At 43.1% G+C, this 72,089-nt stretch overlaps 1 long non-coding RNA gene across 1 annotated transcript; it reads right to left on the reverse strand.

Annotated features, from left to right (window-relative positions):
• Positions 1-32,113: 32,113 nt before the first annotated feature.
• Positions 32,114-44,745, reverse strand: LOC138745320 (uncharacterized). Its single transcript, XR_011346168.1, has 7 exons — positions 44,509-44,745; positions 42,468-42,773; positions 40,426-40,731; positions 38,383-38,688; positions 36,341-36,646; positions 34,300-34,605; positions 32,114-32,723 (listed from the first exon to the last, which is right to left on the reverse strand). It is a non-coding gene; the product is annotated as an uncharacterized lncRNA (long non-coding RNA).
• Between the last annotated feature and the right edge of the window lie 27,344 nt (positions 44,746-72,089).

Genomic DNA, 72,089 nt, shown 5'->3' on the forward strand with positions numbered 1-72,089 from the left:
TCCATCTAAGCTGTGTAATCTGTTTACAAGCAGGATAATCTTCCTCTGTAATTGGTAATATCTTCCTATTATCCCGATTAACCTTATAACCAGACATTTCTCCATATTGTACCAAACAGGTTTGCAGATGTCATAACGATTACTGAGGATTTGTTAAATATATTGGTACAAAGGAACCTTATATTCTCTTCATTTATTTTAATCCCACTAATTTTATCATTTTGTGTTATAGCTTGGGCTAGCAGTTCTATCACCAAGGGTGACAAAGGACAAACTTCCCTTGTGGAGCGTGTTAAATTAAAGGTATCTGAAATTTGTGCATTTGTCACCATCCTCGCGAAAGAATTTTTATACAAGGCTTTAACTCAACCAGTTAAAAAAGGTACAAACTTAAATCTTCAAGTACTTTAAATAAAAAGTACCTTTCAACTCGATCAAAGGCTATTTCTGCATCTAATGCCACGATCATTGATTGATTCAAACAATGTCTTGACACATGAATCAACGTCAACAGTCTAACAATATTTTCAGAAGAAAATCTGTTCTTAATAAAACCTGCTTGATCAACATGTATTAAACATGGTAAATACTTCACAAGTCTATTAGCTACTATCTTATAATCTACATTTAATAAAGATATTGGTCGATATGAGGTACCTTTCAATGGGGCTCTTCCTTTTTTGCAATAACTAATTCTAGCTCTAGAAAAGGATTCTGGAAATGCTTTTGCTCTTCTGTAGCTTGTTTAAGAACATCCATCAAAACAGGAGACAATATTTCATAAAATTCTTTATAAAACCCTCCTGTAAACCCATCTTCTCCAGGTGATATTCAATATCGCTTCTTCAATTTCTAAATCACTGAAAGGAACTTCCAATTCTGTCCTATCTTTATCATCCAAAACCGATAACTCCAAACTACCTAAAAAAGACTCAACAAGTTCCTCATCCTGACTTACTTCAAAAGAATATAAATTCTGGTAAAATGAGTGAAATTCATCATTCATTTTCTGAGGTTTAAAAGTAACTCCTGTATTATTTCTTATCGCATTTATTGTCCTTGGTGCCTGTTCAGTCTTTAATTGCCGAGCGAAAACCTTATGCGCTCTTTCTCCTAACTCATAGTAACGCTATTTGGATCATTGTATTAATTTTTCATATTTATATGTTTGCATTATATTATAACAGTTTCAACTGAATCAAAAAAGTCTTTTTATCCACAGTCGAATTTCGTTGGAATTCCTTTTCTAACATTGTTATTTCCTTCTCTAAACTTTGGCTCTCTGCCAAATGCTGTATCTTAATTCTTGCAGAATAATTGATTATCAGACCTCTTAAATAAGCTTTTAAAGCATCCCACGAAACAAATTTACTTTGTACTGAATATGTATTAATTGGCAAATAAGACTGAATATGGTCTTTGATATAACTTAGAAATTTTGGTTGCTTCAATAACATCCCATTAAATCTTCAGCGATATGGGGTGTCTACATTATGCAAACCAGAACATGTGCTGGTGCATAATCCTTTATCCAGAACCCTTGGGGGAGTCATTGTGTTCTTAATTTCGGATTTTTCTGGATTTCGGAAAGCCAGATTTAAGCCCACCCGAATCATGCTGCTGTATCCACCCTCACTCCCTTCCAGTCACGCTGCCATTTTCCCCCCACCCCTCTCCCGCCTTCCTCGCGCTGCCGTCTCTCTCCCCACTTTGGAACTTTCTGGATTTTAGATGTCTGGATAAAGGATTGTGTACTTCTACTTAACAATTAGGAATGATCAGACAAATCCTACTCTTATACTCTGCATGTATAAATCCACCCTGTAATTGTACTAACATTAAGCAAAAGTCAATTCTCGAAAAAGAATCATGTCTGGGTGAATAAAAAGAAAAGTCTTTTTCTGTCAGTATTAACTTCCTCCAGATTTCCAACAAATTCAAATCTTTCATTGAGTCTAACATCCATTTAGCTATTTTGGTTCTTTGTAAAGTTTTTGGAAATTTATCCAACACACAATTAAAATCCCCACCAACCAAAATATTTTCATTAGCTTGACCCAGATTCCAAAAAGTTTCAGAAATCGCGTCTTCATTATTTTCATTGGGTGGATAAACATTCATCAAAGTCCATGCTTCAGCAAAAATTTTACAATTCACCAACAGCTCTCGACCCAATGTGGCAGAGAATGATTCCAACTGAAACGGTATCTTCTTATGAACCAAAGTATCAACACCTCGAGCTTTCGAATTAAATGGAGATGAAAAACATGTCCGACCCAATCTCTTTTCAATTTCATATGTTCTTTCTCAGACAAATGAGTTTCTTGCAAAAAGGCAACATCAACCTTCATTTTCTTTATATATGCCAATATTCCCTTCTTTTTCATTGAATTATTAAGTCATTTAACATTGAAGGTCACAAAATTTAAATGAGCCATAACTTAATTTCCTCCTCAGATTGACACTTCACACAGCAATTACAATTAGATATAATTTTTTTAAAAACCCAAACCCTCCTTTCAAACAATAAGAAACCTCTGTAAAAAATGTAAAAACCTAAGAGCCCAAGAGTCGGACCCCCCTCTGTGGACCAGGTGCAGTCAATACCGCAAGTGGCAGATGACTTTAGAAGTAGCAGAGTCAACCACCACCCCCCAACCGAACATTAAAACATCCCAATGGTAACACCCACATTGAGCTTGAGCTTCATCTTCAATATCACTCACCAATTCTGATTCCAACTTCTTTTTCCCGTTCCCTTCCCAATCTCATCCTCGGACATTTTCCCCATCAATTCCTTCAAATCTGGGAAGGAATTTGCAAAAGATAATGCACCATAAGGACTCTCAAAACATTGAGACTGATCTCGCCCATAAATCACCTTAAATATCGTCGGATACCGAAAAGTAAACTTATACCCTTTCTTCCACAGAACTGCTTTGACCAGATTAAACTCTTTCCATCACTTAATAATCTCCTGACTTAAATTATCATGAAATAAAACCCTATTGCCTTGATACATCGTAGGGCTTTGATGAAGGCGAGCTTTCTGATCCGCAAGCCGCAATATAATTTCTCTATCCTGATATCACAAACATCTTAAAAGAACCGCTCTTGACATTTGACCCAGAAAAGGTTTTCTTCTTCACGCCCTATGAGCCCTATCTAAAAAGACTCGACTCCCAACAACTCTGGAATCCATTTACAAAAATAATTTTACAGGATCTGAACCATCAATATCTTCTGGCAGAACAACTATCTTAATATTATTAGACAACTTTAATTTTCTAACGAATCAATGTTTTTTAACAAATCTCTCCTGTAAACAAATCCTCAATGTAATCCATTCTCTCTGCATAATGTTCCACATGGTCCTTACAGTCAATAAAAATGTCTTCTATCTTCTGCATTTGATCTTGTCCAGTATCCATTGCAGTTAAACTCTTATTAATATCAACTTGAATAAATGTAATTTCTTCACACATACCAGCCATTATTTCCTTTATACCAGCAAATTGATCATTTAAAGTTTCAAAATTTTAGGTCATAAAAGACATAATCTTTTCATTTGGTTGGATCAGTTCTGTAGACATGAGGTTGACTTCCATCCCTGTTACAGGGGCTTTGAAGACTGGGGAAGGTGTCTGTGGTGAACCAACAGCTTTCATTGGAGAAGGAGATGTTCTTAAAGTCTTAGGCCACCCTTCAATGAGTCCAACTGCAGAAAGTAGTCATTCTTGTTCTTCTTCATCTCGAACTTTTGATTTGTCCTCCTCCAACTCATACCTGGCAGCCCTACTGCAGATCTGATCCAGAATTTCCTGCATGTGTGAACATCCATCCATACTGAGAAGCTCAGTAGCACGCAGGGGAGCATCTCCAGTTGGGCCGCTGCATACTGTCAGTCGCCTTCCTGCTAACTTGTGCTCGCATTTGGGCACCCACCCCCCACTCTCCTTAGTCAAGCCAGACTCGGGTCAGATACCATGCTCGCACTCCTCCTGGCCTGCCGCCAGGCCAAAGATCTTGGCAACATCTTGCGTCTCTGGAGGCGCAGAGGATGCGGACGTTTCTTCCAGCTTCTCCCGAGTTCTAAGTTGAGGATTCGGATCTATATATAACTGTTGCTGAGGTTCCTTCTGGGAGGTCAGCCTTGCTTCTTCTGCACTTTTCACAGGTTGAAAACCTAGGTTTTTTCTAAGTTGCTTGTAATGAAATGTTGTATGTACTGACCAGTACAGGCACGGGCTGCTCCCCCCACCCCACCCCGCCGCACCTGATGGCATCCTCTCCTGGAATCCTCCCCTGTGACCCAGGGCATAAAGGTCGAGCCACCTCTTCCTTCCCTTCACTTCCCTCACTTGGAGGCGGGCCTGCAGTCTTTTGTGTAATAAAGCCTATCGTTCCCCTCAGTCTTTGTCTCTGTGATTATTGGGGCAACTGGTCGTGCCCAACACTATTTTTTTCCCTTCTTCATTTCCAGAATCCTACAGTAGAAAATTATTGTTCAAAACATTGATAAAGTCAAAAAAGTCACTACAGTTCGAGTATTGAACAGTTCAGTCAGGGTGAGGTGTCTTCTCACGTTTTTTATTGATGCCATCTTTCCACGACACCCCCCCCCCCCACCTCCCCTCAGTTGACTCCTTGAACACCATCCAATCCATGGACTCTAGGCAGCCCTGCAGCTGTCTTCCCTCCTGTGACCACCTTCTGGTTGTCCTGATCTCATAAGTGTTGTGAGCAATTTTAGGCCCCATTTCTAAGAGAGGATGTGATGGACCAGAGGTGGTTTACAAGAATGATCCTGGGGATGAGTGGAATAATGCTTGAGGAACATTTGATGGTTCTGGGTCTGTACTCGCCCGAGCTTAGAAGGATGAGGCAGGACCTCATTGAAATCTGATGAATAGTGAAAGGGCTGGATAGAGAGGATTTTGCCAGTACTGGGAGAGTTTAGGACCAGTGGGAACAACCTCAGAATAAAAGGATGTCTGCTTAACACGGAGACGGAGAACACTTTTCATCAAGAACAGTGATTTTCAAACTCCTCCTCCACACCCCCACCCCCTGGATCATATTCCACTTAATCCCTTTGCCAGAAGTGCTCTGTTAATAAGGGATTACTTAAGGAGGAATGTAATTGAAAAGAAACATTTCAAAAACCACTTTTTTTAATCGTACCTCATTGACTTGTTCTGTGCGTGATTTCATAACTCCCGAGGAAATGGGCCAATGACAATTTTTCTCAAGCAAAATTTTCCCTCACAATTGGGTCCACTGCAGTCTTTCTCAGCCTTTCTTCCCATTCATATGCCACTTTAAGCAATCTCCTACCCATTTTTCGACACTCCAAGGAATAAAGTCCCAACCTGTTCAACCTTTCCCTGTAGCTCAACTCCTGAAGACTTGGCAGCTTCTTAGTAAATCTTCTCTGCACTCTTTCAATCTTACTAATACCATTCCTGTAGCTAGGTGATCAGAACTGTACACAATACTCCAAATTTGGCCTCACCAACACCTTAAACAACCTCACCATAACTTCCCAACACCTATTTTCAATATGTTAATTAATGAAGGCCACGGTGTCAAAAGCTGTCTTTAGAACCCGGTCGTCCTGTGACACCACTTTCATGGAATGATGTAATTGTGTTTTATCTCTTGCTGCCGATTTGTATAACTTGGCTGTTCAATTTCATAATGTTGGCTTCTGGACTATTTTATTGTGTCCCTTGATCTAGAGAGTTCTGGCAGAGCAAAGCAATTTTGTTTTCTTTTGTCAGCTCAAATTTTGTCACATTGATCCAAAAACAAGTATTTTCACCATTCCTTCATTTCAGATTCCCTGCAGCTGTCGTATTGTACCTCACTGTGACGGCATCATGTTTGTCTTATTTATCCTTTACCCCTCCATCCAGACAGATGTGCTGATCAACGAGTCGACTCCACTCATCCAGCACCACTGCCATTTCTGCTGCTCGGGCTTTTCATCCCATGTATTCAGTTTGTTATTTCCCCTCTTCTTTTTCACAGCAAATAGAATCAGGTTTATTTGATCATCTTTCTGAATCCCAGTGAAAGGTTATCGACCTGATGGTTTTAACTCCGATTATTTTTCCAGCAGATGATCTGCTGACTATTTCCAGCATTGAGATTTTATTTTATTGCCTTGGTGTATTACTGAGTGCTTGAATGGGAGAAGAAATGTGGGTTGGGTCAAGTGGAGATGTTTCGATCATGGAGTGGATTTAGAAAAATAGACGTAAAAGGGGAGAGTGCATGGAAATAGTTAATTCATCTTTTCAAATTGTTTTTTGAGCTATGATTGTTTTCTCCTCTTATTGCAATTTTGGTAATTCAATTTTAGCGAGAAACTCATCTATTTTGTCTTCTTTCCCTTCAGTTCGGTATAATTGGTCCTAGAATTCCTTAAAGTTTTCATTGATCTCTGTTGGGTTTTATGTAATTTGTTTGTCTTTTTTCCTTGATGCCAAAACCGTTCTTTTAGCTTGTTTTGTTTTAAGCTGCCAAGCTAGTATTTTGTGCGTTTTTTCTCCTCACTCGTAATACTTCTGCTTTATTTTCATTATGTTCTTCTCCACCTTATACATTTGTAGTGTTTCATTTTTTTTTTGTCTGCCAATTCTCTTCTTTTTGTTGTATCTTCCCTTGATGCTAGATCTTTTTCTGTACTTACTATTTCCCTTTCCAGCTGTTCTATTTCCCAATTGTAGTCCTTTTTCATCTTAGTTACATAACTTATTATCTGCCCTCTGATGAAGGCTTTCATTGCATCCCATAATATAAATTTGTCTTTCACTGATTCCATATTTATTTCAAAGTACATTTTAATTTGGCGCTCAATAAATTCTCTAAAACCCTGTCTTTTAAGTAGCATGGAGTTTAATCTCCATCTATATGTTGTTGTTGGGATGTCCTCCAGTTCTATTGCTAATAACAGGGGTGAGCGTTCAGATAACAATCTAGCTTTATATTCCATTATCCTAAATCTCCCTTGGATATGGGCTGACAACAGGAACAGGTCAATCCTTGAGTATGTTTTATGTCTACTCGAATAATGTGAGTAGTCCTTCTCCTTTGGGTGTTGCTTCCTCCTTAGATCCAAAAGTTGCATTTCCTGCATTGATTTAACCATAAATTTGGCTATTTTGTACTTTCTGCTAGTCTTTTGTCCAGTTTTATCCATCTTTGAATCCAAATTATCCTCCTATCAATATATTCCCCTGTGTTTTTACAATCTTCAACAAAATATTTTGCATAAACTTTTGATCCTCTTCATTAGGTTCATATATATTGACCAAATTCCAGAGTTCTGAATATATCTGACATTTTATCATTACACATCTCCCTGCTGGATCTATTATTTCCTCCTCTGTTTTGATTGGTACATTTTTATTGATTAATATAGCTACACCTCTGGCTTTTGAATTAATATGATGCTGCTGTTACCTGCCCGACCCACTCTCTCCTTAATCTCTTCTGTTCCACTTCAGTTAGATGTGTTTCCTGCACGAATGCTATATCTATTTTTTCAGTAAATTTAATATCCTCTTCCTTTTGATTTGGTTATGTATTCCATTAATATTTATAGTCATATAGTTCAACATAGCCATCTAATACTTTGTTTACATCTCATTTCTGCTTCCTCACCACCACCTTTCCCCTTTTCCCCATTTCCATTTCTCAGTTTTCTTTTTTTGAACGCACTGTATGACAACACTTCTAAAACATAAAATATTTCCACCATTCCCACATCTATAATTCCCTTAACCCCAACTGTCCCCCATCTCTGAGTCACCCCTTGTCCCTTGCTGGGCAGCCACAACTTCCCTCTCCATTCAGACTGCAAACCGGTTCGCAAGTGTCAACTGATTTCGCAGTAACTGTTATTCTCTCCCACCCAACCCCCTCCAGAAAAGACTTTTATCTTCACATTATAACAAAGCTCCTACTCGTTTCTTCTCTTTTTCTTTTTATGTTTTATTTATTTATTTGTTAACTCCTCCTCTTTTCTTTCCCCCTTCTCCCATACTTCCCTTTTCTTCCCTCCTTTAGTTCTTATTTATACATTATTTTTACATCTTCATATATAGTTTATCATCATTCTTTGTTCTTGTTACATCTCTTCATCTTTCTATCTGTCTTGCAGGTGTTCTGCAAATTCTCGTGCATTCTCCGGATCCGAGAACAGTCCATTTTGCTGCCCCGGGTAACTATTTTAAGCACCGCTGGATATCTTAACATAAATTTAAAGCCTTTCTACCATAGGATCGATTTTGCTGCATTAAACTCCTTCCTCTTCTTTTGGAGCTCCAAACTTATGTGTGGGTCGAAAAAAAATTGACCTTTGTATTCCAGTGGTTTTTTCTCTTCTCTAATTTTATTCATTGCCTTCTCCAATATATTTTCTCTTGTCATGTCTCTCAGGAATTTTACTAAAACGGATCTTGTTTTTTGTTGTGACTGTGGTTTCGGGGCTAATGTTCTGTGTGTGCTTTCTATTTCCATTCTTTCCTGCTTTTCTGGCATTCCCAGGACCTTTGGGATCCATTCTTTTATAAATTCTTTCATATCTTTGCCTTCTTCATCTTCCTTAAGGCCCACTATCTTTATATTGTTTCACCTACTATAGTTTTCCATTATATCCAACTTCTGGGCTAACAACTCCTGTGTTTCTTTAACTTTTTTGTCACTTTCTTCCAATTTTCTTTTTAGGTTGTTCACTTCCATTTTTAATGCCATTACACGTTCTTCCACATTATCTGATCCTTTCCCTACATCTGTTATGACCAGCTCTATTCTACTCACTTTTTCTTCTGTACTTTTCATTTCACTAAATTCTAGTGTCAGCCATTCTTTTAATGCTTTCATTTGTTCTTGAAAAATATTTTTTCTTTATGTACTCTCCATTCATTTTACCTCCTATTCCTCTGTGCAGAGCTTGGTGTCTCCTTCTTCTTCTTCTGTGTCTGCTCTTGGGTTTGTGTCTTCTATTTCTCTTCCTTGTATCTGTGTCTCTTCGGACTTTCTGGATGAGCTGCTTGTCTCAGTTTGTTGGGTTTTTTTTCCATGGTTTCTTGATGTTGGTCCTCTTTTTCTGGGCTGTTTATCTGTTGTGTCTCTTGCTTCCTTTTTTCTTTCTCATCCCTCCCTTTCCAGTTGCTTTCTTTATCTTCCAGCTGGGAGCCCTGCTGTCGGGCTGTTGGTGCTGTGGAGTTTAACTCCGTGAGCCATTTTTGCAGTCCCACAGTTGGTGGGTCGCGACCCTGCGGGGACTCCACTCACCTCGGGGAGCGGGCTCCTCTTTCCACGGCGGGTCCCTGCTTTTTCGTGCAGTTAAGGCCTTCACTTTCTCTTCTGGTGTCTTTATTCTTTTCTTCCTGTTGTTTTGGCTTTTCTTTCTGAGGAGCCATTTCCTCCACACCTTTATTTTTTATTTGTTATGATTTGTGTGTCTGGGGCTGTAATGGAGGATTAAAACCATGTGCCCAGATGCTTTTTGCTTATGAGGAACTGATGACACTGGGTCCACACGCAGGTCACCTTACTTTCAGAACTAGCAGATGTAATTAAACTCAGCCATGGGGACTTATCTGAAGATACACTTTGAAATGGAATTCCACTGTGAGGCCCAGGGAAAGCAATTGTCAAATGCAACACTCTGAAATTGACGAATTGGTCACAACCTGTCTTGCTCGAGAAGTTTTAATAAGTCTTTGTATCTACGAGATAAACCAGGAAATCATAACATCCTGGTTCCATAATAATTAATCTTCTAAATTGTAGAATATAATGTTCAGTTTTGATTTTGACTGACAAATGTTAGAAGGAGGAGGCGCATGATTAATTGTTTTTGGGGTATATAAGCCTGTGGTCCTGCTGCTTAAGTTTAGACTCTCCGAGGGGTGGGAACACCCCTTGTCAAGAAGGAAGAACAGCCAGAGTCCGAGCAACGTCCCGGTCGGGGGAGGTGGAGAAGCTGCTACCGGCGCCCTGACAACCTACTACAAGTGTGCAGTCGTTCCCTCGCTTCGGCAGTTGGGACCAGTCCAAGTGTTGATAAGTATAGTTGGGAAGGGCTAGCATATTGTAGTGTGAAATCAGCTTTTGAATTTGTAATAAACATTTTATAAACTGAACTGCTCTCGGTGTGTGTGTGTCTATTTTCTTTCGGTAGCTCAAACACTGTGACCAATCTAAAATGAACAAAATGAGAGGTATAAGTTTACCCAAGACAGGGGCTTTGCTTTTTCTTCACTTATTTCCTTTTTTTCTGGAGAGGGCTGGTATTCTCCTACCGGCCACTACTCCATTACATGACTCTTCCAGTTTATCTTTCTTATTGAGGCGGATTCCACAATGTAACTTTGTTATTTGAATGAGTTCATCAGAATGAACATGTGATGTGATTTTTACCCGCCGTCTAACCTTGTAAGTGAGTGAGTCCCACTTTTTGACCTTCTTTTCTCATTGGAGTTCGACATTGAAAATGTTTTGTTAGTGATTTCCACAGTGTAACCTTGTGATGTGAGTGAGTTCCAAAGAATAATCATGTTTTCTTTGTGAATCCCATATTGTAAACGTTATGTTAGTGAGTTCCACAGTGTAAACTTGGTATGTGGGAGATTTGCACAGTATAATCTTGTTTACTTTGTGAATCCCACATTGTAAATGTTATGTGAGTGAGTCCCACAGTGTAAACTTGGTATGTGGGAGATTTGCACAGTATAATCTTGTTTACTTAGTGAATCCCACATTGTAGATGTTATGTGAGTGAGTCCCACAGTGTAAACTTGGTATGTGGCAGATTTGCACAGTATAATCTTGTTTACTTAGTGAATCCCACATTGTAGATGTTATGTGAGTGAGTCCCACAGTGTAAACTTGGTATGTGGCAGATTTGCACAGTATAATCTTGTTTACTTTGTGAATCCCACATTGTAAATGTTATGTGAGTGAGTCCCACAGTGTAAACTTGTTATGTGAGAGATTTGCACAGTATAATCTTGTTTACTTAGTGAATCCCACATTGTAAATGTTATGTGAGTGAGTCCCACAGTGTAAACTTGGTATGTGAATAATTTTCACAGTGTGACCTGGTGATGTGAGTGAGTTTCAAAGTGTGACATTTTTATGGAAGTGAACTTCACAGTATCAACCTGTAAAGTTCTTGAGTCTCAGAGTATAAAATTGGGATGTTAAAATGGAAAGGAACTACAAACACTAAAATAAATGGCATTTTGGGAAATGTTTAATCTTTGTTTTCACAAGCTATGAACTGTGTTGTGTATAAATTAACAGCAAATGTAAAACGATTTTTCTTCAAGAAAACAAAATGTACATCAGGAAATTCACATCTACATTTCAATTTTAAATATGTGCTAAAATGTAACTACAAACACTAAAATAAATGCTATTTTGGGAAAAGTTTTATCTTTGTTTTCACAAACTATGAACTGTGTTGTATATAAATTAATTTCATATGTGAAACGTTCTCAGAGGTTGGAAAAAAATACTTTTCTACAAGAAACAAAATGTAGATCAGGAAATTCACATCCTCATTTCTATTTTAAAAAACATAATATAAATGCTAAAATGAAACTACAAACATTAAAATAAATGCTTTTTTGGGAAATGATTAAACATTGTTTTGACATCTATGAACTGTCATGTTTAAATATTAATAGCACTTGTAAAACAGTTAAAGAAGTTGAAATATGTACTTTTCAACCAGAAACCAGAATGTAGTTAGGGAAATTTGCATTTAAGTTTCAATTTCATCAAGGATTCCACAGTGTCAATCTGTCAGGTTAGTGTGTCTCCGGCGGCTGGCGTCCCTGCGGAGACTATCGACGACTCAACGAGGCAACCATTCCTGACCGTTACCCCATCCCTCACATCCAGAACTTTACGGCCAACCTGTACGGTGCGAGGGCTTTCTCCAAGGTTGACCTGGTGTGCGGATATCACCAGATCCCGGTGCACCCTGAGGACAGACCCAAGATGGCCACATCACCCCCTTTGACAATATAAGCATCTGTATGAGTTAACCCTTGGATTACCAAATTAATCATCCTTTGGAATGTAGCAGGGGCATTTTTCATGCCAAAAGGTAACACGTTATACTCATATAAACCGGATGGAGTTACAAAAGCCGAAATATTCTTTCCTCTCCCAGTTAAAGACAGACACCAGTAACCTTTCAACAAATCCAACTTAGTAAGAAATTTAGCTTTGCCAATTTTATCAATACAGTCATCTGTTCTCGGAATAGGATAAGCATCTGTTTTAGTTAATGAATTAACATTCCTGTAATCTGAACTGAACCTAATAATTCCATCTGGTTTCGGTACCAGAATACAAGAAAAAAAATCTTTCTGAGTTTGAAGGTCTAATAATGTCATTTCTCAACGTAAATTCCATCTCCTGATCCATGATTTTACTCCTTAATGTATATACTATATGGGTGTTTATTCATGGGACTTGCTTCTCCCACGTCTACATCATGATAAATCACTGATATGTTTATTTTGGCACATCAGGAACAAATCTGTAAATTTCAAAATTACTTCCTTCAATTGCATCTGTTTCTTGTGATTTAAGATGACCTAACTTTTCCTCCAAATTTTCCAAAATTGCTGAGTTCGACAGGTGCTCAGGAACCATGGTTTCTTTAAGGTTACCCTCACAAGATTTTGTTGCCATAATCTTATGATCGATAACTTCTTCAACCCTCTCAACAGCAAACACCTCTGAAACAGATGGTTCTCCACTCCCCTTATCCTCATCATAAGGTTTGGTGGTGGTGCACATCTCTGCGAATGAACCGGCCCTGTTTGTACCGCTGCGCTGGCGGGGCAGCTGAAGAAGATGGCGCTGTCAGGGCTTGCTTATTGCCTCGTGGCCTCAGTTTGTGTCCCGGGCCACTTAATGACGTCACCACTGCGTGGGGCAGAACAAACGTTGGCCTTAAATTGGGGCGCTCCAAATTCAATTAAACAATTGTCCTAGAAATTCCATCAAGTCCTGTGGTGTTTTCTGTGTGTAGCGGCCATGACATTGGTGACCCTGCAGAGCCCAGATGACATCTGGTCTCAAATCATGGATTCCTCGGCGATCAGCACTGTCTCTGTGAAGCTCCCCCATTCTGGACCCACCGGCCCCGCACATGGATCAGGCAGGTGGAGGCGGAGCTTCAACTCCGGCAGATCACCATGTGTGTTCTACCACATGGTGAGTGTCCTCAACAAGGAAACAGCAGCCAGAGTTGATGATCTGATCCATGATCCCTCTGAGGAGGACAAGTACATTGCCCTCAAAACCCTCCTCCTCAGCATCTTTAGACTCTCCTTGGTCACCATTATCCCTATCCATGATAGGCCGAATTAATGCTATTAAGATGATGATCTTACCTAAATTTTTATATATATTCCAAGCTATACCTATTTTTGTTCCTAAATCTTTTTTTGATAAGGTCGATTCTAAATTGTCCTCATATATCTGGCAAAACAAGAATCCTAGATTGGGGAAAAAATATTTACAGAAATCTAAACTAGAGGGAGGGTTGGCATTACCCAACTTTAGAATTTATTACTGGGCAATTAATATTAGTTACTTAAGGTATTGGTTGAATTATTCAGAATTATCTCTAAATCCCCATTGGGTAAATTTAGAAATTAAACCGATACAAAATTTTTCAATTAGCTCTATTTTGGGAGCTGCTCTCCCTTTTACTTTTACTAAATTATATAAACAAATTGATAATCCAATGGCTAAACATACACTACGTATATGGTTTCAATTCCGGAGATTTTTTGGCCTAAGTCATTTTATCTTGGAAACTCCTATTGTACTAAATTTCCTTTTTCATCCCTCTCTAATTGATCAAGCTTATTTACTCTGGAAAGTTAAAGGTATCACATGCTTTTCGGATTTATTCTTGGATAACTCTTTCATGTCATTTGAACAATTATCCATGAAATATGATTTACCTCGATCTCTTTCGATATTTGCAGATTAGGAGTTTCTTAGTTTCGACTTTACCCTCTTTTCCCAATCGGGAGACTACGACTGTTTTAGAGGATATACTATATTCAAAATTCCCTCCAAAAGGTGTGATATCTAAATTATAATTACAAAAATAAATTCTGGGACTTTTGAAAAGTTTAAAAATGATTGGGAAAGAGAACTCAACCTTCATATTTCTAATGAAAATTGGAATAAAATTCTGCGACTGGTAAACTCTTCTTCTCTATGTGCAAAACATTCACTAATACAGTTTAAAGTTGTTCATAGAGCTCATATGTCTAAAGATAAACTCCATCACTTTTATTCTCATATCGATCCTAGATGTGATAAATGTCAATTGGAAATAGTTTCCCTTACACATATGTTTTGGTCCTGTCCCTCTTTACAGAATTATTGGAAGGAAATTTTTTCCATTATATCTACTGTTTTGAATATTGATTTACAACCACATCCCATTACTGCAATTTTTGGATTACCTATGATAGATTTGACTTATTTATCTCTTCCTGCGGATCGTATGATTGCTTTTCTTACACTAATGGCTAGAAGATCTATACTATTAAATTGGAAAGAGGTAAATCCTCCCACTGTTTTCCAATGGTTTACCCAAACCATACTATGTTTAAATTTAGAGAAAATTAGAAACTCTGTCTATGAATCCCCTTCTAAGTTTGAGTTAACCTGGCGACCATTTATTCAATATTTTCATTTGTGGTGAGTTGATCTGGCTCTGTTTTCTTTTTACGATTATGTATGATAATTGGGCTGTAAGATGAGATCGGAGTGATCAGCGTGGTTTAGCTATATCTGTAGGTTTTTTTTTAAGTTTTTTTTAAAGTTTTTTTTAAATACAGATTTGTTTTTTCTTCTTTTTTGGGTTTCTTTTTCTCTTTTTTCATATATTGTTAATAATTATATCTTTTTTTTTAGAGATAGTTCACACCCTAAACTGATCAAATTTTTTTTTATGATATATTTTTATTCTGTAATATTATTGTTTAATATCTCTGTATTAATTCATTACTTACTATTTATTTTTTTATATCTCTTTGAACTGTATGTGTTTATAAATTATAATAATAATAAAAAGATTGAAAAAGAAAAGAAAGACTCTCCTGTCGGCAGCACACAGCCAGGCTGATGCAACTCAATGGCCTGGGGGACAGACCTATATAGTATATACATTAAGGAGTAAAATCATGGATCAGGAGGTGGAATATATGTTGAGAAATTACATTATTAGACCTTCAAACTCAGAAGGTTTTTTTTCTTGTATTCTGGAATTATTAGATTCTGTACAGATTACAGGAAGGTTAATTCAGTAACTAAAACAGATGGTTATATTATTCCTAGAACAGATGACTGTATTGATAAAATTGGCCTTGATGGACGAGATGCTTGCACTGATAGAAGGTCACAGACCCTGCCTGATGCTTGAGCAAGCCTACCTCGAACAAGTGCCAGAGGACATCCCGTTCCTGCAAGCAGACGAGGACTTCTCAAATCCCAGGACAGTCGCAGCCCATGCCGATGTGTTTGGCGGACAATGAGAGAACGAGGCCACCATAAACCAGGTCACAAGCCCTGTGCCTGAATGACCACAGCCCAGACAGAAGATGGAGGAGCACCAGTCGACCTTGTGCTTCTACAGGGGCACAGTTCCTACTTCTTCAAAGCCGCCACCATCATCTCTGGGCCGAAGAAGTCATCAGTTCTTGCCTCAGTGACAGCTGTCCTGCTCCATTTACATCTACCATCATGAAGTGCTTTGAGAGTCTCATCATGGGGCAAATAAACCTCCTGTTGCTCCCCTCACTGGACCCCCTGCCATTCGTATATTGATCAAACTGCTCTATGGATTATGCCATCACCACCTCCCTCCATTTAGCCTCACCCATCTGGAAGCAAACACAGGTCTGTTGGAATGTTGTTCATTGACTTCACTTCAGCCTTCAACCCAATCAGACCTCAGTACCTGATGGAGATGTTGAACCTGCTGGACCTAAACACTTCCCTCTGCAGTTAGATTCTTGACATCCTGTGGGGGAGATCTCAAGCATTCTGGGTCACAATCAGGACTTCCCAGACCATCACCCCTCCCCACCTCACCCGGGCTGTGGGCTTGTCCATTGCTGTCGACTCTGCTGACCCATGGCTGTGCAACTAGACTCAGCTCAAACCATATCCTCAAGTCCATTGATGATGCGACCGTGGTGGGCCTTATCTGCAAGAATGATGAGTCAGTGTTGAGGTGCAGTTGCTAACAGACTAGTGCAGAGCCAACAGTCTATATCTGAATGTTAATAAAACCAAAGAGATGGTTGTCCACTTCAGGGAGGCCCGAAGGATCACTCTTCACTGACCACTGACGGCTCCACCGTTGAGGTTGTGAAAAGGACCAGGTTTCTTGGTGTGCGTTTGGTGGAGAATCTCCCCTGGTCCTCAACACCAGCTCCATTATCGAGAAAGCCCAGCAGCATCTCTTCATCCTCTGAAGGCAGAGGAAAGTTCATCTCCCAACCTCCATCCACACGACATCCTACAGAGGATGTATTGAGAGGATTCGGAGCCATTGCATCACACTCTGGTTTGGAAACTGTACCACCTCAGACCTTAAAACCCTCCAGAGGATAGTGGAATCAGCAGAGAATATCATTGAGGGCTCTCTTCCTGCCATGATGGACATCTACAAGGCAAGATCCACGTGGAAGGCAAATAATATGGTGAAAGACTTCACACTCCCTTCTTGGAAAAGGTCTCCATTCTTCCATCTGGAAGGAGCGTTCAGGCCCACGCATCCAGATTGTGTAACAGCTTTTATCCGCAAGCCATCAGGCTCCTCTATTCCGAGAACATATGTGTACTCTTATATCATGGGTTTGTTTTCGTGGGTTTTTAAAAAAAAATTGTCTTATGACTTAATAGTTCATTCCGATTTATGTCAATATGCTCCTTGTTCCTGGATAAACCCTCTCTCATCTTTCCTGTGATATTAATGGCAATGGTTTGAATGATTAAATAAAGGTGACTTGACCACTTGGATTTCCTTCCCTTCAGACCCCAAAGAGTACGGATTGGCAAACTCATTTCCTCCACAATCAGGAGCGGAGAGTCACAGGGTGGCCAATTCCATCTCCTGCTCTATTCTCTTTGCACCTATGACTGATTAAGAAATTACATTTTCCAATCACTTATTAGCAAATGATACCACAGCAGTGCACTGTATAAAAAGGGTCAATGGGTCAGCACACAGGACGGAGACAGAAATCTTGGCTGAAGCAATATAACACCCACTGTCTGCGTCAAAGAGCTGATTGTGGACTTCAGCAATGTGTGACAGAGTATATAGATATGTTTTTGGGAGATCAATAGGGAAAGGTTTGTTAGAGCACTGTTCAGGTGTCCCAGCTATATTCATCCTTTATGAGTGACGAGCCACCTGCTGGTGAGGGCTAACAGGAAGTCCTCCCTATGGCGCTCCATTCCATCCAGTCGCTACTATGTACCATGACCAACACTACTCGTCACAAGCTCTTACTCAATTTGGAAAGTAGGTCGACATCGAGAACAACACTCCTAACCTGGATCACCACTCCGGGTCCAGTCCTTCTCAGGAAGCACGTGAGGAGAAGCAAGAACCGACCCCCTGGTGGAAAGGGCGAACCTGCTCCACACCAATCCCACGTATGCCTTTGTGGATACCCATCAGGCCCTGGCAACCACCAGATCAAAGGGTCTGTTGCCTCAGGTGCCCTGCAAGTCACGGAGCTCATTCTCACAGCCCCCAGTCAGGGCCTCGGGGGATCCAGATCAGGAGGAAAGTGCATCCCCCTCCACCATTGAGCCAGAGGACCAGCCCACCTCTCCTCCCTCACAAGGGGACCAGGAGACCCAAGGAGCCTAAGGCCCCCCCCCCCCACCCAGTGCTAAGGAGCTCCACCAGGATCTCCAGGTCCCCGCATCGCTTAATTCTGTAAATTTGTAAATGTTTATTTTTCAACTTTTCTTCTGAACCCATGATCTCTCTCTTCATTCACAGACCCTAAATTCTACAAGAAGGGGTGAATGCAGTGAACTGGGATTCACTGGTAGTGTGTTGCGCTGATACCTGGCCCGGCCTCCTGGCTCTGCCCCATCTAACCCTGTTTTCCTGCCTAAACAGAGAACCCTTCCGAAGATGTCTGTGAGATCCTCCCATCGTTATAAGCTAATCAAAGCATTTATTCCCCCTCCAGTTGTGCGAGCTTTGATTCACGTGACAGTTTGTAGTTGAGGAGTCTGATGGTGGAGGGGGAGCAGCTCTTTCTGAACCTGGTGGTGCGAGGCTTGTGGCATCGAGACTTCTTTCCTGATGGTGCCAGTGAGAACAGAGCATGTTCTGGGTGGTGTTCATGCCCGATGATTGCTGCTGTAATATTGTCGCTGATGATGTGTAATATTACATTTCTGTCTGATTACATGACAATAAATTGTATCGAATCTGATCTGAAAGCAAGTGTTTCCCACTCAGCTGTGGGGAGTGTGGGAGTGAGCTGTCTTCTTTAACTGCAGCCATCTCCTCATCACCCCCTCACTTTCTTCCATCCATGTGCCTAAGACCCTCAGACTCTTTTAGATGTCCTGACTGTACCAGCCTCCACCTCCCAGGTCAATCATTCCAGGCACCCACTCCTCTCAATGTTTGGTTCTGATGTCTCCCCTAAACATTCCTCCCCTCACTGTGTACAGACGTTACCTGGTGTTTGCTACTCTCGCAAACTGGGGGAAGGTGCTGGTGGTCCACCCGATCTATGCCTCATCATCTTGTAGACTTCCAAGGCCCATCTCATTCTTCACTTCAAAGGGAGAAGCCCAAGGTCTTTGAACCTTGCCTCACAAGGCACATTCTCCAATCCAGACAACATCCTGGTCCATCTCCAAAGATTCACCTGTTCCTTCCTGTAAAGAGGTTGTCCAGATTGGAAAAGAAGTGATGAGGCAAGGTAAGTAAAGCTGGGCCTTTTCTTTTTGGAGGCAGAAGGATCAGAGGAGACTTAATAGAGGTCTCCCAGATTCAGAGAGGCATAGATAGGGTGGGCAGCAAACGCCTGTTTCCCAGGGCAGGAATAGCAAACACCCGAGGACGTGTGTCCACAGTGGAGAGAGGGGAATTTCGGTGATCCATCAGGGGTAAGTTTATTTTAAGCAGAGTTGTGGTGGCCTGGAATGGAGGTGGAGGTTGAAACATTAGGGGATTTAAGAGACTCGTAGACAGGCACATGGATAAAGAAAACAGGGTCGGGAAAGTTTTGTATTGGAATATATGGGTCAGCACAATCTCGAGGGCCAAAGGGCCTGTGCTGTGTTTTGCAGGAAAGTGCACAGTAATATTTTTTTCCAAAAGATCAGGTTGTATTTGACAAAATGTGTGGTGTTTTGGGGTCAAAAACCACAACTTTGCAGGGCCGAAATGTGGGCAGTTTTCATTTAAAAAGCCCAAACTGTGATTTACAAATTGTGTGTTTTGGTTTAAAAACCATGTCTGTACTTTGCAAAAGATGAGACAATGAGACCTAGGAGCAGGTCGGCCATTCAGACCATCGAGTCCGCTCCACCATTTCATCATGAACTGATCCATTCTCCCACCGTCCCACTCCCCTGCTTCTCCACACAGCCTTGGTACCCTGACTGTTCAGAGAGCTGGGACTGGGAGAACATGGCAGCACTGGCGGAGCTGCAGACCCACGGAGAGCGGAAACCCAGTGCTCCGTCGTGGGCTCCTACCATCTAGTCTGAATGCTGTTGGATCCGGAAAGGCTTTAAAAGACCTGTAAATTGACCTGACGCTGGTTTTATTTTAAAAATGCTGCAGCCGTGGGGGCCGCCTCCAGGATAGCAGGGCCTATGATTGGCAGCAGCCAGGAGAGGTGAGAGTCTTCGGGGAAGCAGAGGACTGGTTCAGGGCACCAGGAAATGGGGAGCCCAACCCGGTTTAAGAAGGAGATGCAGAGGAGGTGACCCCTGGGACAGGATCACAGCGGCAGCCCAGAGAGGGGTTCTGTGGTTGAACCCACAGGCGGGGGGGGAGGGGGGGGTGGGGGCGATTCGAGGGAAGGAAACTCCTCAGGCTGTGAGCTGCTGACGAGTGCAGTTGAGGGATTCACAGGACTGCAGGAGACTGGCTCAAGACTGGCCGAAGGGGATCCAGGGATCTGAAGCAGGATGAGAGAGGGGGCCGAGGTCCCTGAAGGGTTCCTCATCATGATGGGGGCTCAGATCTGGAGCTCAAGCTGCTGATGGTTTGGACTAGATTCTGTGTGGTAACAGGGGCGATGGGAGGGTTGGAGCCAAATTGACGGACGCTCAGTGACTCTGGGGAGGTCTCATTTGCTTCTCTTTCTCTGACTGTAAAGAGGTGCTTCAAGCAATTTCTGCCAATGTCAAATCTGTCTGCCCTACAGCAGACGAAAAACAAATTTTGTGTAATGTTGCACTGTCTTTATTACATGGCAATAAATTGAATCTTAACTCTTGGAAATGTGAGAGAGATCTGACTCTTTCGTTTGTCCACACAGAGAGTGGTACTGCCTGGAATGCATTGCCGAGGGTGGTGATCAAGGCTGGGACAACCAGGACATTGAAGACTCTTTGACAGGCAGATGGATGTAAGGATAATAAAGGGTGACGGGTGTAAGGTGGGGAGGGTTTAGATTGTTATGGAGAAGGTTTACGTCGGTCAGCACAACATCGTGGAATGAACGGCCGGTCTGTGCTAGAATGTTCTGTGTTCAATGCTGTTGAGCAAATAAGGAGGGTTCCAACAGTCCCAGTCAGGATGGTGATAAAGATGGGGACAGATGTGGCTTTGCTGAGGGCCCTGCTTCAGCTCCAACTCTTCCCAACAAAGCCTGTGCACCGTGCACATGGCTCAATGTCCGTGGGACCTTCTCTCGTGGTCTTGTATTTCCTTGTGACAGGAAAGGAGGGGACTTGAGCTCTGCTTCCCTGTTCTCTCCCAACAACTGATCCTAATTCTCCACATATTTTTGCTGAATCATTACAATTAAACGCAGTTTGAATTTCCAGACTTTACTGTGGCATTCCCTGAAAAAAATTATTTCCCGCCACTCAGATCTTTTCACAGAGTCATAAAGTTTCACAGCGTAGAAACAGGCCCTTTGGGCCAACTACAGATTGACTGTCAGAGTTCAGTGCATGACGTCACATTCAACCCTGAGATTCTTGTTCCTGTAGGCGAGGCAGAGTTACCAATTCTTGGTCATGCCAAAAAGAACCAACTCAACCTACGCAGGGAAACAAATAAAGAACAACTGAGAACAAATGGTGCCATATCGATTCCGATTTATTGTCAAGTACACACATAAAAACTCAGAGATTCATTTTTCCTCTGGACAGACACAATTACCACTAATTGGCAGTCAAAGAAAACTGTACACAACATACACATTTAATCCCATGAAGAACTGTAAACAAAGTGTACAATACATTGGAAAACAATCGCTAAAGTCCTAACATAAGAGTCCTTAAATGAGTCCCGTAAGCCCACTACCCAGAGCCACCGTAACACCACGACCGAGTGCCACCGTAACCCCACGACCCAGAGCCACCGTAACCCCACTACCGAGTGCCACCGTAACCCCACGACCTAGAGCCACCGTACCCACACTACACAGAGCCACCGTAACCCCACTGCCCAGAGCCGCTGTAACCCCACCACCCATAGCCGTCGTAACCCACTACCCATAGCCACCGTAACCCCCACTACCCAGAGTCACCGTAACCCCACTACTCAGAGCCACCGTATCCCCACTACCCAGAATCACCTTAACCCCACTACCCAGAGTCACCTTAACCCCCACTACCCAGAGCCACTGTAACCCCACTACCCAGAGCCACCTTAATCCCACTGCCCAGAGCCACTGTAACCCCACGACCCAGAGCCACCGTAATCCCATGACCCAGAGACACCGTAAACTCACGACCCAGAGCCACCGTAACCCCACTACACAGCCACCGTAACCCCACTACCCAGAGCCGCCGTAATCCCACTACCCAGAGCCACCGTAACCCCGCTACCCAGAGGAACCGTAACCCCACTACCCAGAGGAACCGTAACCCCACCTCCCAGATCCGCAGTAACCCCACTATCCAGAGCCGCCGTAACTCCACTACCAAGAGGTGCAGTAACCCCACAACCCAGAGCCGCCGTAACCCCACTACCCAGAACATCCGTAACCCCACTACCATGAGCCACAATAACCCCAGCAACCAGAATCACCGTAACCCCACTACCCAGAGCCACCGTAAACCCACTACCCAGAGCCATCATAACCCCCATTACCCAGAGCCACCATAACCACACTACCCAGAGCCACCGTAACCCCATGACCCAGAGCCGCCGTAACCCCACGACCCACAGCCGCCGTAACCCCACCACCCAGAGCCGACGAAACCCCACTACCAAGAGCCGCTGTAACCCCCAGAACCCAGAGCGACCGTAACCACACTAACCAGAGCCACCGTAACCCCACTTCCCAGAGCCACCGTAACCCCACTACCCAGAGACACCGTAACCCCACTACCCAGAGCCACCGTAACCCCACTACCCAGAGTCACCGTAACCCCACTACCCAGAGCCACCGTAACCCCACTACCCAGAGCCACCGTAACCGCACTACCCAGAGCCACCATAACCCCACTACCCAGAGCCACCATAACCCCACTCCCAGAGCCACCGTAATCCCACTACCAAGAGCCGCCTTAACCCCCAAGACCCAGAGCCGCCGTAACTACATGACGCACAGTCGCCGTAACCCCACGACCCACAGCCGCCGTAACCCCACCGCCCAGAGCCGACGTAACCCCACTACCAAGAGCCGCTGTAACCCACAGTACCCAGAGCCACCGTAACACCACTACCCAGAGCCACCTTAACCCCACTACCCAGAGCCACCGCAACCCCACTACCCAGAGTCAACGTAACGCCACTACCCAGAGCCGACGTAACCCGAAGACCCAGAGCCGTCGTAACCCCAAGACCCAGAGCCGCCGTAACTCCACGACACAGAGCAGCCGGAACCCCACTACCCAGAGCCGTCGTAACCCCACGACCCAGAGCCACTGTAACCCCACAACCCAGAGCCGCTGTAACCCCACAACCCAGAGCCGGCGTAACCCCACAACCCAGAGCCACCGGAACCCCACGACCCAGAGCCGTCATAACCCCACGACCCAGAGCCCCCGTAACCCCACTATCCAGAGCCGCCATAACCCCACTAGCCAGAGCCGCCGTAACCCCACCACCCGGAGGGGTCTTAACCCCACCATCTAGAGCTGCCATAACCCCACCACCCAGAACCGCCGTAACCCCACCATCTAGAGCCGCCGTAACCCCACTACCCAGAGGCGCCGTAACCCCACCACCCAGTGCCACCGTAACCGCACTACCCAGAGCCACCATTACCCCACTACACAGAGGCACCGTATCCCCACTACCCAGAATCACCGTAGCCCCACTTCCCAGAGCCACCGTAACACCACTACCCAGGGTCACCGTAACCCGACTTCCCAGAGCCAATGTAACCCCACTACCCAGAGTCGCCTTAACACCCACTACCCAGAGCCACCGTAACACCCATGACCCAGCGCCACTGTAACCCCATTACCGAGTGCCACCGTAACCCAACGACCCAGAACCACCATAACCCCACTACCTAGAGCCGTCGTAACCCCTCTACCCAGAGACACCGTAACTCCACTACCCAGAGCCACCTTAATCCCAATACGCAGAGCCACTGTAACCCCATGACCCAGAGCTACCATAACCCCACTACCCGAGCCACCGTAACCCCTCTACCCAGAGCCTCTCTAACCACACTACCCAGAGCCACTGTAACCCCACAACCCAGAGCCACCGTAACCCCACTACCCAGAGCCTCTCTAACCACACTACCCAGAGCCGCCGTAACCCCACCACCCAGAGGGGTCTTAACCGCACCATCTAGAGCTGCCATAACCCCACCACCCAGAACCGCCGTAACCCCACCATCTAGAGCCGCCGTAACCCCACTACCCAGAGCCGCCGTAACCCCACCACCCAGTGCCACTGTAACCCCACTACCCAGAGCCACCATTACCCCACTACACAGAGCCACCATTACGCCACTACACAGAGGCACTGTATCCCCACTACCCAGAATCACCGTAGCCCCACTTCTCAGAGCCACTGTAACCCCACGACCCAGAGCTACCATAATCCCACTACCCAGAGCCACCGTAACCCATCTACCCAGAGCCTCTCTAACCACACTACCCAGAGCCGCCGTAACCCCACCATCTAGAGCCGCCGTAACCCCACTACCCAGAGCCGCCGTAACCCCACCACCCAGTGCCACCGTAACCCCACTACCCAGAGCCACCATTACCCCACTACACAGAATCACCGTAGCCCCAATTCCCAGAGCCACCGTAACCTCACTACCCAGGGTCACCGTAACCCGACTACCCACAGCCAATGTAACCCCACTACCCAGAGCCACCGTAACCGCACTACCCAGAGCCACCATAACCCCACTACCCAGAGCCACCATAACCCCACTCCCAGAGCCACCGTAATCCCACTACCAAGAGCCGCCTTAACCCCCAAGACCCAGAGCCGCTGTAACTCCATGACGCACAGTCGCCGTAACCACACGATCCAGAGCCGCCGTAACCCCACGACCCACAGCCGCCGTAACCCCACCGCCCAGAGCCGATGTAACCCCACTACCATGAGCCGCTGTAACCCACAGTACACAGAGCCACCGTAACACCACTACCCAGAGCCACTACCAAGAGCCACCGTAACCCCACTACCCAAAGACACCATAACCCCACTACCCAGAGCCACCATAACCCCACTACCCAGAGTCACCGTAACCCCACTACCCAGAGCCACCGTAACCCCAAGACCCAGAGCCGTCGTAACCCCACGACCCAGAGCCACTGTAACCCCACAACCCAGAGCCGCTGTAACCCCACAACCCAGAGCCGGCGTAACCCCACAACCCAGAGCCACCGGAACGAGACGACCCAGAGCCGTCATAACCCCACGACCCAGAGCCCCCGTAACCCCTCTATCCAGAGCCGCCATAACCCCACTAGCCAGAGCCGCCGTAACCCCACCACCCAGAGGGGTCTTAACCCCACCATCTAGAGCTGCCATAACCCCACCACCCAGAACTGCCGTAACCCCACCATCTAGAGCCGCCGTAACCCCACTACCCAGAGCCGCCGTAACCCCACCACCCAGTGCCACCGTAACCCCACTACCCAGAGCCACCATTACCCCACTACACAGAGGCACCGTATCCCCACTACCCAGAATCACCGTAGCCCCACTTCCCAGAGCCACCGTAACACCACTACCCAGGGTCACCATAACCCGACTTCCCAGAGCCAATGTAACCCCACTACCCAGAGCCACCTTAACCCCACTACCCAGAGCCACCTTAATCCCAATACCCAGAGCCACTGTAACCCCATGACCCAGAGCTACCATAATCCCACTACCCAGAGCCACCGTAACCCCTCTACCCAGAGCCTCTCTAACCACACTACCCAGAGCCACCATAACCCCACAACCCAGAGCCACCGTAACCCCACTACCCAGAGCCTCTCTAACCACACTACCCAGAGCCGCCGTAACCCCACCACCCAGAGGGGTCTTAACCGCACCATCTAGAGCTGCCATAACCCCACCACCCAGAACCGCCGTAACCCCACCATCTAGAGCCGCCGTAACCCCACTACCCAGAGCCGCCGTAACCCCACCACCCAGTGCCACTGTAACCCCACTACCCAGAGCCACCATTACCCCACTACACAGAGCCACCATTACCCCACTACACAGAGGCACTGTATCCCCACTATCCAGAATCACCGTAGCCCCACTTCTCAGAGCCACTGTAACCCCACGACCCAGAGCTACCATAATCCCACTACCCAGAGCCACCGTAACCCATCTACCCAGAGCCTCTCTAACCACACTACCCAGAGCCGCCGTAACCCCACCATCTAGAGCCGCCGTAACCCCACTACTTAGAGCCGCCGTAACCCCACCACCCAGTGCCACCGTAACCGCACTACCCAGAGCCACCATTACCCCACTACACAGAGGCACCCCAGAATCACTACCCAGAATCACCGTAGCCCCAATTCCCAGAGCCACCGTAACCTCACTACCCAGGGTCACCGTAACCCGACTACCCAGAGCCAATGTAACCCCACTACCCAGAGCCACCGTAACCGCACTACCCAGAGCCACCATAACCCCACTACCCAGAGCCACAATAACCCCACTCCCAGAGCCACCGTAATCCCACTACCAAGAGCCGCCTTAACCCCCAAGACCCAGAGCCGCCGTAACTCCATGACGCACAGTCGCCGTAACCACACGACCCAGAGCCGCCGTAACCCCACGACCCACAGCCGCCGTAACCCCAACGCCCAGAGCCGATGTAACCCCACTACCAAGAGCCGCTGTAACCCACACTACCCAGAGCCACCGTAACACCACTACCCAGAGCCACTACCAAGAGCCACCGTAACCCCACTACCCAAAGACACCGTAACCCCACTACCCAGAGCCACCGTAACCCCACTACCCAGAGTCACCGTAACCCCACTACCCAGAGCCACCGTAACCCCAAGACCCAGAGCCGCCGTAACCCCAAGACCCAGAGCCGCCGTAACTCCACGACACAGAGCCTCCGGAACCCCACGACCCAGAGTCGTCGTAACCCCACGACCCAGAGCCGCTGTAACCCCACTAGCCAGAGCTGCCGTAACCCCACCACCCAGAGGGGTCTTAACACAACATCTAGAGCTGCCATAACCCCACCACCCAGTACCGCCGTAACCCCACTACCCAGAGCCACCATAACCCTACTACCCAGAGCCACCGTAATCCCACTACCAAGAGCCGCCTCAACCCCCAAGACCCAGAGCCGCCGTAACTCCATGACGCACAACCGCCGTAACTCCACAACCCAGAGCCGCCGTAACCCCACGACCCACAGCCGCCGTAACCCCACCACCCTGAGCCGACGTAACCCCACTACCAAGAGCCGCTGTAACCCCCCAGTACCCAGAGCCACCGTAACACCACTACCCAGAGCCACCTTAACCCCACTACCCAGAGCCACCGTAACCCCACTACCCAAAGACACCGTAACCCCACTACCCAGAGCCACCGCAACCCCACTACCCAGAGTCAACGTAACCCCACTACCCAGAGCCGACGTAACCCCAAGACCCAGAGCCGTCATATCCCCAAGACCCAGAGCCGCCGTAACTCCACGACACAGAGCAGCCGGAACCCCACTACCCAGAGCCGTCGTAACCCCACGTCCCAGAGCCACTGTAACCCCACGACCCAGAGCCGCTGTAACCCCACAACCCAGAGCCGGCGTAACCCCACAACCCAGAGCCACCGGAACCCCACGACCCAGAGCCGTCATAAACCCACGACCCAGAGCCACCGTAACCCCACTATCCAGAGCCGCCATAACCCCACCAGCCAGAGCCGCCGTAACCCCACCACCCAGAGGGGTCTTAACCCCACCATCTAGAGCTGCCATAACCCCACCACCCAGAACCGCCGTAACCCCACCATCTAGAACCGCCGTAACCCCACCACTCAGTGCCACCGTAACCCCACCACCCAGAGCCACCATTACCCCACTACACAGAGGCACCGTATCCCCACTACCCAGAATCACCGTAGCCCCACTTCCCAGAGCCACCGTAACACCACTACCCAGGGTCACTGTAACCCGACTTCCCAGAGCCAATGTAACCCCACTACCCAGAGCCACCTTAATCCCACTACCCAGAGCCACCGTAACACCCATGACCCAGCGCCACTGTAACCCCATTACCGAGTGCCACCGTAACCCCACGACCCAGAACCACCGTAACCCCACTACCCAGAGCCGTCGTAACCCCTCTACCCAGAGTCGCCGTAACACCCACTACCCAGAGCCACCGTAACACCCATGACCCAGCGCCACTGTAACCCCATTACCGAGTGCCACCGTAACCCCACGACGCAGAACCACCGTAACCCCACTACCCAGAGCCGTCGTAACCCCTCTACCCAGAGACACCGTAACCCCACTACCCAGAGCCGCCGTAACCCCACCACCCAGTGCCACTGTAACCCCACTACCCAGAGCCACCATTACCCCACTACACAGAGCCACCATTACCCCACTACTCAGAGGCACTGTATCCCCACTACCCAGAATCACCGTAGCCCCACTTCTCAGAGCCACTGTAACCCCACGACCCAGAGCTACCATAATCCCACTACCCAGAGCCTCCGTAACCCATCTACCCAGAGCCTCTCTAACCACACTACCCAGAGCCGCCGTAACCCCACCATCTAGAGCCTCCGTAACCCCACTACCCAGAGCCGCCGTAACCCCACCACCCAGTGCCACCGTAACCCCACTACCCAGAGCCACCATTACCCCACTACACAGAGGCACCGTATGCCCACTACCCAGAATCACCGTAGCCCCAATTCCCAGAGCCACCGTAACCTCACTACCCAGGGTCACCATAACCCGACTACCCAGAGCCAATGTAACCCCACTACCCAGAGCCACCTTAATCCCACTACCCAGAGCCACCGTAACCCCACTACCCAGAGCCGTCGTAACCCCTCTATCCAGAGTCGCCGTAACACCCACTACCCAGAGCCACCGTAACACCCATGACCCAGAGCCACTGTAACACCACGACCCAGAACCACCGCAACCCCACTACCCAGAGCAGTCGTAACCCCTCTACCCAGAGACACCGTAACCCCACTACCCAGAGCCACCGTAACCCCACTACCCAGAGCCACCGTAACCCCACTACCCAGAGCCACCGTAACGCCACTACCCAGAGCCACCGTAACCCCAACACCCAGAGCCACCGTAACCCCACCACCTAGAGCCACCGTAACCCCACTACCCAGAGCCACCGTAACTCCACTACCCAGAGTCACCGTAACCCCACCACCCAGAGCCACTACCCAGAGCCTCCGTAACCCCACCATCCAGAGCCTCCGTAACCCCACCACCCAGAGCCACCGTAACCCCACCACCCAGAGCCACCGTAACCCCACCACACAGAGCCACCCTAACCCCATCACCCTGAGCCACCGTAACCCCACTGCCCAGAGCCACCATAACCCCACTACCCAGAGCCACCGTAACCCCACTACCCAGAGCCACCGTAACCCCACCATCCAGAGCGACCGTAACCCCACCACCCAGAGCCAACCTAACCCCACCACCCAGAGCCACCGTAACCCCACCACCCAGAGCCAACCTAACCCCACGACCCACAGCCGCCGTAACCCCACCACCCTGAGCCGACGTAACCCCACTACCAAGAGCCGCTGTAACCCCCCAGTACCCAGAGCCACCGTAACACCACTACCCAGAGCCACCTTAACCCCACTACCCAGAGCCACCGTAACCCCACTACCCAAAGACACCGTAACCCCACTACCCAGAGCCACCGCAACCCCACTACCCAGAGTCAACGTAACCCCACTACCCAGAGCCGACGTAACCCCAAGACCCAGAGCCGTCATATCCCCAAGACCCAGAGCCGCCGTAACTCCACGACACAGAGCAGCCGGAACCCCACTACCCAGAGCCGTCGTAACCCCACGACCCAGAGCCACTGTAACCCCACGACCCAGAGCCGCTGTAACCCCACAACCCAGAGCCGGCGTAACCCCACAACCCAGAGCCACCGGAACCCCACGACCCAGAGCCGTCATAAACCCACGACCCAGAGCCACCGTAACCCCACTATCCAGAGCCGCCATAACCCCACCAGCCAGAGCCGCCGTAACCCCACCACCCAGAGGGGTCTTAACCCCACCATCTAGAGCTGCCATAACCCCACCACCCAGAACCGCCATAACCCCACCATCTAGAACCGCCGTAACCCCACCACTCAGTGCCACCGTAACCCCACCACCCAGAGCCACCATTACCCCACTACACAGAGGCACCGTATCCCCACTACCCAGAATCACCGTAGCCCCACTTCCCAGAGCCACCGTAACACCACTACCCAGGGTCACTGTAACCCGACTTCCCAGAGCCAATGTAACCCCACTACCCAGAGCCACCTTAATCCCACTACCCAGAGCCACCGTAACACCCATGACCCAGCGCCACTGTAACCCCATTACCGAGTGCCACCGTAACCCCACGACCCAGAACCACCGTAACCCCACTACCCAGAGCCGTCGTAACCCCTCTACCCAGAGTCGCCGTAACACCCACTACCCAGAGCCACCGTAACACCCATGACCCAGCGCCACTGTAACCCCATTACCGAGTGCCACCGTAACCCCACGACGCAGAACCACCGTAACCCCACTACCCAGAGCCGTCGTAACCCCTCTACCCAGAGACACCGTAACCCCACTACCCAGAGCCGCCGTAACCCCACCACCCAGTGCCACTGTAACCCCACTACCCAGAGCCACCATTACCCCACTACACAGAGCCACCATTACCCCACTACTCAGAGGCACTGTATCCCCACTACCCAGAATCACCGTAGCCCCACTTCTCAGAGCCACTGTAACCCCACGACCCAGAGCTACCATAATCCCACTACCCAGAGCCTCCGTAACCCATCTACCCAGAGCCTCTCTAACCACACTACCCAGAGCCGCCGTAACCCCACCATCTAGAGCCTCCGTAACCCCACTACCCAGAGCCGCCGTAACCCCACCACCCAGTGCCACCGTAACCCCACTACCCAGAGCCACCATTACCCCACTACACAGAGGCACCGTATGCCCACTACCCAGAATCACCGTAGCCCCAATTCCCAGAGCCACCGTAACCTCACTACCCAGGGTCACCGTAACCCGACTACCCAGAGCCAATGTAACCCCACTACCCAGAGCCACCTTAATCCCACTACCCAGAGCCACCGTAACCCCACTACCCAGAGCCGTCGTAACCCCTCTATCCAGAGTCGCCGTAACACCCACTACCCAGAGCCACCGTAACACCCATGACCCAGAGCCACTGTAACACCACGACCCAGAACCACCGTAACCCCACTACCCAGAGCAGTCGTAACCCCTCTACCCAGAGACACCGTAACCCCACTACCCAGAGCCACCGTAACCCCACTACCCAGAGCCACCGTAACCCCACTACCCAGAGCCACCGTAACGCCACTACCCAGAGCCACCGTAACCCCACCACCCAGAGCCACCGTAACCCCACCACCTAGAGCCACCGTAACCCCACTACCCAGAGCCACCGTAACTCCACTACCCAGAGTCACCGTAACCCCACCACCCAGAGCCACTACCCAGAGCCTCCGTAACCCCACCATCCAGAGCCTCCGTAACCCCACCACCCAGAGCCACCGTAACCCCACCACCCAGAGCCACCGTAACCCCACCACACAGAGCCACCCTAACCCCATCACCCTGAGCCACCGTAACCCCACTGCCCAGAGCCACCATAACCCCACTACCCAGAGCCACCGTAACCCCACTACCCAGAGCCACCGTAACCCCACCATCCAGAGCCACCGTAACCCCACCACCCAGAGCCAACCTAACCCCACCACCCAGAGCCACCGTAACCCCACCACCCAGAGCCAACCTAACCCCACCACCCAGAGCCTCCGTAACCACACCACCCAGAGCCACCCTAACCCCACCACCCAGAGCCACCCTAACCCCACCACCCAGAGCCACCGTAACCCCACTACCCAGAGCCACCATAACCCCACTGCCCAGAGCCACCATAAACCCACTACCCAGAGCCACCGTAACCCCACAACCCAGAGCCACCTTAACCCCACTAACCAGAGCCACCGTATCCCCACTACCCAGAGCCACTGTAACCCCACTACCCAGAGCCACCGTAACCCCACTACCCAGAGCCGCCGTAACCCCATGACCCAGAGCCACCGTAATCCCACTACCCAGAGCCACCGTAACCCCAATACCCAGAGCCACCGAAACCGCACGACCCAGAGCCATCGTAACCCCACAATCCAGAGCCACCGTAACCCCACCACCCAGAGCCACCGTAACCCCACTACACAGAGCCACCATTACCCCACTACACAGAGGCACTGTATCCCCACTATCCAGAATCACCGTAGCCCCACTTCTCAGAGCCACTGTAACCCCACGACCCAGAGCTACCATAATCCCACTACCCAGAGCCACCGTAACCCATCTACCCAGAGCCTCTCTAACCACACTACCCAGAGCCGCCGTAACCCCACCATCTAGAGCCGCCGTAACCCCACTACTCAGAGCTGCCGTAACCCCACCACCCAGTGCCACCGTAACCGCACTACCCAGAGCCACCATTACCCCACTACACAGAGGCACCGTAACCCCACTACCCAGAGCCACCGTAACCCCACTACCCAGAGCCACCGTAACCCCACTACCCACAGCCACCGTAACCCCACTCTCTGCAGAGGCCCTTCTGGTTGGGATGTGCCTTTGTTTTTGATCATTTGAAAACAGCTTAAATGTACTTATAAATACTACTGATATTATTCTACGTTCCAAAAAATTCCAAATTCTGGAAGTGTCTGGTCCACAGGATGTCGGATAAATGATTGAGCACCTGGAAACAGAAAGATGAAAGTGTTAGAGAAGAGGAATCAAACTATTATATAAACACAATATCATAACAGTCAAATGACAACAAAGTCTTAAAAACTTCAACAATTATAACATATGGTGAATTGTAAAAAGTCACAAAATTATATAATACTACAAATTCTATCCTCTCCCCTTCTGAACTTCTCGGGTAAGTACAAATCATTTCACTACCATTAAAGTAAAACACAAAATAATAAAGCAAGTTTCTAGTCATCACATAAATTAGGAAAATATTGAATAAAAGTAGCTCATAAACAGAGAAAGGTTAAATGTGATCAAGGTAGAAGAACATCGGAGATTCCCCAAAGTATCTTTTCCTTTAGCAGGCCCTTTCTACAACCAGAAGGACTATTACACAGCCGACATCCGTCAGGAGGCCCAATCCAAATCCGGCACCTGCCAGACAGACCATCCCACAACAGGCACCTGGCTGGCGGTCCATTCCTCATCTGGCATCTGGGAGGTGGTCCATTCCACATCTGGCAAGCAGACCATTCCATATCTCGCAGGCAGACCATCCCACATCTGGAAACTGGTAGGCGGACAATTCAACATCTGGCAGGCGAACCATCCCACATCTGGCAGAAAAACTATTCCACATCTGGCATCTAGCAGCAGGATCATTCCACATCCGGCATTGAAAGGTGGACTATTCCACATCTGGCATCTGGCAGGCCGACCATTCCACATCCGGCATCTCGTAGCAGAAACATTCCACATCCGGCATCTGGCATTTGGAGAATTCCACATCAAGCAGGAGGAAGATACTACTGGGATCATGACCAACTCACACATACCAGAAGCAACAACAAATTAACTAAGGAGTCGTCAGATTTTCACGAACGTCAAATTCCTAAGCATTAAAACTCTGAGGATCTGTCATGGAGCCTCCATGGTGATGCTTTCACAAAAAAGCCTCACCATTGGCTATACTGTGAGATGTACCTGAGGAGATTCATTATCGCAATGAAGACACACCTTAACCTCCACAGGTGTACTATGCAGATCATTCTGGTAGGTTGCATCACTGCCTGGTCTGGAGGTGCCATCTCTCAGGAAAATTATAATTTCGAGAGGGTGTTTAACTCTCCCTGTAACATCACAGGCACCAGAATACACTCCAGTCAGAACCTATATATGACATGCTGTCTTAAAATAAAAGTCTCTATCGTGGAAAACCTCCACCACACCAGACCATAACTTCCTCACTCTACTATCATTGGATAAGGTACTGGAGCCTGAGGAATAGAGGTCAATGCCACAATGTCAGTTTCTTCCCTGATGCCACCAGATCCTGTATAATCAATGAGCCAAAGACACAGCCTTGCTTTTTTGTGCACTGTTAACTTTATTTTTAAGTCTAGTTCTGAACGATGGTTATAAGATGAATGTTTTCTCCATCCTGCTGCCCCAAATCACCAAATATTAGGACATGTTCTTGACAATAAATCCTGATTCTGAACCTGACAAGATATGAAAGGTATCTTCACAAAAAGTGGAAATAGGTGCATGAGAACAAAAAATATGTAAATAATTACCTTCCCAGCAGGAGGCACACTGCACATCCGGCATCCGGATTGAGGCTCTTTCCACATCCGGCAGGAGGACTATTCCACATCCGGCATCTGGCAGGAGGCCCAATCCACATCCGGCTGGTGGCCCCTTTCATATCCGGTACCCGGCAGGAGGCCCATTCCACATCCGGCAGGAGGACTATACCACATCCGGCATCTGGCAGGAGGCCCAATCCACATCCGGCTGGTGGCCCCTTTCATATCCGGTACCCGGCAGGAGGCCCATTGCTTCAAAGGCATGAGGCTCTCTTTTAAAATATTTTCAGTGGCCTTTACAGAAACAGGAAACAAACAGAAGCCATTAATCAATGGTAATACATAAAAAGGAATATTCAGATAAAATACAAATTATAAAAATAAATTGACAATGTCTAACCATTATATCATAACAAACAGAAATAAAGTGATAAACATTTAAACAATTAAAACATATGTCTAATAGAACATGATTTAAGGAGTATACTATACTCAAAATTCCTTCCCCTTCCCTTCTGAAGTTCTTTAGTGAGTACATAAAATTTCACTACCATTAAAAAACACAAACAGATCAAGCAAGGTCCAAGTGATTAAATGTTACAAAAACTTTGAATTAAAGTGCCCATGGACATAGGATGTTTAAATGTGAATCTGTGGAAGAACATCTGATTATTCAAAGTTAGGCCTGCCACCATATCACAGAGTAATTGAGTGTTTTTACGGGCAACAGCATCTTTCCAACTCATCAATATTAAACGTCGAGCAACAAGGGAGGCAAAAGAGACTGCATGTGGTTAATTCATAGTTCAATTCAGTTAGGTAGTCTCTGTTGATTCAAAGGGAGCAATATTAGATTAGTTATCAACTTCAGGACGTCCATCAATACCATTGTTCCCTCAATGCTGGTCAAAAAGCAACTAACTTTATCACTCTGTACCTCACTCTGCAATTGGATCTTTGACATTCTCATTGGAAGACCACAGTCAGGATGAATTGGAAACAAGGTCTCTTCCACACTGATCATCAACACAGGCGCAGTCCAAGGATGTGTGCTTAGCCCCCTGCTCTACTCTCTGCAAACCCATGACTGTGTGTGGTGAGCCATAATTCCATTGTTATCGACATGTTGGCTGATGACACCAGAATTGTCAGCAAACAATAAATGGCAATGATGAAGCGAAGAAGGAAGGACATAGATCAGCTGGTTGAATGCTAACAAATCAAACCATTCACTCAATGTCAACAAAACAATGGATAAGATTTTGGATTCAGCAGGAAGTCAAAAGAACACGACCCAGTATTCATGGAGGTCTCAGGAGTGCATATGTTCGCGAACGTCAAATTCCTAAGCATTAAAACTCTGAGGATCTGTCATGGAGCCTCCATGGTGATGCTTTCACAAAAAAGCCTCACCATTGGCTATACTGTGAGATGTGCCTGAGGAGATTCATTATCGCAATGAAGACACACCTTAACCTCCACAGGTGTACTATGCAGATCATTCTGGTAGGTTGCATCAATACCTGGTCTGGAGGTGCCATCTCTCAGGAAAATGATAATTTCGAGAGGGTGTTTAACTCTCCCTGTAACATCACAGGCACCAGAATTCACTCCAGTCAGAAACTATACATGACATGCTGTCTTAAAATAAAAGTCTCTATCATGTAAAACCTCCACCACCCAGACCATAACTTCCTCACTCTACTATCATTGGATAAGGTACTGGAGCCTGAGGAATAGAGGTCAATGCCACCATGTCAGTTTCTTCCCTGATGCCACCAGATCCTGTATAATCAATGAGCCAAAGACACAGCCTTGCTTTTTTGTGCACTGTTAACTTTATTTTTAAGTCTAGTTCTGAACGATGGTTATAAGATGAATGTTTGCTCCATCCTGCTGCCCCAAATCACCAAATATTAGGTCATGTTCTTGACAATAAATCCTGATTCTGAACCTGACAAGATATGAAAGGTATCTTCACAAAAAGTGGAAATAGGTGCATGAGACCAAAAAATATGTAAATAATTACCTTCCCAGCAGGAGGCACACTGCACATCCGGCATCCGGATTGAGGCTCTTTCCACATCCGGCAGGAGGACTATTCCACATCCAGCATCCGGCAGGAGTCCCGTTCCACATCCGGCAGGAGGCCCATTTCACATCCGGCATCCGGATGGAGGCCCATTCCACATCCGGCAGGAGGACTATACCACATCCGGCATCTGGCAGGAGGCCCAATCCACATCCGACTGGTGGCCCCTTTCATATCCGGTACCCGGCAGGAGGCCCATTGCTTCAAAGGCATGAGGCTCTCTTTTAAAATATTTTCAGTGGCCTTTACAGAAACAGGAAACAAACAGAAGCCATTAATCAATGGTAATACATAAAAAGGAATATTCAGATAAAATACAAATTATAAAAATAAATTGACAATGTCTAACCATTATATCATAACAAACAGAAATAAAGTGATAAACATTTAAACAATTAAAACATATGTCTAATAGAACATGATTTAAGGAGTATACTATACTCAAAATTCCTTCCCCTTCCCTTCTGAAGTTCTTTAGTGAGTACATAAAATTTCACTACCATTAAAAAACACAAACAGATCAAGCAAGGTCCAAGTGATTAAATGTTACAAAAACTTTGAATTAAAGTGCCCATGGACATAGAATGTTTAAATGTGAATCTGTGGAAGAACATCTGATTATTCAAAGTTAGGCCTGCCACCATATCACAGAGTAATTGAGTGTTTTTAAGGGCAACAGCATCTTTCCAACTCATCAATATTAAACGTCGAGCAACAAGGGAGGCAAAAGAGACTGCATGTGGTTAATTCATAGTTCAATTCATTTAGGTAGTCTCTGTTGATTCAAAAGGAGCAATATTAGATTAGTTATCAACTTCAGGACGTCCTTCAATACCATTGTTCCCTCAGTGCTGGTCAAAAAGCAACTTACTTTATCCCTCTGTACCTCACTCTGCAATTGGATCTTTGACATTCTCATTGGAAGACCACAGTCAGGACGAATTGGAAACAAGGTCTCTTCCCCCCTGATCATCAACACAGGCGCAGTCCAAGGATGTGTGCTTAGCCCCCTGCTCTACTCTCTGCAAACCCATGACTGTGTGTGGTGAGCCATAATTCCATTGCTATCGACATGTTGGCTGATGACACCAGAATAGTCAGCAAACAATAAATGGCAATGATGAAGCGAAGAAGGAAGGACATAGATCAGCTGGTTGAATGCTAACAAATCAAACTATTCACTGAATGTCAACAAAACAATGGATAAGATTTTGGATTCAGCAGGAAGTCAAAAGAACACGACCCAGTCTTCATGGAGGTGTCAGGAGTGCAGATGTTCGCGAACGTCAAATTCCTAGGCATTAAAACTCTGAGGATCTGTCATGGAGCCTCCATGGTGATGCTTTCACAAAAAAGCCTCACCATTGGCTATACTGTGAGATGTACCTGAGGAGATTCATTATCGCAATGAAGACACACCTTAACCTCCACAGGTGTACTATGAAGATCATTCTGGTAGGTTGCATCACTGCCTGCTCTGGAGGTGCCATCTCTCAGGAAAATGATAATTTCGAGAGAGTGTTTAACTCTCCCTGTAACATCACAGGCACCAGAATTCACTCCAGTCAGAAACTACACATGACATGCTGTCTGAAAATAAAAGTCTCTATCATGTAAAACCTCCACCACACCAGACCATAACTTCCTCACTCTACTATCATTGGATAAGGTACTGGAGCCTGAGGAATAGAGGTCAATGCCACCATGTCAGTTTCTTCCCTGATGCCACCAGATCCTGTATAATCAATGAGCCAAAGACACAGCCTTGCTTTTTTGTGCACTGTTAACTTTATTTTTAAGTCTAGTTCTGAACGATGGTTATAAGATGAATGTTTGCTCCATCCTGCTGCCCCAAATCACCAAATATTAGGTCATGTTCTTGACAATAAATCCTGATTCTGAACCTGACAAGATATGAAAGGTATCTTCACAAAAAGTGGAAATAGGTGCATGAGACCAAAAAATATGTAAATAATTACCTTCCCAGCAGGAGGCACACTGCACATCCGGCATCCGGATTGAGGCTCTTTCCACATCCGGCAGGAGGACTATTCCACATCCAGCATCCGGCAGGAGTCCCGTTCCACATCCGGCAGGAGGCCCATTTCACATCCGGCATCCGGATGGAGGCCCATTCCACATCCGGCAGGAGGACTATACCACATCCGGCATCTGGCAGGAGGCCCAATCCACATCCGGCTGGTGGCCCCTTTCATATCCGGTACCCGGCAGGAGGCCCATTGCTTCAAAGGCATGAGGCTCTCTTTTAAAATATTTTCAGTGGCCTTTACAGAAACAGGAAACAAACAGAAGCCATTAATCAATGGTAATACATAAAAAGGAATATTCAGATAAAATACAAATTATAAAAATAAATTGATAATGTCTAACCATTATATCATAACAAACAGAAATAAAGTGATAAACATTTAAACAATTAAAACAAATGTCTAATAGAACATGATTTAAGGAGTATTCTATACTCAAAATTCCTTCCCCTTCCCTTCTGAAGTTCTTTAGTGAGTACATAAAATTTCACTACCATTAAAAAACACAAACGTATAAATCAAGGTCCAAGTGATTAAATGTTACAAAAACATTGAATTAAAGTGCCCATGGACATAGAATGTTTAAATGTGAATCTGTGGAAGAATATCTCATTAATTCAAAGTTAGGCCTGCCACCATATCACAGAGTAATTGAGTGTTTTTACGGGCAACAGCATCTTTCCAACTCATCAATATTAAACGTCGAGCAACAAGGGAGGCAAAAGAGACTGCATGTGGTTAATTCATAGTTCAATTCATTTAGGTAGTCTCTGTTGATCCAAAAGGAGCAATATTAGATTAGTTGTCAACTTCAGGACGTCCTTCAATACCATTGTTCCCTCAGTGCTGGTCAAAAAGCAACTAACTTTATCCCTCTGTACCTCACTCTGCAATTGGATCTTTGACATTCTCATTGGAAGACGACAGTCAGGACGAATTGGAAACAAGGTCCCTTCCCCATTGATCATCAACACAGGCGCAGTCCAAGGATGTGTGCTTAGCCCCCTGCTCTACTCTCTGCAAACCCATGACTGTGTGTGGCGAGCCATAATTCCATTGCTATCGACATGTTGGCTGATGACACCAGAATTGTCAGCAAACAATAAATGGCAATGATGAAGCGAAGAAGGAAGGACATAGATCAGCTGGTTGAATGCTAACAAATCAAACCATTCACTCAATGTCAACAAAACAATGGATAAGATTTTGGATTCAGCAGGAAGTCAAAAGAACACGACCCAGTCTTCATGGAGGTGTCAGGAGTGCAGATGTTCGCGAACGTCAAATTCCTAAGCATTAAAACTCTGAGGATCTGTCATGGAGCCTCCATGGTGATGCTTTCACAAAAAAGCCTCACCATTGGCTATACTGTGAGATGTACCTGAGGAGATTCATTATCGCAATGAAGACACACCTTAACCTCCACAGGTGTACTATGCAGATCATTCTGGTAGGTTGCATCACTGCCTGCTCTGGAGGTGCCATCTCTCAGGAAAATGATAATTTCGAGAGGGTGTTTAACTCTCCCTGTAACATCACAGGCACCAGAATTCACTCCAGTCAGAAACTACACATGACATGCTGTCTTAAAATAAAAGTCTCTATCATGTAAAACCTCCACCACACCAGACCATAACTTCCTCACTCTACTATCATTGGATAAGGTACTGGAGCCTGAGGAATAGAGGTCAATGCCACCATGTCAGTTTCTTCCCTGATGCCACCAGATCCTGTATAATCAATGAGCCAAAGACACAGCCTTGCTTTTTTGTGCACTGTTAACTTTATTTTTAAGTCTAGTTCTGAACGATGGTTATAAGATGAATGTTTGCTCCATCCTGCTGCCCCAAATCACCAAATATTAGGACATGTTCTTGACAATAAATCCTGATTCTGAACCTGACAAGATATGAAAGATATCTTCACAAAAAGTGGAAATAGGTGCATGAGACCAAAAAATATGTAAATAATTACCTTCCCAGCAGGAGGCACACTGCACATCCGGCATCCGGATTGAGGCTCTTTCCACATCCGGCAGGAGGACTATTCCACATCCAGCATCCGGCAGGAGTCCCGTTCCACATCCGGCAGGAGGCCCATTTCACATCCGGCATCCGGATGGAGGCCCATTCCACATCCGGCAGGAGGACTATACCACATCCGGCATCTGGCAGGAGGCCCAATCCACATCCGGCTGGTGGCCCCTTTCATATCCGGTACCCGGCAGGAGGCCCATTGCTTCAAAGGCATGAGGCTCTCTTTTAAAATATTTTCAGTGGCCTTTACAGAAACAGGAAACAAAGAGAAGCCATTAATCAATGGTAATACATAAAAAGGAATATTCAGATAAAATACAAATTATAAAAATAAATTGATCATGTCTAACCATTATATCATAACAAACAGAAATAAAGTGATAAACATTTAAACAATTAAAACATATGTCTAATAGAACATGATTTAAGGAGTATACTATACTCAAAATTCCTTCCCCTTCCCTTCTGAAGTTCTTTAGTGAGTACATAAAATTTCACTACCATTAAAAAACACAAACAGATCAAGCAAGGTCCAAGTGATTAAATGTTACAAAAACTTTGAATTAAAGTGCCCATGGACATAGAATGTTTAAATGTGAATCTGTGGAAGAACATCTGATTATTCAAAGTAAGGCCTGCCACCATATCACAGAGTAATTGAGTGTTTTTACGGGCAACAGCATCTTTCCAACTCATCAATATTAAACGTCGAGCAACAAGGGAGGCAAAAGAGACTGCATGTGGTTAATTCATAGTTCAATTCAGTTAGGTAGTCTCTGTTGATTCAAAAGGAGCAATATTAGATTAGTTATCAACTTCAGGACGTCCATCAATACCATTGTTCCCTCAATGCTGGTCAAAAAGCAACTAACTTTATCCCTCTGTACCTCACTCTGCAATTGGATCTTTGACATTCTCATTGGAAGACCACAGTCAGGATGAATTGGAAACAAGGTCTCTTCCACACTGATCATCAACACAGGCGCAGTCCAAGGATGTGTGCTTAGCCCCCTGCTCTACTCTCTGCAAACCCATGACTGTGTGTGGTGAGCCATAATTCCATTGCTATCGACATGTTGGCTGATGACACCAGAATTGTCAGCAAACAATAAATGGCAATGATGAAGCGAAGAAGGAAGGACATAGATCAGCTGGTTGAATGCTAACAAATCAAACTATTCACTCAATGTCAACAAAACAATGGATAAGATTTTGGATTCAGCAGGAAGTCAAAAGAACACGACCCAGTCTTCATGGAGGTGTCAGGAGTGCAGATGTTCGCGAACGTCAAATTCCTAAGCATTAAAACTCTGAGGATCTGTCATGGAGCCTCCATGGTGATGCTTTCACAAAAAAGCTTCACCATTGGCTATACTGTGAGATGTACCTGAGGAGATTCATTATCGCAATGAAGACACACCTTAACCTCCACAGGTGTACTATGAAGATCATTCTGGTAGGTTGCATCACTGCCTGCTCTGGAGGTGCCATCTCTCAGGAAAATGATAATTTCGAGAGGGTGTTTAACTCTCCCTGTAACATCACAGGCACCAGAATTCACTCCAGTCAGAAACTATACATGACATGCTGTCTTAAAATAAAAGTCTCTATCATGTAAAACCTCCACCACACCAGACCATAACTTCCTCACTCTACTATCATTGGATAAGGTACTGGAGCCTGAGGAATAGAGGTCAATGCCACCATGTCAGTTTCTTCCCTGATGCCACCAGATCCTGTATAATCAATGAGCCAAAGACACAGCCTTGCTTTTTTGTGCACTGTTAACTTTATTTTTAAGTCTAGTTCTGAACGATGGTTATAAGATGAATGTTTGCTCCATCCTGCTGCCCCAAATCACCAAATATTAGGATATGTTCTTGACAATAAATCCTGATTCTGAACCTGACAAGATATGAAAGATATCTTCACAAAAAGTGGAAATAGGTGCATGAGACCAAAAAATATGTAAATAATTACCTTCCCAGCAGGAGGCACACTGCACATCCGGCATCCGGATTGAGGCTCTTTCCACATCCGGCAGGAGGACTATTCCACATCCAGCATCCGGCAGGAGTCCCGTTCCACATCCGGCAGGAGGCCCATTTCACATCCGGCATCCGGATGGAGGCCCATTCCACATCCGGCAGGAGGACTATACCACATCCGGCATCTGGCAGGAGGCCCAATCCACATCCGGCTGGTGGCCCCTTTCATATCCGGTACCCGGCAGGAGGCCCATTGCTTCAAAGGCATGAGGCTCTCTTTTAAAATATTTTCAGTGGCCTTTACAGAAACAGGAAACAAACAGAAGCCATTAATCAATGGTAATACATAAAAAGGAATATTCAGATAAAATACAAATTATAAAAATAAATTGACAATGTCTAACCATTATATCATAACAAACAGAAATAAAGTGATAAACATTTAAACAATTAAAACATATGTCTAATAGAACATGATTTAAGGAGTATACTATACTCAAAATTCCTTCCCCTTCCCTTCTGAAGTTCTTTAGTGAGTACATAAAATTTCACTACCATTAAAAAACACAAACAGATCAAGCAAGGTCCAAGTGATTAAATGTTACAAAAACTTTGAATTAAAGTGCCCATGGACATAGGATGTTTAAATGTGAATCTGTGGAAGAACATCTGATTATTCAAAGTTAGGCCTGCCACCATATCACAGAGTAATTGAGTGTTTTTACGGGCAACAGCATCTTTCCAACTCATCAATATTAAACGTCGAGCAACAAGGGAGGCAAAAGAGACTGCATGTGGTTAATTCATAGTTCAATTCAGTTAGGTAGTCTCTGTTGATTCAAAAGGAGCAATATTAGATTAGTTATCAACTTCAGGACGTCCATCAATACCATTGTTCCCTCAATGCTGGTCAAAAAGCAACTAACTTTATCCCTCTGTACCTCACTCTGCAATTGGATCTTTGACATTCTCATTGGAAGACCACAGTCAGGATGAATTGGAAACAAGGTCTCTTCCACACTGATCATCAACACAGGCGCAGTCCAAGGATATGTGCTTATCCCCCTGCTCTACTCTCTGCAAACCCATGACTGTGTGTGGTGAGCCATAATTCCATTGCTATCGACATGTTGGCTGATGACACCAGAATTGTCAGCAAACAATAAATGGCAATGATGAAGCGAAGAAGGAAGGACATAGATCAGCTGGTTGAATGCTAACAAATCAAACCATTCACTCAATGTCAACAAAACAATGGATAAGATTTTGGATTCAGCAGGAAGTCAAAAGAACACGACCCAATCTTCATGGAGGTGTCAGGAGTGCAGATGTTCGCGAACGTCAAATTCCTAAGCATTAAAACTCTGAGGATCTGTCATGGAGCCTCCATGGTGATGCTTTCACAAAAAAGCCTCACCATTGGCTATACTGTGAGATGTACCTGAGGAGATTCATTATCGCAATGAAGACACACCTTAACCTCCACAGGTGTACTATGCAGATCATTCTGGTAGGTTGCATCACTGCCTGCTCTGGAGGTGCCATCTCTCAGGAAAATGATAATTTCGAGAGGCTGTATAACTCTCCCTGTAACATCACAGGCACCAGAATTCACTCCAGTCAGAAACTATACATGACATGCTGTCTTAAAATAAAAGTCTCTATCATGTAAAACCTCCACCACCCAGACCATAACTTCCTCACTCTACTATCATTGGATAAGGTACTGGAGCCTGAGGAATAGAGGTCAATGCCACCATGTCAGTTTCTTCCCTGATGCCACCAGATCCTGTATAATCAATGAGCCAAAGACACAGCCTTGCTTTTTTGTGCACTGTTAACTTTATTTTTAAGTCTAGTTCTGAACGATGGTTATAAGATGAATGTTTGCTCCATCCTGCTGCCCCAAATCACCAAATATTAGAACATGCTCTTGACAATAAATCCTGATTCTGAACCTGACAAGATATGAAAGATATCTTCACAAAAAGTGGAAATAGGTGCATGAGACCAAAAAATATGTAAATAATTACCTTCCCAGCAGGAGGCACACTGCACATCCGGCATCCGGATTGAGGCTCTTTCCACATCCGGCAGGAGGACTATTCCACATCCAGCATCCGGCAGGAGTCCCGTTCCACATCCGGCAGGAGGCCCATTTCACATCCGGCATCCGGATGGAGGCCCATTCCACATCCGGCAGGAGGACTATACCACATCCGGCATCTGGCAGGAGGCCCAATCCACATCCGGCTGGTGGCCCCTTTCATATCCGTACCCGGCAGGAGGCCCATTGCTTCAAAGGCATGAGGCTCTCTTTTAAAATATTTTCAGTGGCCTTTACAGAAACAGGAAACAAAGAGAAGCCATTAATCAATGGTAATACATAAAAAGGAATATTCAGATAAAATACAAATTATAAAAATAAATTGATCATGTCTAACCATTATATCATAACAAACAGAAATAAAGTGATAAACATTTAAACAATTAAAACATATGTCTAATAGAACATGATTTAAGGAGTATACTATACTCAAAATTCCTTCCCCTTCCCTTCTGAAGTTCTTTAGTGAGTACATAAAATTTCACTACCATTAAAAAACACAAACAGATCAAGCAAGGTCCAAGTGATTAAATGTTACAAAAACTTTGAATTAAAGTGCCCATGGACATAGAATGTTTAAATGTGAATCTGTGGAAGAACATCTGATTATTCAAAGTTAGGCCTGCCACCATATCACAGAGTAAATGAGTGTTTTTACGGGCAACAGCATCTTTCCAACTCATCAATATTAAACGTCGAGCTACAAGTGAGGCAAAAGAGACTGCATGTGGTTAATTCATAGTTCAATTCAGTTAGGTAGTCTCTGTTGATTCAAAAGGAGCAATATTAGATTAGTTATCAACTTCAGGACGTCCTTCAATACCATTGTTCCCTCAGTGCTGGTCAAAAAGCAACTAACTTTATCCCTCTGTACCTCACTCTGCAATTGGATCTTTGACATTCTCATTGGAAGACCACAGTCAGGACGAATTGGAAACAAGGTCTCTTCCCCACTGATCATCAACACAGGCGCAGTCCAAGGATGTGTCCTTAGCCCCCTGCACTACTCTCTGCAAACCCATGACTGTGTGTGGTGAGCCATAATTCCATTGCTATCGACATGTTGGCTGATGACACCAGAATGGTCAACAAACAATAAATGGCAATGATGAAGCGAAGAAGGAAGGACATAGATCAGCTGGTTGAATGCTAACAAATCAAACCATTCACTCAATGTCAACAATACAATGGATAAGATTTTGGATTCAGCAGGAAGTCAAAAGAACACGACCCAGTCTTCATGGAGGTGTCAGGAGTGCAGATGTTCGCGAACGTCAAATTCCTAAGCATTAAAACTCTGAGGATCTGTCATGGAGGCTCCATGGTGATGCTTTCACAAAAAAGCCTCACCATTGGCTATACTGTGAGATGTACCTGAGGAGATTCATTATCGCAATGAAGACACACCTTAACCTCCACAGGTGTACTATGCAGATCATTCTGGTAGGATGCATCACTGCCTGGTCTGGAGGTGCCATGTCTCAGGAAAATGATAATTTCGAGAGGGTGTTTAACTCTCCCTGTAACATCACAGGCACCAGAATTCACTCCAGTTAGAACCTATACATGACATGCTGTCTTAAAATAAAAGTCTCTATCATGTAAAACCTCCACCACACCAGACAATAACTTCCTCACTCTACTATCATTGGATAAGGTACTGGAGCCTGAGGAATAGAGGTGAATGCCACAATGACAGTTTCTTCCCTGATGCCACCAGTTCCTGTATAATCAATGAGCCAAAGACACAGCCTTGCTTTTTTGTGCACTGTTAACTATATTTTTAAGTCTAGTTCTGAACGATAGTTATAAGATTAATGTTTTCTCCATCCTGCTGCCTCAAATCACCAAATATTAGGACATGTTCTTGACAATAAATTCTGATTCTGAACCTGACAAGATATGAAAGGTATCTTCACAAAAAGTGGAAATAGGTGCATGAGACCAAAAAATATGTAAATAATTACCTTCCCAGCAGGAGGCACACTGCACATCCGGCATCCGGATTGAGGCTCTTTCCACATCCGGCAGGAGGACTATTCCACATCCAGCATCCGGCAGGAGTCCCGTTCCACATCCGGCAGGAGGCCCATTTCACATCCGGCATCCGGATGGAGGCCCATTCCACATCCGGCAGGAGGACTATACCACATCCGGCATCTGGCAGGAGGCCCAATCCACATCCGGCTGGTGGCCCCTTTAATATCCGGTACCCGGCAGGAGGCCCATTGCTTCAAAGGCATGAGGCTCTCTTTTAAAATATTTTCAGTGGCCTTTACAGAAACAGGAAACAAACAGAAGCCATTAATCAATGGTAATACATAAAAAGGAATATTCAGATAAAATACAAATTATAAAAATAAATTGATAATGTCTAACCATTATATCATAACAAACAGAAATAAAGTGATAAACATTTAAACAATTAAAACAAATGTCTAATAGAACATGATTTAAGGAGTATACTATACTCAAAATTCCTTCCCCTTCCCTTCTGAAGTTCTTTAGTGAGTACATAAAATTTCACTACCATTAAAAAACACAAACGTATAAATCAAGGTCCAAGTGATTAAATGTTACAAAAACATTGAATTAAAGTGCCCATGGACATAGAATGTTTAAATGTGAATCTGTGGAAGAATATCTCATTAATTCAAAGTTAGGCCTGCCACCATATCACAGAGTAATTGAGTGTTTTTACGGGCAACAGCATCTTTCCAACTCATCAATATTAAACGTCGAGCAACAAGGGAGGCAAAAGAGACTGCATGTGGTTAATTCATAGTTCAATTCATTTAGGTAGTCTCTGTTGATCCAAAAGGAGCAATATTAGATTAGTTGTCAACTTCAGGACGTCCTTCAATACCATTGTTCCCTCAGTGCTGGTCAAAAAGCAACTAACTTTATCCCTCTGTACCTCACTCTGCAATTGGATCTTTGACATTCTCATTGGAAGACGACAGTCAGGACGAATTGGAAACAAGGTCCCTTCCCCATTGATCATCAACACAGGCGCAGTCCAAGGATGTGTGCTTAGCCCCCTGCTCTATTCTCTGCAAACCCATGACTGTGTGTGGTGAGCCATAATTCCATTGCCATCGACATGTTGGCTGATGACACCAGAATGGTCAGCAAACAATAAATGGCAATGATGAAGCGAAGAAGGAAGGACATAGATCAGCTGGTTGAATGCTAACAAATCAAACCTTTCACTCAATGTCAACAAAACAATGGATAAGATTTTGGATTCAGCAGGAAGTCAAAAGAACACGACCCAGTCTTCATGGAGGTCTCAGGAGTGCAGTTGTTCACGAACGTCAAATTCCTAAGCATTAAAACTCTGAGGATCTGTCATGGAGCCTCCATGGTGATGCTTTCACAAAAAAGCCTCACCATTGGCTATACTGTGAGATGTACCTGAGGAGATTCATTATCGCAATGAAGACACACCTTAACCTCCACAGGTGTACTATGAAGATCATTCTGGTAGGTTGCATCACTGCCTGCTCTGGAGGTGCCATCTCTCAGGAAAATGATAATTTCGAGAGGGTGTTTAACTCTCCCTGTAACATCACAGGCACCAGAATTCACTCCAGTCAGAAACTATACATGACATGCTGTCTTAAAATAAAAGTCTCTATCATGTAAAACCTCCACCACCCAGACCATAACTTCCTCACTCTACTATCATTGGATAAGGTACTGGAGCCTGAGGAATAGAGGTCAATGCCACAATGTCAGTTCCTTCCCTGATGCCACCAGATCCTGTATAATCAATGAGCCAAAGACAGAGACTTGCTTTTTTGTGCACTGTTAACTTTATTTTTAAGAGTAGTTGTGAACAATGGTTATAAGATGAATGTTTTCTCCATCCTGCTGCCCCAAATCACCAAATATTAGGACATGTTCTTGACAATAAATCCTGATTCTGAACCTGACCAGGTATGAAAGGTATCTTCACAATAAGTTGAAATAGCTGCATGTGGACAAAAGATATGTGAACAATTACCTTCCCAGCAGGAGGCACATTGCACATCCGGCATCCGGATTGAGGCTCTTTCCACATCTGGCAGGAGGACTATTCCACATCTAGTATCCGGCAGGAAGTCTGTTCCACTTCCGGCAGGGGGCACAATTCACATCCGGGCACCAGAGGCCCATTCCACATCCGGCAGGAGGACAATTCCACATTCGGCAGGAGGTCCATTCCACATACGGCAGGAGGACTATTCCACATCCTGATTCCGGCAGGAGGCCTATTCCACATCCGGCAGGGTGCCCATTTCACATTGTCTCATAAACCTTCAGACCAGATAAGTTGAAACACTTGGAAATCACTTCAGTCAAACAAGCAGAAGGTCCTGTAGTGATGCTCTTCTTATCATGGGAGATCCACAATATCAGTGGCAATGAAGAAGGGTCAATTCACTGTCTCTTTGCCAAAAGAGGGCAGTTCTACTGTATCCATTTCTACAAGCTACTTTGTGTAGCCTTTGCCTGGGTTTGTAAAATTATTGTAGAAGAAAAACAAGTTCCAAAATTTCCATGCAAGAGTTGAAAATCAGTCACATGAAGAAACAAATCTTTGAAAACAACTTGACAAGAAATTTGTGAGTTTTGTGGTCTGATGCCTCACGCTTTCTCCATAATTGATTTTGAACAGCAGCAAAGACTAAGTTCAACACAAAAGCTTTCTGAGACTGAACTTTAAAATCATCTCTTCAGAATTAAGCTTAAACTATAATGGGCACCCCCTCCTCACACACACACACACACACACACACACACACACACACACACACACACACACACACACACACACACACACACACATTCATTTGCGCATTGTGGGGTTAAGTTACATTTATGTTTAGAGTTAAGGAACAAACGATAAACTATAAATAAAAAAACGATTGTTTGGAAGATATTGTTTTCTTTGTGAATTTCTATTGCTGCTGGTCTCGTATTTAACACATTCCCTGGCTTTCTTCCTGTTAACCATGATTCTCTGACTAATCCTATACATCTCAATCTCTGCCTTAATTACTCCCAATGTCCTCACTTCCACAATTGCCTTTAGCAACAAGCTTCACAGACTCGTGAGCCCCGGACTAATGAAATATTTTGCATCTCTGTTTTAAATTGACACCCTTTAATCCTGAAATTATGCCCTCTTATCCTACAATCCACTGTCATGGGAAACATCCTTGCCACATCTACTCTGGCTCGGCCTTCCAGCATTTGAACTGCCTCAATAAATTTCCCCTCATCCTCTGTACTCTATCAAGAACAGCCGAAAAGCTTAAAACGATTCCTCAAATGCTAACCCTTTGAATCCTGGTATCATTCCAGTAAATCATCTCTTAACCCTCTCGTCTCCTAAATGCAATTCTACGATTAATGAAGTCCAATATACAGTATGCCTTGTTAATCACAGAATCAACCTGAACAGCTTTTTGGAGCCCCCTATGGACTCAAACCACAAGATCCCTGTGATCCTCCACACTGCCAAGAGTCTTACCATTAAAACTAAATTCTGCCATCATATCTGACCTACCAAAATGAACCAGTTCGCATTTCTTTGGATTGAATTCCAACTGCCACTACTCAGCCGGGATTTTGCTTCCAAACGATGTCCTGCTGTAACCTCTGACAGCCCTCCACACTATCCACAACACCCCCAATCACTGTGTCATCTGCAAACTGACTAACCCATCCCTACACTTCCTCATCCAGGTCATTGATCCAAATCACAATGGTTCCCAGAACAGATCCCTGAGGAACACCACTGGGCACCTACCTCCATGCAGAATAGGACCCGTCCACAACCACTCTCTCCCATCTGTGGTCAAGCTCATTCTGCATCCACAATGCAATGCCCCTTTGGTTGCTTTGCCTCCATACCTTCTCAATAACACTTGCATAGGGAACCTTATCAAATGCCTTGCAGAAATTCATACACCCAACATCTCCTGCTCTTCCTTCATCAATGGGTTCAGTCCCAGCCTCAAAGAAATTCAATCAGGCTCGTAAGGCTCAACCTGCCCTGGACAAAGTCACCTTGACTCTTCTTCATCATAGTCGACCTCTCCAAATGTTCATAAATCCTGCCTCTCATCATCTTCTCCATCAATTGACCAACCACTGCTCGATCATTTCCTGGGCTACCTCGACTCACTCTCCTGAATAAAGAATCAACATCCTCCGGAACCTCTCCCGTCCCATCGATGATTCGAAGATCGTTGTCAGAGGTTCAGCGATCTCCTCCCTCACCTCCTAGAGTCGCCTGGGATCCATCTCATCTGGTCCCAGCCACTTCTCCCACTTGATGCTTTCCAAAAGCTCCACCACATCCTCTCTCTTTTATCTCCAGGCTCAAGCTTTTCAGTTTGCTGCAGGTCATCACGTCAATCACCAAGATCCTGTTCCATCGTCAAGTCTTCATCAACCCCTCTGCTATTTCCTCACTTTCCCATTGTTACACTTGATAGGTCCTATTCTTTCACGTCTTATCCTCTTGCTCTTCACCCACTTGTAGAATGTCTTGATGATGTCGTGGTCTTACAGTTCAAAAATACACACCACTTTTGAACAAATCTGCTCCTACACCCCCACTTATCTACACCACTGTGTCAGCAGGATCAAGGCCTGTCCGACATGTCCTGTGCTGGGAAGGGAGCTGAATCTCATGCTCGGAATCAGAGATTGACAAGAATATGTGTCACAAATTTTGCTGAAACTGAATAACATTAATATTGACTTCTCTGGCTGTCGTTAAGCTCCCCACTTCAATTCTCCCCCATCACCTTCCCCAAGATCTGTCTCTCTCCCCTTTCCCTTTCTCCTTTCCCACAGACATCATCAATGCTCACCTCTCTGTTGGATATGACACCATTACGTGTATGCAATGATTTATACTGAATATTTGGTAGTAATTTCTGTAGTATGTAATGAATAAAGCATTGAGTTAGTCGGCATTGACGATATGACTGTCATTATTTACAATGGGGGGCTCGAACATAACAGTGGCAACAAGGATTCAAGAACTCACTCAACCATGACACATTTATCATTTCTAACTCCAGAAGACAGTGAGATGGCGGCAGAAGTTCCTGCAGCTCCCTTAGACTAATCCAATGAAGATGAAGACACGTGGGAAGCATATGTAGAAGGTTTTGATGATCATTGTATTGTACATGATATGACTGAAAATCCTCCATCCAATAAAAACGGGCATTGTTTTTAACCCTAATGGGAGGAGGCACCTGAGCTCTTAAGATCGCTGACCAGCTCACACATGCCTTCAACGAAAACATCTGCTGAAATCTGTCAAGTGATCGCTCAACACCTTAACACCCCACCTCCAGTGATGACAGAAAGTCATAAATTTTACCGATGTAAACAACAACACAGAGAGTCTGTCCCCAATTTCATGTAAACTGTCTAGATACAATGCAGTTGGGCAGATCAAAGACGTCAAGAGATCAATTCATAATGGGTTTAGCTGAACAAACGACCCGAAGAAAACAAATTGCAGCACAAAATCTGACACCTGAACTGGCGTTAGACATTGCTACTGCCGCCGAGACAGTGGGAAGCAATGCAGATGTCTGTCCGAGAGACTTGGCTATCAATAAATCTTGGCGCCAAGATTCTTCCCGCCAGGAACCTGCCCGTCAAAAATGTTTTTGCTGTGGGAAGACGAATCAAAGTCCCAATATTTGCTACTTCAAAAAGCCAAATGCCACAAATGCAATGTGAAGGGGCACATCAAAGCAAGATGGCCATTGATTAAACTGAGGAAAGATTACCAGCCAGACTCCTGAAAAGTACATTTTGACCAAGAGACGGGAAAAGCCAGACACTGAAATCCGGATACCAATGAATCAGAAGTGGAACCAAACCAAAGTGAACATGTGATCCAAGTAATCCCCGTCCGTGGGCCACAAAGAGCCAAATTTTTACATCCACGTCCACATGAACAGCAAACTGATATGGATGGAACTCAATACAGGAGGAGCGGTTTCCCTCAGGCCCAGAACAATGAAGGAGGGCCAGCTACCACACACAGATGCTCCATCTTAAAAACAGTTATTGGGAAGGAAATACAAGTTCTTGCCAAGTGCAATGTACACGTTAAGTACAAGGATCAATCGAATCAGTTGCCCCTCTATATCACCGAGAGGCCAGAATTGCTCGGTCCTCATGGTTAACAACTTTCAGCTGGATTGGCAAGAAATAGGGAACATAATCAGTCAAAAGAACAAAGAAAAGTGGGATGAACACCTGCTGCAAACCACACACCTCAAACTGGCTCCAATTTTAAAATGTGATGGTAAGGAGATCAAAGCAATCCTGGTGTCTCACCAAGGTTTAGATAATTAAAATAAGAAAACATCACTCCTGTCCAGGTGAACGCAAGACTATGGAGCAGTACTAGGCTATTCAGCCCTACTACCTGGCCTTCTCCCCTTGATGCTCTGACTAATCAAGAATCTCTGCCGATGACCTGGCTCCATAACTGCCTGTGGCAACAAATTCCACAGATTCACCACCCTCTGGCTACAGACATTCCTCCACATTTCTGCTCTAAGTGGAATTCCTTCAATCCTGAAGTTGTTCCTTCTCTTCAACTCTTCCATCATAGGAAACAACTGTTCTACATCCACTCTGACCATGCCTGTCAACATTCAAAATGTTTCAATGATGACCTCCCCCCCACACATTCTCCTAAATTCTAACGAGTCCAGGCCGAGAGCCAGCAAACATTCCTCATGCCATGTATCCCGCACACTTGCAGCACCAGGCTGTTAGTTTTCCCACAGCTTCCAAGTCCTGCACCATTCCTGCTTGGAAATATATTTCTGGTCCTTCATCATCCCTGGATCTTAATCCTGGAAGACCCCCCTCCCCCACCCTCCTGCCTAAAAGCAGCTTCACCAGAAAGATGGCTGCACTTCAAGAAGGCAGTTCAGCCCCACACTCCCCAAAGCTGAGTGGTAAATACTTGCTTTCAGATTAGATTAGATTAGATATGATTTATTGTCATGTCATCAAACATAAATGTAATATTACACATCATCAACAATATTACAGCAGGTAACATCAAGGATCCACACCACACAGCACATGTTCTGTTCTCGCTGGATAGGGTGTAGGGGCCACAAGACTCACACCACTAGGTTCAGGAACAGCCGCTCCCCCTCCACCATCAGACTCTTCAACAACAAACTCAATCAGGGCTTCATTTAAGGACATTACTTTGCCACTTTATGATTTTTCCCACTTCTCTTTATTGCACAGTCTGTTTCCATTTCTTTATTTGTTTCCGCAGTGTCCAGTTTTTTCTTGCAATTCCAAGAAGTGGTCATTTGGTCTGGCCCACAAGATAACAAATCTCAGGGTTGTATGTACGATCATTCATGTACCTTGACTATAAATCTGAATCTGAAATCATTGCCCTCAGTCTGACAATAATGCAGACAAAGATTCACTGTGAGCCTGAACATTGACGGGCTCCCCTTACAGTCAGGCAAAGAGAGGTCAAAGAGAGTCCCTTCACAGTCATTGGGTGACCGTGGATTTGTCTCCGATGCTCCCGCAGCCTCTGCCAGACTCCCGTTCAGTTCAAATCATGGCCCGTTCCAAACCTACAGCACAGTGAGGAAGTCTTCAAAGCCCAAGGCATACAAAACGTGGATGTTAAACTGATTGGAATCCAGCATCTCAACAGCAACTCACTTGTACATGAGAAATGACATCTATTCGAGTTGACTTGTTCATGTGAAGTCTTGTTTGATGTCTATCATTTCCATTTCTTAAGAAAGTGCATCCAGAAATGTGAAAAGCTGAGACATGAAACAATGTACCTCAAACAAGTTTAAAGGGATGTCCATCAACTTTGTATTCAAGAATATGCCTTAAATATTGTACCTCCCCATGGTAAAATTCCAATGAGATTCTTGTATTAGCCAGGTGACACTGTCCACCTGACATTAATACTACTTATTCCCGCTGGTGTGACTCGAATTAAAGCCATGTCTTGTACTTTGTGGTTCTGTTGGGATTTTTGAACCTCACAGGAGGCACAATGATACAAGGGTAGTTCTATTGCGTCTGTTTCTTCATGGGACTTCGTGTAACCCTTGCTTGGGTTTTTTAAATCATTGGGGAAGAAAAACGTCCTGAAATTTCCATGCAAGAGTGGAAAATCAGTCATATGAAGAAACAATTCTTTGGAAACAACTTGACAAGAAATTTGTGAGTTTTGAGGTCTGATGGCTCACGCTTCCTCCATAATTGCTTTTGAACAGCAGTAAAGACTATTTTCAACACAAAAATTTCTGAGACTGAACATTAAAATCAACTCTTCAGAATTAAGCTTATAATTTAATAGTTTGGGTTTTGCCCCATGCGCGCATGCACACACATTTGCACATCATGTGGATAAGTTAGATTTAAGTTTCGAGTGAAGTAAGAGATTATTAATAAATAAATGATTGTTGTGAAGATACCCTTGCCTTTGTGAATTTCTATTGCTGCTGGTCGAATATTTAACACATTCCCTGGTTTCTTCCCTGTAAACCAAGATTCCCAGACTAATACAAAGCATAGCAATCTCTGCCTTAAATACTCCCAAAGACCTCGCTTCCACAGCCGCCTGTGGGATCAAGCTCCACAGATCATGAACCTCTGGCTAAAGAAACTTTTCTGAATCTCTCTTTTAAATTGGCATCTTTTCTCCAGAAATTATACCCTCGTCCTAAAATCCAGGCCATGGGAAACATCCTTTCCCCATTTACTCTGGCCAGGCCTTTAGCATTTGAACTGCCTCGATATGTTTCCCCTCATCCTCTGTACTCCAGCTGAAAACCATTCCTCATATGTTAACCCTTTCAATCCTGGTCTCATTCCAGTAAATCTTCTCTCAACCCTCTCCGAAGCCAGCACTTTGTTTCTCAAATAAGGCACCAAAACTGTCCCCAATACTCCAAGAGAGGCCTTACCTGAGCTTGATGGAGTCTCAACATCACACCCCTGCTCTTGCCTGCTGTCTCTCTGGAAATGAATCCCAACATCGCATTCACCCTGTTTATAACAGAATGGAATGTTCTAGAACTCATCAGGATGACCAACGGCCTTCATCGCAATCCATCAATAATGGTGATTTCAGGTGGGATTGTGATGAATAAATTAGAACTTCCCTGACATTCCATGTTGTCTTTTGAATGTCCCTCTTGTTCCAGCCTCCATCACCACCCTTGGCAATGCATTCCAGGCACCTACCACACTCTGTGGAAAATAACATCTGGCCTCTGTTATCACCACTAAACTTTCCTCTGAAACTACATTTTCATAAAATTGAATTATTCCCAATCAACTCACATGATCCTATATATGACAATATACCATTTAAGATTGTTTTTTTATAAATTTTTTATTTTTCACACCATAAACCACATTGACCAAGATACATACATTTTCCTTTTCAAATATATAGTGTCATTTTCTACCCCACCCCTCCCTCCTCCCATCCCACCCTCCCTACCTCCCCTCCCCCCCCCATTCATTTAAAGTACAGAATCTAAGATACATTAAACCAGTCAAACAATGTTGTCATTCAATAAAAATAAACAAGAAATTCCACTGAGTCAATTCTTTTCATTTCCGTCTCCTTTCATTAATTTAGGTGGTAGATGTCCCCGGTAGGTTTTCTCTATTATGTTTCATGTATGGCTCCCATATTTGTTCAAATATTTCAATATTATTTCTTGATTATATGTTATTTTTTCTAATGGAATACATTTATTCATTTCTATATACCATTGTTTTATTCTCAAATTATCTTCTAATTTCCAGGTTGACATAATACATTTTTTTGCTACGGCTAGAGCTATCTTAACAAATCTTTTTTGTGCATCCTCCAAATCAATTCCAAATTCTTTGTTTTTTATGTTACTTAGGAGGAAGATCTCTGGGTTTTTTGGTATATTGTTTTCTGTAATTTTATTTAATATCTGGTTTAGATCTTCCCCAAATTTTTCAACTTTCTCACATGTCCAGATTGCATGAATTGTTGTTCCCATTTCTTTTTAACAACGAAAACATCTGTCAGATACTGTTGGGTCCCATTTATTTAACTTTTGAGGTGTAATGTGTATCCAGTGTAATGTGTATCCAGTTATATTGTATCATAGGTAACCTCGTGTTTATTGTATTTCTCATCGTTCCAGAGCATAAATTCTCCCATGTTTCCTTCTTTATCTTTATGTTTAAATCTTGTTCCCATTTTTGTTTAGTTTTACCATTTGTTTCCTCATTCTCCTTTTCTTGCAGTTTAATATACATATTTGTTATACATTTTTTGATTATCATTGTATCTGTAATCACATATTCAAAATTACTTCCCTCTGGTAACCTCAGACTGCTTCCCAATTTGTCCTTCAAGTAGGATCTCAGTTGGTAGTATGCCAACACTGTATCTTGAGTTATGTTATAATTATCCTTCATTTGTTCAAAGGATAGTAATTTATTTCCTGAAAAACAATTTTCTATTCTTTTGATCCCGTTTTTCTCCCATTCTTTCAAGGAAAGGTTATCTATTGTAAAAGGGATTAGCTGATTTTGCGTCAGTATTAGTTTTGGTAATTGGTAATTTGTTTTACTCCTTTCTACATGAATCTTCCTCCAAATATTGAGCAGATGATGTAATACTGGAGAACTCCTACATTGTACCAATTTTTCATCCCATTTATATATGTTCAGGTATCTTCTCCCCTATTTTATCTAGTTCTAATCTAGTCCAATCTGGCTTTTCCCTTGTTTGATAAAAATCTGATAGGTATCTTAATTGTGCGGCTCTATAATAATTTTTGAAGTTTGGCAGTTGTAAGCCTCCTTGTTTATACCATTCTGTTAATTTATCTAGTACTATCCTCGGTTTCCCACCTTTCCATAAAAAATTCCTTATTATTTTCTTTAACTCCTTGAAGAATTTCTCTGTCAAGTATATTGACAATGCCTGAAACAGAGGGACATGTTCATTTTAATACAGTTTATCCTTCCTATTAGTGTTAGTGGTAAATCTTTCCAATGCTCTAAATCGTCCTGTAATTTTTTCATTAGTGGATAATAATTGAGTTTATATAGATGGCCGAGGTTTTTATTTATTTGTATACCTAGGTATCTTATTGCTTGCATTTGCCATCTGAATGGTGATTCCTTCTTAAATTTTGAGAAATCCGCATTATTCATTGGCATTGCTTCACTTTTATTTGCGTTAATCTTGTAACCCAACACTTCTCCATATTCCTTCAATTTCTTATGTAATTCTTTTATTGACAATTCTGGTTCTGTTAAGTATACTATAACATCATCTGCAAATAAACTGATTTTATATTCCTTGTCTTTTATTTTTATCCCTTTTATTTTATTTTCTGTTCTTATCAATTCTGCTAGTGGTTCTACAGCTAACGCGAACAATAAGGGTGATAGTGGGCATCCCTGCCTTGTTGATCTGCTTAAATTAAATTACTTTGATATATATCCATTTACTGTCACTTTCGCCAATGGCCCCTTATATAATGCTTTAATCCAATTAATATACTTCTCTGGTAAACTGAATTTTTGCAATGCTTTGAATAAATTAATTCCATTCTACTCTGTCAAAGGCCTTCTCTGTGTCTAAAGCAACTGCTACTGTTGGCGCTTTACTCCCTTCTACTGCATGAATTAAGTTAATAAATTTACAAATATTGTCTGTTGTTCGTCTTTTTTTAATAAATCCAGTTTGGTCTAGATTTACCATTTTAGGTACATAATCGGCTAATCAGTTTGCTAATAGTTTAGCTATTATCTTATAATCTGTGTTAAGTAATGATATTGGTCTATATGATGCTGGTGCGAGTGGATCTTTCCCTATCTTTGGTATTACTGTAATTATTGCTGTTTTGCATGAATCTGGTAAGCTTTGTGTTTTGTCAATCTGGTTGATTACTTCCAGGAGGGGAGGAATTAATAAATGTTTAAATGTTTTATAGAATTTTATTGGGAATCCGTCATCTCCTGGTGTTTTATTATTTGGTAGTTTTTTAATTATCTCTTGTATTTCTACTATTTCAAATGGTTCTGTTAATTTATTTTGTTCCTCTATTTGTAATTTTGGTAGTTCAATTTTAGTTAAAAATTCATCTATTTTCCCTTCTTTCCCTTCGTTTTCAGTTTGGTATAATTGTTCATAGAATTCTCTGAAGTTTTCATTAATCTCCGTTGGATTTTATGTGATTTGTTTATCTTTTTTCCTTGATGCCAATACCATTATCTTAGTTTGTTCTGTCTTAAGCTGCCATGCTAGAATTTTGTGTGTTTTTTCTCCTAGTTCATAATATTTCTGTTTTGACTTCATTATGTTCTTCTCCACCTTATATGTTTGTAGTGTTTCATATTTTATTTTTTTTAATCTGCCAATTCTTTTCTTTTAGTTGTGTCTTCCTTCATTGTTAATTCTTTTTCTATATTTACTATTTCTCTTTCCAACTGCTCTGTTTCCTGATTGTAGTCCTTCTTCATCTTAGTTACATAACTTATTATTTGCCCTCTGATGAATGCTTTCATTGCGTCCCATAGTATAAACTTATCTTTCACTTATTCCGTATTTATTTCAAAGTACATTTTAATTTGTCTTTCAATGAATTCTCTAAAATCCTGCCTTTTAAGTAGCATGGAGTTTAATCTCCATCTATACATTCTTGGATATTGTCAATATCAAGGGTGAATGGTCCAATAATATTCTAGCTTTATATTCTGTTTTTCTTACTCTGTCTTCCATACGAGCTGAGTATGTTTTATGTCTACCCGAATAATATGAATATTCCTTTTCCTTTGGGTGTTGTTTCCCCCATATATCCAAAAGTTGCATTTCTTGCATCGATTTAATTATAAATTTGGTTACTTTGTTCTTTCTGTTAATTTTTTTCCCAGTTTTATCCATATTTGAATCCAAATTAAAGTTGAAATCCCCTCCTATTAATATGTTCATTTGCGTGTCTGCTATCTTCAAAAAAATATCTTGCATAAATTTTTGATCTTCTTCATTAGGTGAATATACATTGAGTAAATTCCAAAACTCCGAGTATATCTGACATTTTATCATTACATATCTCCCTGCTGGATCTATTATTTCCTCTTCTATTAAAATTGGTACATTTTTACTGATTAATATAGCTACTCCTCTAGCTTTTGAATTATATGACGCTGATGTTACATGTCCTACCCAATCTCTCTTTAATTTCTTATGCTCCATTTCAGTTAAATGTGTTTCTTGCACGAATGCTATATCATTTTTTTCTTTTTTCAGTAAATTTAGCAGTTTCTTCCTTTTGATTTGGTTATGTATTCCGTTAATATTTAAAGTCATATAGTTCAACGTAGCCATTTCATACTTTGTTTATCTTCCCTTTCCGTTTCCTCATAATCACCTTTCCTTCTTATCCATTTCTGCTTTCTTGTTTTGAACACTTTATAAGACAACATTTCTAAAACATCAAACATTTACCTTATTCTCCTATCTAAAATTTCTTTAACCCCTCTATCCCCTCCCCTTCCTGAGTTGCCCTTTATCCCTTTTCGGGCAACCACATCTCCCCTCTCCATTTGGATTTGCGAATTCACTCGCAAGCATGAACTGATTTCGCAATGACTGTAACTCCTCCCCACCCAGCCCCCCGGAAAAGTTTTCAATTTTCATATATAACAAAGGTCACTCTTTTAATTCCCTCCTTATTTCCTCTGTTCCCTTTCATTCCCTTATTAATTCTTATCTATACTCTATATATTTTCCTCTAAATATGGATACACTCATGGACACACATATATACATACACATCTATATATATATATATATATATATATTACCCATATACACACATACATATAGTTCGTGGTCATTTTTACTCTTATTACATGTCTTCATCTCTCTGCTTGTTTTGTAGTTGTTCTGCAAATTTTCGTGCTTCCTCCGGATCCAAGAATAGTCTGTTTTGTTGCCCAGGAATAACTATTTTAAGTACCGCTGGGTACTTTAATATAAATTTATATCCTTTTTTCCATAGGATCGTTTTTGCTGTATTGAATTCCTTCCTCTTCTTCAGGAGTTCAAAACTTATGTCTGGATAGAAAAAAAAATTTTGACCTTTGTATTCCATTGGCTTTTTGTCTTCTCTTATTTTCTTCATTGCTTTCTCCAATATATTTTCTCTTGTTGTATATCTTAAGAATTTTACTAAAATGGATCTTGGTTTTTGCTGCGGTTGTGGTTTCGGGGCTAGTGTTCTATGTGCCCTCTCTATTTCCATTTCTTCCTGTAATTCTGGTCTTCCTAGGACCCTGGGGATCCAATCTTTTATAAATTCTCTCATATTCTTGCCTTCTTAATCTTCCTTAAGGCCCACTATCTTTATATTATTTCTTCTATTATAGTTTTCCATTATATCTATCTTCTGAACTAACAGCTCATGTGCCTCTTTAACTTTTTTATTAGATTCTTCTAATTTATCTTTTAAGTCCTCTACTTCCATTTCTACGATTATTTCTCGTTCTTCCACATTGTCCACTCTTTTTCCTATCTCTGATATGACCATTTCTATTTTATTCATTTTTTCTTCTGCACTCTTAATTCTTCTTTTTATTTCATTAAATTCTTGTAATTGACATTCTTTTACTGATTCCATATATTCTTTAAAAAAAATGTATCCATTGTCCTGCCTTTTCCCTTCATCTTCCATTTCTCTGTTCTTCTTCTTCTTCTTCTTCCTCTGGGTTGGCCATCTGTTGTTTCCTTGTTTTCTTTTTGCTCTCTTCTTTCTTGTTCTCGTTGTTTTCTATGTTCTCTTCCTGTTGCTGTGTTGCAGTTGTCACTCTCAGCTGTGGAGATCGACTCCTCAGCTGTTCCCCCCTCCCGTCAGTGTGATTTTTTTCATGCGCATACGTGGTTGCGCACTTTTACTCGGCTCCGCGAGCCATTTTGTAGTCCCGAGCTTGGGACTTCCACCGACCTTAGGGAGCGGGCTTCTCTCTCCGCAGCGGGCCTCCTCGGACAGGTAAGGCCTTCACCTTCTTCTTCCGACATTCTTTCTTCTTCTCTTCTTCCCGTTGCTTTCGACTTTTCTCTCTTCGCTCCCATTTTCTTCTCACCTTTACTTTTACTTTGTTTTAATTTTTATTCTTGTACCTTTGTGTTTTGTGTGTTTTTTTTTCAACTTTTCCAGAGAGGGCTGGAATTCCCTGACCGGCCACTACTCCATCACGTGACTCCTCCACCATTTAAGATTGTTAAAGAGCATTTTATTTATTTAGGTGTTAAAATCAACAGGAATTTTAAAGATTTGGTTAAATTAAATTTTGCTCCTTTATTTGTTTTTGTGAAGCAATCTTTTACTAGATGGGCCCTGTAGACTTTGTCTTTGGTTGGCCGTATTAATGCTGTTAAAATGATAACATTATTTAAAGTTTGAAATCTATTTCAAGCTGTCCAAATTTTAATTCCGAAATCTTAATTTGATGATATTGATTTGAAGATTTAATCTTTGATGCTCCATCAATAATCGCATAAGACTGAAGTGAAACTGATGGGCTTTTATTAACTATAGACTGGAACAGCCGTCACCCTCATTGTCTGATCGAGACAGAGTGGATTGGGGAGCAAACAAAGAATTATGGGTAGGATCGGTCTTGGGAGGCATTTCCTGTCAGCAGCACCCAATCACAGCACGACATCGGTTTACCACACCATTATATTTGGAATGGTGAAGGCATCAGATTGGGCTTCACTTCCAGAAACCTAAGAAGGATGGTGGTCTGATTTTACTATTGGGCACTTAATATTTCTTGTCTGATTTTTTTTGGATTTATTACTTGGATAAATTTGATCGTCCACACTGGGTAGATTTGGAATTGAAATCTGTCTAGAATGATTCCTTCACTTCTTTGTAGGGTCAGCATGACCTTTTAGATGAACTCAGATCAGTAAGTAGATTTCCAAACCCGTGTCCTATTGTTGCAACCACTTCAACCCAGAGATAAAGCCTCTGACTATCCAACAATCAATGCCTCTCATTATCTTAAACACCTCTATCAGGCACCTCTCATCCTCCGTCAGTCCAAGGAGAAAAGGCTGAGTTCACTCACCTGCTTTCACAAGGCACGTTCCCTAAACCAGGCAACATCCTTGTAAACCTACTCTGCACCACATCCTTCCAGTAGTGAGGTGACCAGAATTGAGCACAGTACTCCAACTGGAGTCTGACCAGGGTCCTATAGACAAAGGACCACCCTTGGCAATGCATTCCAGGCACCCACCACACTCTGTGGAAAATAACATCTGGCCTTTCTCATCTCCACTTAACTTACCTCCACTTGCCTTCAACAGGTGCCCTCTGATTTTTACTGTTGCTGCCCCAGGGAAGAGGTGTTGGTTCTCCATCCTATCTAAGCCCATCGTCATCTTATGTACTTCTATTAAGTCTCCTCTCTTCCTTCGAGAGGTTCTGTGGTGAGGAGCCAGGAGATGGGTGATCAGCCGTTGTTCTTGGAACAGAGTAACAAGATGGTCAGCGAGGCAAGAGAAAAGTGGGGAATGTCTGGAATGAATCATTCAGGAAGTGATAGCAGGCCATCTAAAGTGATGGTGGGATGAGATAGAGGCAATGGAAATGGTGTTGGATTCAGCTATCCAGTCCTTTTGAGGATGTCATTGTCAGATTAGATGAGTGGGAGCCAGATTGGGTGTTGATCTATTTTAAGGCATTTGGAAAGGTGCTTCACGAGAGACGATGAAACAAAATAGGAGAATGGGTGATTGTGATTGAGGACTATATACTGACATGGAGTGTGGGTGAGTTCATGGACAGAATATGGACAGTATGGCTGTTCACCAGTCTTTTGCAAACCGGTGAAGGGCAGCTGGTATCATCCCAACTGTTCATAATTCATGTCAGTGATGTGGTAAAGAGGTCCAAATGGAGGGAGGTAGCATTCGAACCTTTGATGACATGGTGGGAGACAGGGTGGTTGGGAGAGATGTGGCCAATGCTGTGCCACAGGAATCAGTGTTGGTCACTGAGGCATGGCTTTAAGATGGGAATGAACATTTGCAGTGCCTGAGGAACAATTTGTTACTGAGAGGGCGATCCATATCTGGAACAAGCTGCTAGAGGAAATTGTGGGGGAAAGTACAATTATGATTTTAATAGATATTTAGACAGATATATGGATAGGAAGAGCTTGGAAGAATCTGGGTCAAATGCAGGAAATGGGACAAGCCCTTAATCCTAAGTTGGTCGAGGGGAACAAATTAGATGGAAGGATCTGTTCCATGCCGTAGTTCGCCAGGATTAAGTCAAGTCCAGTTTTTTGGCATCTGACTGTACAAGCACAAGCCGACGAAACAGCATTCTCTGGTCCTCGGTGCAAACATTCCGACACAAAACCAGACATATCACACATAAAAACAAACAATACATATGCAGGAGAAGTATTTTTCTCTGAAGGACATACTATTTTGTCCAAATTAGAGCCTTGGATGTTAGTGTGAGCAGATCCTTTTGGTCATTCACCATTCTCACCGCCTGTGGGAAGGAACTGTTCCTCAGCCTTTTATAACCATATAATAATTACAGGATGAAAACAGGCCACATGGGCCATTCTAGGCCGCACTGATTTAAGTGAACTCCACTAGTTCCACCTACCTACTCACTGCCAAAAACGCTCAATCCATGTACTCATCCAACCTCCTGTTAAATGACAATATTGACCCTACTGTAACGACCTCTTCCGAAAGGTCATCCCACTCAGCCACCACTCTCTGAGTGAAGAAACTTCTTCTTGTGTTACTTCTAACATTTTGCCATCTAACCCTTAACTTATGACCCCTCGTTCCAATCTCTCTTACCCTCAAGGAGAAGAGACTATCTGAAATAGGTATATGACAAAGTAATGTTATCATTTTAACAGCATTAATACAGCCAACCAAAGACAGTCAACAGGGCCCATCTAGTAAAAGATTGCTTCACAAAAACAAATAAGGGAGCAAAATTTAATTTAACCAAATCTTTAAAATTTCTGGTGATTTTAACACCTAAATAAATAAAATGCTCTTTAACAATCTTAAATGGTGGAGGAGTCACGTGATGGAGTAGTGGGCGGTCAGGGAATTCCAGCCCTCTCCGGAAAAGTTGAAAAAAAAACACACAAAACACAAAGGTACAAGATTAAAATTTACAATAAACTAAAAATAAAGGTGAGAAGAAAATGGCAGCGAAGAGAGAAAAGTCAAAAACAACGGGAAGAAAAGAGGAAGAAAGAATGTCGGAAGAAGAAGGTGAAGGCCTTACCTGTCCGAAGAGGCCCGCCGCAGAGAGAGAGAAGCCCGCTCCCTCAGGTCGGTGGAAGTCCCAAGCTCGGGACTACAAAAATGGCTCGCGGAGCTGAGTAAAAGTGCGCAATGCGCATGAAAAAAAAACACACTGACGGGAGGGGGGAACATTTGCGGAGTCGATCTCCACAGCTGAGAGAGACTCCTGCAACACAGCAACAGGTGCAGAACAGAGACAATAATGACAACAAGAAAGAAGAGGGTAAAAAGAAAACAAGGAAACAACAGATGGTCAACCCAGAGGAAGAAGAAGAAGAAGAGAAAGAAGTGGAAGAAGAAGAGAAAAGCAAGACAATGGATGAACCTTTTTTTAAAGAATATATGGAATCAGTGAAAGAATGACAATTACAAGAATTTGATGAGATAAAAAGAAGAATAAAAACGCAGAAGAAAGAATAAATAAAATGGAAGTGGCCATATCAGAATTGGCAAAAAGAGTGGAAAATATGGAAAAATGTGAAACATTTGTAGACATGGAAGTAAAATACTTAAAAGAGAAATTAGAAGAATCTAATAAAAAAGTTAAAGAGGCACATGAGCTGTTAGCTCAGAAGATAGATATAATGGAAAACTATAATAGAAGAAATAATATAAAGATAGTGGGCCTTAAGGAAGATGAAGAAGGCAAGAATATGAGAGAATTTATAAAAGATTGGATCCCCAGGGTCCTAGGACGACCAGAATTACAGGAATAAATGGAAATAGAGAGGGCACATAGAACACTAGCCCCGAAACCACAGCTGCAGCAAAAACCAAGATCCATTTTAGTAAAATTCTTAAGATATACAACAAGAGAAAATATATTGGAGAAAGCAATGAAGAAAGTAACAGAAGACAAAAAGCCACTGGAATATAAAGATCAAAATTTTTTTTTCTATCCAGACATCAGTTTTGAACTCCTGAAGAAGAGGAAGGAGTTCAATACAGCAAAAACGATCTTATGGAAAAAAGGATATAAATTTATGTTAAAGTACCCAGCGGTACTTAAAATAGTTATTCCAGGGCAACAAAACAGACTATTCTCGGATCCAGAGGAAGCAAGGAAATTTGCAGAACAACTACAAAACAAGCAGAGAGATGAGACATGTAATAAGAGTAAAAATGACCACGATCTATATGTATGTGTGTAAAGGGGTATATGTGTGTACATATATAGTGTGCATACATGAATGTATCCGTATTTAGAAGAAAATATATAGAGTATAGACAAGAATTAATAAGGGAGGGAAATGGAATAGAGGGAATAAGGAGGGAATTAAAAGAGTGACCTTTGTTACATATGAAAATTGAAATCTTTTCTGGGGGGGGCTGGGTGGGGAGGAGTTACGGTCACTGCAAAATCAGCTGACGTTTGCGAGTGAATTCGCAAATCCAAATGGAGAGGGGAGATGTGGTTGTCCGACAAGGGATAAAGGACAACTCAGGAGGGGGAGGGGAGAATGGGGTTAAAGAAGTTTTAAATAGGAGAATAATGAAAATGTTTGATGATTTAGAAATGTTGTCTTATAAAGTGTTCAAAACAAGAAAGCAGAAATGGATAAGAAGGAAAGGTGATGATGGAGAAACGGAAAGGGAAGATAAACAAAGTATAAAATGGCAACGCTGAACTATATGACTTTAAATATTAACGGAATACATAACCAAATTAAAAGGAAGAAACTGCTAAATTTACTGAAAAAAGAAAAAATTGATATTGCATTTCTGCAAGAAACACATTTAACTGAATTGGAGCACAAGAAATTAAAGAGAGATTGGGTAGGACATGTAACAGCAGCGTCATATAATTCAAACGCAAGAGGAGTAGCTATATTAATTAGTAAAAATGTGCCAATTAAAATAGAAGAGGAAATAATAGATCCAGCAGGGAGATATGTAATGATAAAATGTCAGATATATTCGGAGTTTTGGAATCTACTCAATGTATATTCACCTAACGAAGAAGATCAAAAGTTTATGCAAGATATTTTTTTGAAGATAGCAGATATGCAAGGGAACATATTAATAGGAGGGGATTTCAACCTGAATTTGGATTCAAACATGGACAAAACTGGGAAAAAAATTAACAGAAAGAACAAAGTAACCAAATTCATAATTAAATCGATGGAAGAAATGCAACTTTTGGATATATGGAGGAAACAACACCCAAATGAAAAGGAATATTCATGTTACTCGGCTAGACATAAAACATACTCAAGAATAGACCTATTTTTGTTATCAGCTCGTATGCAAGATAGAGTAAGAAAAACAGAATATAAAGCTAGAATATTATCGGACCATTCACCCTTGATATTGACAATAGAGTTAGAGGACAGCCCTCCAAGAATGTACAGATGGAGATTAAACTCCATGCTACTTAAAAGGCAGGATTTTAGAGAATTCATTGAAAGACAAATTAAAATGTATTTTGAAATAAATATGAAATCAGTGAAAGATAAGTTTATACTATGGGATGCAATGAAAGCATTCATCAGAAGGCAAATAATAAGTTATGTAACCAAGATGAAGAAGGACTATAATCAGTAAACAGAGCAGTTGGAAAGGGAAATAGTAAATATAGAAAAAGAATTAGCAATGAAGGAAGATACAACTAAAAGAAGATAAGTGGCAGATAAAAAAATAAAATATGAAACACTACAAACGTATAAGGTGGAGAAGAACATAATGAAGACAAAACAGAAATATTATGAACTAGGGGAAAAAACGCACAAAATTCTAGCTTGGCAGCTTAAGACAGAACAAGCTAAGAAAATGGTATTGGCATCAAGGAAAAAAGACAAACAAATCACATATAATCCAACGGAGATCAAGGAAAACTTTAGAGAATTCTATGAACAATTATACCAAACTGAAAATGAAGGGAAAGAAGGGAAAATAGATGAATTTTTAACTAAAATTGAACTACCAAAATTACAAATAGAGGAACAAAATAAATTAACAGAACCATTTGAAATAGTAGAAATACAAGAGATAATAAAAAAATTACCAAATAATAAAATACCAGGAGAGGATGGATTCCCAATAGAATTCTATAAAACATTTAAAGATTTATTAATTCCTCCCCTCCTGGAAGTAATCAACCAGATTGATAAAACACAAAGCTTACCAGATTCATGTAAAACAGCAATAATTACAGTAATACTAAAACAAGGGAAAGATCCACTCGCACCAGCATCATATAGACCAATATCATTACTTAACACAGATTATAAGATAATAGCTAAACTATTAGCAAACAGATTGGCAGAGTATGTACCTAAAATGGTAAATCTAGACCAAACTGGATTTATTAAAAAAAGACGCACAACAGACAATATTTGTAAATTTATTAACTTAATTCATGCAGTAGAAGGGAGTAAAGCGCCAACAGTAGCAGTTGCTTTAGACGCAGAGAAGGCCTTTGACAGAGTAGAATGGAATTATTTACTTAAAGTATTGCAAAAATTCAGTTTACCAGAGAAGTATATTAATTGGATTAAAGCATTATATAAGGGGCCATTGGCGAAAGTGACAGTAAATGGATATATATCAAAGCAATTTAACTTAAGCAGGTCAACACGGCAGGGCTGCCCACAAACACCCTTATTGTTCGCGTTAGCTATAGAACCACTAGCAGAATTGATAAGAACAGAAAATAAAATAAAAGGGATAAAAATAAAAGACAAGGAATATAAAATCAGTTTATTTGCGGATGATGTTATAGCATACTTAACAGAACCAGAATTATCAATAAAAGAATTATATAAGAAATTGAAGTAATATGGACAAATGTCAGGTTACAAAATTAACGTAAATAAAAGTGAAGCAATGCCAATGAATAATGCGGATTTCTCAAAATTTAAGAAGGAATCACCATTCAGATGGCAAATGCAAGCAATATGATACCTAGGTATACAAATAAATAAAATTCTCAGCCATCTATATAAACTCAATTATTATCCACTAATGAAAAAATTACAGGACGATTTAGAGCATTGGAAAGATTTACCATTAACACTAATAGGAAGGATAAACTGTATTAAAATGAACATTTTCCCAAGGATATTATACCTATTTCAGGCATTGCCAATACACTTGACAGAGAAATTCTTCAAGGAGTTAAAGAACATAATAAGGAAATTTTTATGGAAAGGTGGGAAACCGAGGATAGCACTAGATAAATTAACAGAATGGTATAAACAAGAAGGCTTAAAACTGCCAAACTTTAAATATTATTATAGAGCCGCACAATTAAGATACCTATCAGATTTTTATCAAACAAGGGAAAAGCCAGATTGGACTAGATTAGGAGTAGATAAAATAGGGGAAAAGATACCTGAACACATATTATATAAATGGGATGAAAAATTGGTACAACGTAGGAGTTCTCCAGTATTACATCATCTACTCAATATTTGGAAAAAAGATTCATGTAGAAAGAAATAAAACAAATTACCAATTACCAAAACTAATATTGACGCAAAATAAGTTACTCCCTTTTACAATAGATAAACTTTCCTTTAGAGAATGGGAGAAAAAAGGAATCAAAAGAATAGAAAATTGTTTTTCAGGAAATAGATTATTATCCTTTGAACAAATGAAGGATAAATACAATATAACTCAAGATACAGTGCTGGCATATTACCAATTGAGATCCTACTTGAAGGACAAATTAGGAAGCAGTCTGAGATTACCAGAGGGAAGTAACTTTGAATATGTGATTACAGATACAATGATAATCAAAAGATTTATAACAAATATGTATATTAAACTGCAAGAAAAGTAGAATGAGGAAACAAATGGTAAAACTAAACAAAAATGGGAACAAGGTTTATATATAAAAATAAAAAAGGAAACATGGGAGAAGTTATGTTCTGGAACGATGAGAAATACAATAAATACGAGGTTACGTATGATACAATATAACTGGATACACAGGCTATACATTACACCTCAAAAGTTAAATAAATGGGACCCAACAGTATCTGACAGATGTTTTCGATGTAAAAGAGAAATGGGAACAACAATTCATGCAATCTGGGCATGTGAGAAAGTTGAAAAATTTTGGGAAGATCTAAACCATATATTAAATAAAATTACAGAAAACAATATACCAAAAAATCCAGAGATCTTCCTCCTAAGTAACATAAAGAACAAAGAATTTGGAATTGATTTGGATGGTGCACAAAAAAGATTTGTTATGATAGCTCTAGCCGTAGCAAAAAAATGTATTATGTCAACTGGAAATTGGAAGATAATTTCAAAAAAAAAACAATGGTATATAGAAATGAATAAATGTATTCCATTAGAAAAAATAACATATAGTTTAAGAAATAATATTGAAATATTTGAACAAATATGGGAGCCTTACATGAAACACAATAGAGAAAACCTACTGGGGACATTCACTACCTAAATTAATGAAAGGAGAAGGAAATGAAAAGAATTGACTCAGTGGAATTTCTTGTTTATTTTTATTGAATGACAACATTGTTTGAATGGTTTAATGTATCTTACATTTTGTACTTTAAATGTATGAGGGTGGAGGTAGGGAGGGAGGGATGGGAGGAGGGAGGGGGGGAGAAAATGGTACTGTATATATTTGAAAAGGAAAATGTATGTATCTTGGTCAATGTGGTTTATGGTGTGAAAAATTTAAAAAAAATTAAAAAAAAGAGACTATACACATCTACTCTATCTATTTCCTTCATAAATTTATATACCTCTATCAAATCGCCTCTCAACCTTCTGCATTCCAATGAATAAAGACCCAGTCTACTCAAACTTTCTCCGTATTCTACATACTGCAATCCAGGAAACATTTTAGTAAATCTTCTCTGCACCCTCTCTACCTTATTGATATCCTTCCTATAATTTGGAGACAAGAACTGCACACAATATTCCAAACCTGGCCTCAACATTTCCTCCCACCTCCTATATTCTATGCTACGATTTATAAGGCCACCATACCAAAAGCCTTATTCACCAGCCTATCTACATGAGTCGCCACCCTCAAAGAACGCTGAACCGTTATTCCAAGATCTCTTGGTTCTTCTGCATTCATCAACACCCCCTCCCCTTCACTTCATTTTGTGTATTTTTCCCAAAATGAAGTACATCTCTCTTCTCTACATTAAACTCCATCTGCCACCATTCAGCCCACTCTTCTAAGCCGTCCAAATCCTTCTGCAGTCCACAAAAACCCTCCTCACTATCCACAACACCCCCACTTTTGTATCATCCACATATTTACTACCCAATTTACCACGCCATCATCCAAATCATTCATGTAAATGATGAACAATAAAGGACACAAAACCGATCCCTGAGGCACACCGCTGGTCACTGACTTCCATCCTCATAGACAGTTGTCCACCATGACTCTCTGGTGCCCATCTGACTACCTCAACATCTATCCCTAGTGACTGAACCTACCTCACCATGTGGAACCTTATCGAAAGCCTTACTGAAATCTAAACAGACCACGTCTACTGCTCTACCTTCATCAACTTTTCTATTCACTTCCTCAAAAAATTCAACAAGATTTGTCAAACATGACTTCCCATCACAAACCCATGTTGGATGGCGCTGATCAATCCCTGCCCCTCTCGATACTTATACATATTATCCCTAAAAATACTTTCCATTAGTTTACCCACCACCAATGTCAAAATTACTGGCCAATAATTGCTGGGCCTACACCTTAAGCCCTTTTTAAACAGAGGAACCACATTTGCAACACGCCAATCCCACGGCACCACACCCTCCTCCAGTGACTGTGGAAAAATCACTATCAGAGCCTTTGCTATTTCCTCCCTGACTTCCCTTAAGGTCCTGGGGAAAATTCCATCGGAATCTGGAGACCTATCCAGCTTTATATACCTCAGAAGTTCGAACACCCCCTCTTTGCTGATCCCTATGTTTTCCATAACTACCCCTTTTGCCTCACTTATCCTACACAATTCCATAGCCCTTTCCCTAGTGAATACCGATGAGAAGAACTCATTCAATATCTCTCTAATCTCATTTGGCTCCTTACATGCTCCGATTCTCCAGTGGACCAATTCTATCCTTCACTCTCCTTTTGCTATTCACATAGCATA

Source organism: Narcine bancroftii, chromosome 11, assembly GCF_036971445.1.
Source record: "Narcine bancroftii isolate sNarBan1 chromosome 11, sNarBan1.hap1, whole genome shotgun sequence".
Lineage (NCBI taxonomy): Eukaryota > Metazoa > Chordata > Chondrichthyes > Torpediniformes > Narcinidae > Narcine > Narcine bancroftii.